Here is a 72,089-nt window from a genome sequence, read left to right as displayed (position 1 = left end):
CATTGTACCTAGGCTGCTTTAAAACTTGCTTTTTTGCTAAAACCCTCTCACCTTGAATTGAGGCAGAAAATGTTTATGTGTCTTTGGAGTAACTTCCTGAAGTCTGTGCTAGACCTTCCAGGAATGAGTGTAACCAGTTCAACCACTTTTCCCTTTGCATTTGCAAATATCCTTCTTCTGTGGTGTGGTTAGCAACATCCTGTTTTCTGTGAAGGGGCGACCACCTAAAGTGAATGTTGGGGGCTGGGATAAGCCTGAAACAGGCTGATACAATCAGACCTGAGAGATACGCCTGAATAACAGGATGTTGCAGTCAGGAGCCATAGAAACTCCCCCTCCTGGACATGCGGGTGGCACACCAATCAGTGCCTTGATCACGCGCCCACCATGCACCCCCCGGCCAATCGCAGGCTAGAGCACGCCTTGAAGCCACCTATCCACTGCACTTCCTCCACTGCCCTCCTCTATATAACTCCCTCCATTTTGAAATAAATTTGCAGCTTGATCAGAATCCTTTGTCTTGCTGCCATTCTTCGCGCCTCCTGTCCCATCCCCCTTCATCCGTTACAGGTATATCGGCGGACCCCGTTGACTGCCTCGCGGGCCGAGGCAAGTGAACCTGTGCATAGTAAATGAGGACTATCCTCAATGTAATGTGCCCAGAGAAGCAATAAGAGCTTGTCAAGGTAAGGGTCAGCATGCTCTCCTCTTGAGAGAGTGGCTGAGTGACTCTGAGGTACTCTGTCCTCTTGAGAGAGCGGCTGTGCCATCTCTTCTTCTCCACAGAACTCCGCAGTCCATGTGAATGTCTCATATCTCAACCACAATGCTGCGGACCCCATGAGGTGGGCTCTGCATCAGCTAGTGACCAGGAACAGGGACCCAGGGTTACAAGCCATTGTTGTGGATGACACACCAACTTGGTTGGAGTATGCATGCATCAGCCCAAGTAAGGGCCGACAGCACTGAGTGCTTTTCGGTTAGGTCATAGGGTGTGTTGGATTTCAGAGGAAAAGGGTTTTTTTCTTTTGGTCACCCTTTCTTGTGACTGCTTTGTAACCGAATCTTCTTTAGTAAGCAGGAGCCTTGTTTCCTCTCCCAAGTATTTGCCACAATCTCGAGAGCACGGGTCAAGCAGTTAGAAGCCACAAGGGTGGTGCTCATGGAAACACTGTAAAAGCACTCACGAGCCCATCCCTGCAGCATAACCCTGAAATAAGTCTAGGCTTGGGAGAGAGAGAGAGTAAAGACTTTCCCTTTAACCAGTTTTAAAAATATCAACTAGTTACAGGACAATTTACAAGCATCTCAAAAAATTCTTTCTTTTAAGCTGCCTCTTTCAGTTCTTTCAATTTTGCTTTTCTCTCCATCTGCCTGCATAAGAATGTAAAGGTACAGGTGGAGAAAAAGCAAAATTGAGACTGGTTTTGTAATCGTTGTGTTACCGAACAAGAGGTCCCGGGGGGGGGGAGCAATACAATATTTGGCCCACCTAGGGATGCCCAAAACTGCTATACAACAGGGGCCCCTCCCAAAAAAACAAAATACTAAAATCTACTGGGCTCTTCTGTCCGCCGCCAATTGGAAAGACATCTCTCAAGGCCAGAGATTTGTGAAAAGGAAACAAAATGTTTATTTAATGCTATTTAGGCGTAACCCCTCCACTAAAATATCAAAGTCCCTTACGGTATACTCCTACACCCACACAGCTCTCCCCTCTTCCACTGTCCCAACTCCGGGTACCGTAAATCAGGAAAAGAGCACACGTCTGTATTGCAGGCTGCTGGCACCATCAGCTGTGTCACTGTGCAGGATCTCGAGTTAATCCAAAGTACTGTGGTACCCTCTCATGGTCCACTGGCAAGAGTTCTTTGTACCCAGTTCCAGTCAAAGTCTCTCTTGCTTTTCAGGCTCCGCGGCCAAAGGGGGCACCCCAAAGCCGCGTGGGCCTCTTCTACCAAAGCTGCAGGAGTCCGCACTCCACCAAAAGCATGTGGCTTTCTTCTTCACCTGGCTGCAGGGATCTCCATTCTGGCAAAGCTGCGTGGTTTTTCCCTTTCACCTGGGAAAGAGGGGGTCCGCACCCTGCCAAAACCACGTGGCTCCCTCTTTCACCTCACCAACAGGGGGTCCTCACTCTGCTGAAACCACGTGGCTCTCTCTCCATCTGGGCAGTTATCCCCTCATGTCCTGGAGCCCAGCTTTTTCCAAGCTCTCACACAGCGGCACCCTCACTCCGGAGCACAGCCCCTCGTTACCATGCTCAGTCCCAGCTACTCCCTTCTCCCTGGCTCCAAACTTGGCCACTGCTATTTAACATATCTATGAAACCAGTTAAAGATTATAGATATGTTAAATAACCATTCCAGAGGTTAGCTGCAAAACTGTTGCTATGCAAAACAGTTCTATGGCCCTGCTCCATTGTCCCTTCCCCCTGGGGGGAGGGCGGTGAGGACATCTTATATGTCTCTCCAATATTCCTATACACTTTGAATTCTGGACACCATTTTAAATCTTTTTTGGGCCCCCCCCCTTGGCCACACCCTGTATCAGTACCTCTAAACACCGATTGCTTCATTGGAGAAAAACTGGCTATTCTCCTGAAGAGTACAGTTATTCAGTCAAGTCACAAAATACCCTTGGCACATAACCTGTTTTGTTTAAAACATATTTTGGCACAGCACCCCCCTTCTGTCTCACTTTCCTTGAAAACTCTGAACCTGGGAGCTAGGTCCTGAGAACAAAAGGGAAATTAACTTGCTGCTTAAACTCATTGCAGCTTGCAGAAACAGCAGGGAATCTCTCTTTCCAAGCAGGGAAAAAAATGGCACTTTTAAAACTGAAGCTGTTTTTCAGCCACCACAGTGGAGCCTCATTTGCAATATTCCCTGCCCCTTGGTAGCCCAGAAGTCAAGGTTTAAGGGCATAAACCCAAGAGGAGCCCTCCCAGGAGGGTGAAAATCAGACCCCTGGGGCTATACAGTAAAAGTAATAGGAAAAAGTTAAAGGACTGTTTCTTTATCATTCTCTTAGCTAACATGGACCTTGAGAGATTTGGCTTTTCAGTCCCTTTGTTTAATAATTCACAACCTTTAGAGAGATTTTATTCAAAGGTTTTACCTCAAGGATTGTTAAATAGTGAAACTATTTGTCAGCATTTTTGTTCATCAGGCCGTTCAGCCAGCAAGAATCTTATTTCCCCAAAGTGTTATTTATTGTTACATGAATGACATCCTAATTGCAGCTCCTTCACAAGATATTTTAGCATAAACTGCTTCTTTTCTTAAAAATTCTGTAGCCTCTGCTGGGCTAATAATTGCCCCAGAAAAAAAAATCCAGCATTTAGAACCTTGGAAATATTCAGGCTATATTCTTTTTAATAGGACACTCTGGCCTTAAGTCCTTCAAATCAGTCTACCCAAGGATTTAACTCTTAATTGCCTCCAACAACTCGTAGGAGCAATCAACTGGGGCGAGAACTGTGTTTCTTGATGGATCTGGAAAAAATGGACCTGTTGCTATTATCTGGCAGGAGGGCAAAAACTAGAGAAATTTTGTATCCTCAGCACATTCCTCTACTCAAAGGGCCTAGCTTTTTGCTGCAATCCTGGCCCTGTGGCAATGGCCCCAGGAACTGTAGTGGCCTGCCCAAGAGGGGAGCTAGCCACTGAATCAATAGGATGAATGTAATGCTAATAGCCTGCCCAGGAGGGGGCTCCCAGCTGAGTCAACAGGATCAGGGAGAGCAGGTAACTAAGTAACTGAGGAGTAAGAACGAAGAAACTCCTATTAACTATTTTATTTTTTATTGATTATGCCATTACAGTTGTTCTATTCCCCCCTTCATTTCCCTCCACCCTGCACACCCCTCCCCCACCATACGCCCCCTTTTGTTCATGAACACGTGTCTCAAGTTCTTTAGATTCTATATTTCCCCTACTATTCTTACCCTTCCCCTATTTTCTATCTACTGTCTGTGCTACTTATTTTCTGTACCTTCTCACCCCTTCTCCTTCTCCCACTCCCCTGTTGCTAACCCTCCACGTGATCTTCATTTCTATGGTTCTGCTCCTGATCTAGCTGTCCTCTTAGTTTGCTTTTGTTTTAGGTGGGGTTGTTGATAACTGTGAGTTTGCTGTCCTTTTACTGTTCATCTTTTTTATCTTCTTTTTCTTAGGTAAGTCCCTTTAACATTTCATATAATAAGGGCTTGGTGATGATGAACTCCTTGAATTTGGTCTTATCTGAGAAGCACTTTATCTGTCCTTCCATTCTAAATGAAAGCTTTGCTGGATAGAGCAATCTTGGTAACTCTTATCAGCAGTTCCGCTTTCTTGCTTTCACGCCAGAAGCAACTGTCTGAGTGGCAGACTGCCCCTCACTCTATATTGACAATTGTTCCCCACTGATTGGGGCCCAGAATTTTGAGATTGACTCCTCTGGGTCCGTGCACGTGAAAATAAACTTCCACTCTGTACCCCCGAAAACGGCTGAGTTGTTTTCTGTAACAGTACATTTTAATATAGTCTGTGACTCAGGATATACTGTTTATACTATTTTGCATCTAGATCAGGCATTAATAACGACTTCTACTGACCCCAATCTACTTAACCTATTTTCTTAACTTAACCCTACAGTCCCTCCTTGACAAACAAGTCACCCCCATCTACAGGAGTTAATCCTTGAGGGCTAAGTTCTCAAATAATTTGGCAAACAGATATCACTCATTCCTCTTCCTTTGAAAAATTCAGATATGTTCATACTGTTACTGAACAAGAGGTCCGAGGAAGGGGGAATACAATATCTGGCCCACCTAGGGATGCCAAATATTGCTATATAACAGGGGCCCCTCCCAAGGACAAAACACTAATATCTACTGGGCTCTTCTGTCCGCCGCCAATTGGAAAGATATCTCTCAGGGCCAGAGATTTGTGAAAAGGAAACAAAATGTTTATTTAATGCTATTTAGGCTTAATACCACTACTAAAATATCAAAATCCTTTAGGGTATACACCTACACCCACACAGCTCTCCCTTCTCCCACTGTCCCAACTCCGGGTACCGTAAATCAGGAAAAGAGCACACGTCTGTGTTTCAGGCCGCTGGCACCGTCAGCTGTGTCACCGTGCAGGCAGGATCTCTCTCTAGTTAATCCAAAGTACTGTGGTACCCTCTCATGGTCCACTGGCAAGAGTTCTTTCTACCCAGTTCCAGTCAAGGTCTCTCTTGTTTTCCAGGCCACTCGGCCAAAGGGAGCATCCCAAAGCCATGTGGGCCTCTTCTACCAAAGCTGCAGGGGTTCACACTCCACCAAAAGCATGTGGCTTTCTTCTTCACCTGGCTGCAGGGATCTCCATTCTGGCAAAGCTGCGTGGTTTTCCATTTCACCTGGGCAGTTATCCCCTCATGTCCTGGAGCCCATCTTTTCCAAGCTCTCACACCAGTGCTTCCACTCAGGGGCGCACCCCCTAGTTCCATCCTGAGTCCCCACTACTCCCTTCTCCCTGGCTCCAAACTTGGCCACTGCTATTTAACATATCTATGAAACCAGTTAAAGATTATAGATATGTTAAATAATCATTCCAGAGGTTAGCTGCAAAACTATTGCTATGCAAAACAGCTCTCAATGGCCCTGCTCCATTCGTCCCTTCCCCCTGGGGGGGGGGTTGAGGACATCTTATATGTCTCTCCAATATTCCTATACACTTTGAATTCTGGACACCACTCCAAATCCTTTTTTGGGCTCCCCCCTTGGCTGCACCCTGTATCAATATTCTTATTGTTACTTACTTTGGTGTCCTACATGCATCTGCTTTAACAGGAGAATCTGCTAAAAATATACAAGCCCATTGGCTTGAGGCCTTTAGTCATTTAGGATGGCCCCAGCAAATTGAAACTAACAGTGGCCCTGGATACCTTACATATTCTACTCACGTCTTCCTTCAGCATTGGAATATCCAACATAAAACAGGAATGCCTTACAATCCAACCGGTCAGGCAATTATAGAATGGGCTCATCATTCTTTTTAAAATCTTCTTAAAAAACAAAAAAAGTGGAGTCATGACTCCTCCCCCCCAAATTTGATTATGTTAGCCACATTTACATGTAATTTTCTAAATTGTGATGAATCACTTTGTACTCCAATTGAGAAACATTTTCAGAAGAAAGATCCAGAGTCATCTTCTCCTCAGGTTTCATATAGAGATCCACTGGAAGATGGCTCTTGGCAGGGCTCTGTAGATCTCTTGGGGAAGAAGGTATGCATGTGTTTCTATCCCTACAGGTCCTGTCTGGCTGCCAGCCAGAAGAGTAAAGCCTTACCCTAAGTTGGATATGTGCCAAGTTAAGCCTTATCATGAGCAGGATATATGTCAAGCTCTGCTACCTGGACGCAAGAACCGATCAACTAGCAAGCCAGGCGGCCCAGCTGACACTGAACAACCAGAAGGAACACAGACACCCACAGTGTCACACAAGGGTCTGGGTCCACCAACAGAGAAGAATGAAGCCTGTCCCAATGACAGGGGCTGAGGCTCAAGCACCTCCTGCAGAGGTCAACAACCCCTCAGTGCTCCATAATGTTCCCTTTAGGTATGTCCCCACCACATGGGTGGATATCACGGCTCTTAATGCTCAAGCAAAGGCCTTACTGAACAGAAAGTGTTCCAGACCCCCCAACGATCATCTACAATGGCTGAACGCAAAACTAGTTCAATGGACTGAATTTATGAGTTTGGGTCATGGCACCTCTTTGTCTTAATCCTTATTTGTGCTTCATGGTATATATGGAAGTTGTTTTCTTGAGATTGCATTCGGGAACAGCAAATAGTAGGTTTTACATGCTTAGCAACTACAATTGTGTTCACAAACAAAAAATGAGGAGAGATGACATTGGCAACTGTCTTCCTCATTTCAGAAGCTGTAATCCACATTGGGGAAATGGGGATGGAGTGGGATGGAGCAGATTCCACTTCCCCCTACACATGCGAGAAAAATCTGACCAATCTATGGAGGAACAGAGCAAACAGCCAACAGTACCCCAGCATATACGAAAATAAGAGACCAGAAATTGTAGCGGAGATGGAAAAGCCAGACAGTATGGAGATGGCTCCAGGACAATAAGGTCTCAGGGAACAGCGCAGAGACAGAGATGGTGGCAGCCTGGGCCCTGTGCCCGGCCCCCCGGTGCTGGGTCTACCACAGACTTCTTGGGAGCAGTGGGCCTGCCAAAGAGTCCTTGGGAGAGAGCCGGGTCAACTGCTCCCTCCCTCCCTGGCCAAGCAGGGTTTGAGTGGCACCAAGAGAGACCTGGTTGCTTGAAGTTGCAGAGAGGGGAATAAGGACAAAGAGGCAAACACACAAGGGCTGTGATCACCTGTGGAGTCCGTGATCACTGGCTTGGGAGGGTTGAGAGTTGCAGTGTCGGGCTCTAACCCTGATAGTCACTGGACTGGCTGGAAAATTGGGCTGTATTGAGCATCAGGCTTGAGGAGGAGGCATTTCTCAAAAAGTAAAACTGTTTGGAGGATTCTCCTGCAACAGCTGCTTGGCCTACTCCCCATCCAACCAGGCAAAAGGCCCTGCATTCCCCCATCTCACTGGGAAGGGTTTCCCCCCAAACCTGCAGGATCCAGGCAGCCTGAACTGGGGCATACCTCTGTACCCCAGCCTATGGCAATGACTCCTGGGGAAAGAGTGCTCTGAAGAAAACCTGGATACCAGGCATGGGGCACTGGGAAAATACACCACACCAGCTCTTGGGAGAGTGCTTGCAAGACTGGCTGAGTACACATCAAGAAGGGAGAAAGACCACACTAATCACCCCTCAGCCTGCTAAAGCCAGCAAGACCAGAAAAAACAGTTTGGACCATTTGAAACCAACAAGAGGGGTGTGTGTGTGTGTGTGTGTGTGTGTGTGTGTGTGTGTGTGTGTTAAGTAATCTTTTATTTTTTTTATTTTATTATTTTTATCTTTCAATACCTTTTCCTCTCTTTTCTTCCTTCTTGTTTTATTTCTTCTTTTCTTTCCAAACTTATCTCTTCTTTCTCCTTTCTGCTGCATTTGTTTTACCCACAAGTAAGACAAAGAACTTGGTACTGTGAAAAAATCAGAGTTGGACCCAAAAAGGGGGCATCCCAACAGTAGAGACAGAGAGACAAAACTCACTTTGCTATAGCAGAGAAACTACAAGTTACTGTGTATTCGTATTATTTTTTAAACTTTTCTTACATCTTTTATTTTATTAGTATTTTGAATTCCTCCTCTTTCTGTATAGTCTTCTTTCCCTTGGCTGGTTATATTGTATAATTTGACAGGTTTCCCCTATTCTCTCTTCCACAGTATACTGCTAATTTACTATCCTTCATGTCATTTGTGTTCCTTTAGCACACTACTCAAGGTTCTACACCCCCTAATTATGTTATCCAGATCAAATAGATTCTGTCATATGATTGTTGCTCTAATATTATAGCTGTTCCATATAATTGTAAATACTTCACAACACCCCTCCCGGATCTTAGCCTACTTCACAGTTTCCTGAACTCTATTAACTCTATTCTCTCACACACTACACCTATTTAATTTCCTTTACTCTCACCTTACCTCAGAATATGACCTCCCACAACATCACTGCTTTCTAGATCAAACTCACAAGCCTTTCTTCTCCAACAAGAGTCCTACCTTCTGTTGCCACCGTCCAGCCACAGCAGGGTCCAGAGATCCCGAAGGTGGGTAAGGCATTGGCAATGGGTAACAGATGACATCACGCCTCAAATGACAGTGAAGCTCTGTTCTGTTTATTGCAAGTACAAGCAGGTTTTTATATTTTCATTTTAGGTAGTGATTAACATTTGCAGTATAGCATGGTCAAGCAGAAAAAATCAATACAAAGGTGACCAGGAAAAATACGAAAGTTCCCATAGATTCAGTTATAATAAACAAAGATTATTTTGACCAGGAGAGCCATTAATCAGACAATTAGAAGTAGCTGTATGTACAGAATTTGAATGTCTTAATTGTATATTAAAATTTCTCAGAATTTATCATGGAGCAAAAGGATATGCTAGATTGAGTAGAGGTAACAGGAAATTTATTATAAGGCTTTTGTGATGTCTTAGCTATCTATCCTTTTCTGTCTAAAATGTTTTTCTGTGTACTATAAACTCTGACTCTTTAGTAACTATTTCTATGTGTTTAGTTTGTAGTAGTTAACAAGCCCTTTTTTAATTTCTTTGCCTGTCTAATTGATATATATTTGTATTCAAGATAAAGGAGGGGTTGTTACCCCAACAACTTTTAGACATTTAGGAGCTATTTCATTAGAGGGGATTTTTCCATCCTTTCAGGCACTTTCATAGGGAATACTAATGTCTTCCCCTGAACTGTTCTCTCCTCTTGGGTGACTTTCACAGGAATAAGTAAGTACAGTTCAATGTCTATATTCAGTAGCAAGAGTAAGATAATTAAAATAAAACAGCCAATTGTTAACCCATTTTGGATGCCACGTTCTCCTCCCGGGGTACGAATTCCTTGAACTCGAATCCTCCATGCATGGACCTTGTCAGACAACATGGTTGGAAGAGGACATAGCATTCTGTCCATCCTTTCTAAAAAGTGGCTAGTTGGGTTGAAGATTATGGTTAACACTATACATAGCCTGAAGATCTCCTATCTCTTCTCTACTGGCTGCTACTGTAAATATCAAAGAATACTCTCGTGCTGTCAAAAACCATTTTGCCTTCCCTCCAACTGATCACAAAAAAAGAGTAAGTGGAAGCAGTGAACACCAGCATAGCCAGCAACAAGAGGAAAGGAAACCCAACAACAAAGGAACCACCAACAGATGACAACAGAAGAAGGTGAAGGAGGGAGTGGAAACCACACAAACCTCAATCCAAGCTCTATCTGGAAACACAACTAGAAAGTGGAGAAACTACCCAGTGCAAACAACTAAATAAGAGCAAAAGACAATCCTCAAAACCTTGTACACACGGAAGAACTAGCTTCAATACAACCTGCCTCACCAACACAAAAAATTAAAACAAGTGGTGAACAGAGTGACCCTCAGTTAACCAGCTGGTGGGAAGGACCCACAAATGAAAAACCCAAATACAATCAAAACTGAAGAAAAACACAGAAACAACATAAAGGACAGCCCAAGAGAAGTAAGCTCAGGAGAACAAGGAGACTACACCACTGAATCTTACAGGTATACTACTACAGAAGTTCACACCATAAAACCAGGCAGCCAAAACACACCAATTTAAGAAGCTAAAGCTAGCAAGAAGAGTCTCACAAAAAATGAGAAGAAAAAGAAACAATATCCAAGTGGAAAAAAAGAAGAAAGCTTAGGAAAGAATGCTAGATGAAATAGAGACAAGTCAGCTATCAGATATTGAATTCAAAGCACTGGTTTATCATGAAGTTCAAAGAGCTCACAATGAACTACCAGAAACTACAGGGGAACTACAATGAACTCACTGCAAACTATATCAACATAAAAAAAGGAAATAGAAACTATCAGCAAGGGCTAAGAAGAAATAAAGAATACAATTTCTGAACTGAGGAACACAGTGGAAGGAATCAAAAGAAGGCTAGATGAAATGGAAGATTAGATCAGTGAGCTGGAGGAAAAGGTAGAAAAAACATCTAGAAAGAGCAAGAAAAGAGAAAGAAGCTCAGAAAAGATGAAGAATTAAGAGAAATGCAGGACAACATGAAATGTAATAATATCTGTATAATAGTAATACCAGTAGGAGAAGAAGAGTGAGGAATAAAAAACATGTTTGAAAAAGTAATGACGGAAAACTTCCCAAATCTGATGAGATAAAAGTCACATAATCCAGGACAGAAAAGGAGTGCCAATGAAGAAGAACCCAAAGAGGCCCACTTATAGACACATCATCATTAAAATGGCAAATTCCAAGACAAAAAGAGAATCTTAAAGGCAGGAAGGGAGAAACAGGAAGTAACATACAAGGTAGCCCCAATAAGGTTAGCAACTGACTTCTCAATGGAAATGCTTCAAGCAAGAGGAGAATAGCAAGAAATATTCCAAGTAATGAGAATCAGAGGCCTGCAACGAAGTCTACTTTACCCAGCAAGGCTCTCAATCAACATAGAAGGCCAAATAAAGAGCTTCCAAGACAAAAGAAGTCTGAAAGAATACACCTCCACCAAACCAGCTCTGCAAGAGATGCTAAAGAAACTGCTTTAAGGAAAGAAAGGAAAAGAGAGAGACAGATAGGAACACGGGTACAAAAATGGCAATGAATAAGTACCTATCAATAATAACCTTAAATATAAATGGATTAAATGTTCCAATCAAAAGACATGGAATAGCTGAATGAATAAAAAAGCATGACCCACACATATGCTGCCTACAAGACACCCATTTCAGGATGAAAGACCTATACAGACTGAAAGTGAAGGGCTGGAAATAAATTATCCAAGAAAACAGCAAGGAAAAAAAAAAGCCGGGGTAGCAATACTCATTTCAGACAAAAAAGACTTCAAAAACAGGGCCATAAAGAGAGATCCAGAAGGTCACTTCATAATACTCAAGGGAAGAATTTACCAAGAAGACATAAGCATTGTAAATATATATGCACCCAACATAGGAGCACCCAAATATATAAAGAAAATCTTAAAGAACTTCAAAAAAGATATTGGCAGCAACACAATTATAGTAGGGGATTTTAACACCCCACCTTTCAAAATGGACAGATCTTCCAAACAAAATATCAACAAAGATATTGTGGCATTGAACAATGACGTAGAGAAAACGGACTTAACTGATATATATATAGAGAGCCCTTCATCCCAAAGAAGCTAAATACACATTCTTTTCAAAAGCACATAGAACACTTTCAAGGATAAACTTCATGATAGGACACAAAATAAGCCTCAACAAATTCAAGAAAATTGAAATCATACGAAGCATTTCCTCCAACCACAAGAGACTGAAACTAGAAACCAACACCAGGGGAAAAAAAAAAACCCAAATACTCAAAGTCACAGAGATTGAATAGCATGCTATTAAACAACAAAATGAGTAATGAATTAAATTAGGGAAGAAATTAAAAAGTTTCTAGAAACAAATGAAAATGAATTCACAACAACCCAAAACTATGGGACACGGTAAAGGCAATGCTGAGACAGAAGTTCATAGTAATACAGGCCTACCTAAGAAAGATAAAAACATTTCGAACAAGCAATCTAACCCTATGCCTACAAAAACTAGTGGAATAAAAACAAATACAGCCCAGAGCAAGTAGAGGAAGGAAATAACCAAGATCAGAGCAGAATTAAATGACATATTGACTAAAAGCACAATTCTAAGGATCAATGAATCCAGGAGCTGGTTCTTTGAAAAGAAAAATAAAATCGACAAGCCTTTAAGCAGACTCATCAAGAAAAGAAGAGAGAGGACCCAAATAAACACAGTCAGAAATGAAAGAGGAGAGATTACAACTGACACCACAGAAATACAAAGAATTGTAAGAAATTACTATGAAAAACTGTATACCAAGAAATTTGAAAACCTGGGTGAAATGGACAAGTTTTCAGAAAAATATAATCTCCCAGAACTCAGTGAAGAAGAAGCAGAAAGCCTTAACAGACCAATAACAGCAGATGAAATTGGAGCAGTAATATAAAAAAAAATCCTGTCACACTAAAGCCCTGGACCAGATGGTTTCACAGGAGAATTATACAAAGGACTTAAGAAAGTGGTAACCCCTATCCTGCACAGACCATTCCAAAGAATCCAAAATGATGAAAAGGGTGTATCCAAAAAAGCTCAAGATAAACAATTAATTGACTTCATACTTTAACTTTTAATTGTGTATATTTATCCATATTCAGATAATTGTCATATTTAGCCAAATAGAAGCTTTTCTGTACTCCGTTTCCATATCTTAGACTTCATATATTCCTTCTAGCTAGGTTTTTCAAAAAAATATATAATTTTGTATCGTGGAGTTTTTGCTATATTGTGAGATTTTGAGGTATATAGGTATTTACATAATCTTTAGATTTTAATTATTTTTGCCTTAAAAATTTAAAATATAAAAATAAAAAATGTTAATTCAAACATATTATGAGTATTAAATCAAAATAAAATACAGTATGTATTTCATCAGTGGATGAATACCATACTGTACACAATGGAAATGCAGTACACCACTACCACTTGCCCAAGTTTGCCAATGTGAGATTGTACCCTGCACACTATTGACTGATGGAATGGAAGGTGACCAACCACAGCACTGTGTTCTGTATCCTGGGCACTGATTGGCTCAGTGACCATAGCATTGGTCTGTTTGCTCTCCAGCACTGTGCCCATACATTCAGCATCACTCCTTGGCCACTTCACATTAATGTGCGTAGTGCTGCTCTGTGGTGTTGTGTTTTTGTGAAATTTTCATAAATGTTTGAATTTATTTCAAGCCCCATGATGCTACCCAAACATTCTGTGCCTTCTAAGTCTTCTGGCAGTGAACCCAAGCACCAGAGGAATATGCTTACCATCAAAGAAAAGGTGGAACTTCTCAACATGTTAAAGGAAAGCAAAAGCTATGCGGCTATAGGCTGCCATTACGGCATCAATGAATCTACTGTTTGCTACATAAAGAAAGATGAGAAGAATATTAGGTCTACGGCAACAATGACTTTTAACAAGACTGCAAAGAGGGTGGTCACTCCCCGCAATAAGGCCATTGTGAGGATGGGGTCTGCACTGGTCCTGTGGATAAATGACTGCAGGAAAAAAATATCTGGCTGTATACCAACACCATCCGGACAAAGGCCAAGAAACTTTGTGATAATTTTGCGGAAAGCACAGATATTCATGACAGTGATGATGATGAAGACCATGGAGTGCTTTTCCCACCAAACCAACCCCATTCAGTACCAGCAAGGACTGGTTTGACAGAGATCAGAGATGCTTTGGACTCAGGAGTATTTCTCTGCATGGAGAAGCTACCTCTGTAGATAAAAAGCAGTGCCAGCAACTCCCCTGACTATGTTCATCACTCGGACAAAGAGATCAGTAACACGTATGCCTTTAGCAGAAATAGAAGTTACCGCCCAGGGTGAAGATACTGTACCACCTGATGAAGTGCCTGATGAAGTGGTGCCTTCAGAAGAGCTGTGATGCTCTTCTTTTCTGTGCAGTACATTCATCTCATCACCATCACCTTCATCGCCATCAGTATTGCATAGCCACATAATTCATGATCTTCATCATTTGAGTTGTAGTATACTTCACTGGTGAGTACTCATATAGAATTTTATACATTGTTACAATTGCATAGGTTTAAGAGTGTAGAAAGTGTTTAAGAGCATATGAAGTTTTTATAAGTATGTGGGAAAGGTTAATAAGACAGTGGGAAAGGTTTTTAAGAGCATGGGAAGGGCTTATAAAGCCTTAAAATATATATAAATAATAAAATAAATATAACACTGCTACTTCACAAATTTTCACCTATCACAGGGTTCTCTGGAATGTAACTCCTGTGATAGATGAGGGATCACTGTATTCAAAGTCATGAAAAACAAGGACCTATATCCAACAGTACTCTATTCTGCAAAGCTATAATTTACAATGGAAGAACAAAGTGTTTCCCATATGAGATCAAGTCAAAGGAGTTCATCATCACCAAGCCCTTATTATATGAAATATTAAAGGGACTTACTTAAAAAAGAAGATAAAATATGAACAGTAAAATGACAGCAAACTCACAATTATAAACGACTGAACATAAAAAAACAAAAATAAAAACAAACTAAGCAAACAACTAGAACAGGAACAGAAGCACAGAAATAGAGATTACATGGAGGGTTATCATCAGAGAAAGGGAGGGAGGAGAATGGAGGAAAAGGTAAAGGGTCTAAGTAGCATAAATGGCAGGTACAAAATAGACAGGGGGAGGTTAAGAATAGTATGGGAAATGGAGAAGCCAAAGAACCTATATGTATGACCCACTGACATATTCTAGGGTGGGGAAATGCTGGTAGGAGGGGGGTACAGGGTGTATAGGAATAAAGAGGAGAAAAATGGGACAACTGTAATAGCATAATCAAAATATATTTGAAAAAATGCAACATCAGACTTCCTGCCAAGATAGAGGCATAGGTAGACATACTGTGCCTCCTTGCACAACCAAAATAAGGACAACAACAATTTAAAAACAAAAAACAACCAGTACTGATAGAAAACTGAACTGTATGGAGGTCCAACAACCAAGGAGTTAAAGAAGAAACATCCATCCAGACTGGTAGGAGGGGCGGAGTTGGGGAGCAGGGACAGAGAGGGCTGAGGGCAGGGCAGCTGGTGGACTCCAGACATGCAAGGTGGCAACTGGCAGACCCAGTGGAGTGACAGATTGTAGAGGGGCATGGCCCATCCAGTCCCACATTCGCATGCAGATAAACCAGGCAAAACTGGGGAGTGAGACTGACCAAGAAACCCAGGGTCCCAGCGTAGGGAAATAAAGCCTCAAAACACTGATTGCCAACACCTGTGAGGACTGAAGCACCTGGAGAAACTCCCGGCCTCACAGGAGAGTTTATTGGAAATCCACAGGGTCCCAGAATATGCACAAACCCACCCACACAGGAATGACCACCCGAAGGGTCCAATTTGTTTGTGGGAAGCAGGGGAAGTGACTGAAATCTGGCAGAGAGCACAGCAAGTGCCATTGTTCCCTCTCAGACCCCTTCCCCACATACAGCATCACAACACACCTACCTGGGTTGCCCTGCCATGGTGAATACCTAAGGCTCCACCCCTCACTATGTAACAGGCGGGTCAAGACAAATAAAATGGCCCAAATGAAAGAACAGATGAAAGCTCCAGAAAAATACAATTAAGCGATGGAGACATAGCCAACCTATCAGATGCACAGTTCAAAACACTGGTAATCAGGATGCTCACAGAATTGGTTGAATTTGGTCACAAATTAGATGAAGAAATGAAGGCTATGCTAAGTAAAATAAAGGAAAATGTATAGGAAACCAATAGCAATGGGGAGGAAACTGGTACTCAAATCAATGGAGCTGACCAGAAGGAAGAAAGAAACAACCAAATAGAAAAGAATGAAGAAACAAGAATTCAAAAAAATGAGGAGAGGCTTAGGAACCTCCAGGACACCTTTAAATATTCCAACATCCAAATTATAAGGTTACCAGAAGGAGAAGAGGAAGAGCAACAAGTGGAAGAGATATTGGAACAAATAATGACAGAGAACTTCCCCATTCTGGCAAAGGAAATAGACTTCCAGGAAGTCCAGGAAGCTCAGAGAATCCCAAAGTTGGACCCAAGGAGGAACACACTAAGGTACATCATAATTACATTACCCAAGATTAAAGATAAGGAGAGAATCTTAGAAGCAGCAAGACAAAAGGAGAGAGTTACCCACAAAGGAGTTCCCATAAGACTGTCAGCTGATTTCTCAAAAGAGACCTTGCAGGCAAGAAGGTGCTGGAAAGAAGTATTACAAATCATGAAAGGCAAGGACCTACATGGAAGATTACTCTATCCAGCAAAGCTTTCATTTAGAAAGGAAGGTCAGACAAAGTGCTTCTCAGATAAGGTCAAATTAAAGGAGTTCATCAGCACCAAGTCCTTATTATATGAAATGTTAAAGGGACTTATCTAAGAAAAAAAGATAAAAAACATGTACATTAAAATAACAGCAAACTCACAATTATTAACCACCACACCTAAAGCAAAAACATGCAAACTAAGCAAATAACTAGAACAGGAATAGAAATACAGAAATGGAGATCACATGGAAGGTTATGAACAGGGGAATGGGAGAGCAGAGAGGGGGAAAACGTACAGAGAATAAGGAGCATAGATGGTAGGTAGAAAATAGATAAGAGGAGGGTAAGAATATTACAAGAAATGTAGAAGCCAAGAACTTGTAAGTATGACCCATGGACATGAACTAAAGTGGGGGAATGTGGGTGGGAGAGGGTGTGCAGGGTGGAGGGAAGAGAAGAAAGTGGGACAACTGTAGTATAATAGTATAATCAATAAAATATATTTTTAAAAAGCAACATCAAAACCAAGAAATTAAATGGGTTCAAAGAGAAAACTGAATGTGGTAAATATATTGGAATCAAAGGGACAGAATGTTATAAACACAGTGTGTTTTCCCAGGATATGAGATCCTCCTATGGTGTGGTAATGGTCTGTTTTCAAACATTCCTCAGAATTATGAGGAAGCTAATAAGGACTGATATAGGCTGCATGCCAAAAGATTCTTGGTTTTTGTCAGGCAGACCAAGACAAGTCTCTGTGGAATCTTTTTTAAAAATTATTTTATTGTTGTTCAATTAGTTGTCTGTATTTACCCTCGACAACTCTCCCCCTCCCCAACCCTCCTGACCTCCCTCCCTTGCTTCCACCCCATCTTGGTTTTATCCATGTGTCCTTTACAGTTGTTCCTGAAAACCTTTCCCTCTTCCCCCCATTATCTCCTCCCTCCACGCCTCTGGTTACTGTCAGACTGTTAATTTCATTACCTCTGGTTACATTTTTCTTGCTAGTTTGTTTTGTTTGTTTTGTTGATTAGGTTACAGTTAAAGGTGAGATCATATGGAATCTAACGCTTATACAATTTGGACGGCTTTCTTTTAAAGTAATGCAAAATCAACCATGAAAGTGAATATTTATTTAGAATGATAAGATAATGTATAACAAGCCTTAAAATGATGACAACTACAACAAGCAAAAATTCCAGTAAGAGAAACACCAGTTATTTAACTATACAGTCTGAAATGTAATGAAGTACACATCTAAAATGAAAGATAGAGTGGCTTTATTACAAATCAAAATTTCAAACTTTTGCAAATTTTACATAAACATGTGGCCATGTGAACAGATAACAAAAGCCAAGAGTAACAGCTGTCTTACTCTAAGAGTAAAGATTCAGTCAGGTTCATGTTAAGCTTTTAGTGTTTATTTTTATGTCAAGTTTCTAGAATAAAGTAGCCCTTAAACCATTTATTTTCACTAGTCTTATTTCAAGTTAGAATAAGCTATTCATTGGTTTCAGACTTTTACTTTTAGCTGTGTACTTTTAAATACATTTGAATAATTGTCATACTTAGCCAAATGGAGGCTTTTTCTATGACCCATTTCCAAATTCACAGATTCTGGTCCATCTACTTTTTGTTAAGCCTGGAATGACTTACTACCTGGCATTTATAGCATTGGAAAACCAACTGAAGTATTCTATGAATAAGCCATATGATACAAATTGCTTGGTTTGAAACAAATGACTATGTATTTAGAGATACAATACTAAGAACAAAGTGCTTGCATTCTCTATAATTTTTATCAAACTAGATGGATGCCTTAAGCAGTCAGCCTGGCCTTATAATCTAGAGTAGCCAGACTATGAATACAATGACAATAGCTGCTTTCCACATGTGGCAAGATGGCTGTATTAAGATACAGTCACTATTAGTTATACAGGCAGCCCAAAACATGTCTGTTTTAAGAAACTGCTCAGCTCTTGAATAATAAGACACTCAACAAATTGAATTTCAGGGAAGTGTAGAATGAACAATCCTGTTCCATGTTGCCAATATTATTTTCTGCATGCTGAGATGTTATTCTAAAAAATATAGATGGCATGCAGGTAATCCATTTACTTTATTTTTTAATTCCAGATTGTTTTCTTGCAAAAACAATCACAGCTAGTTATAATATATAGCAAAGCATCTTCATCTTTGGTTCTACATCTCAGAAACTTTTTCTTTAAAAATAAATAGACATGGCAGGAAAAATAATTCAACTATTTTAAGAGAAACCCAATATTTTATAAAAACTGAGCAAAAATATATACTCGAATTTTCTTAGATTTTTGTAATCATCTTGCTTAATATCTAATACTAGTGCAATTTCTATATGTAAATGATTGTGCACTATAATTAATATACAGCATAGACACAAATATGTCAAGAAAACAAAACAGTACTTTCCCTTAAAAATTATCTAGGTGTTATGAATTCTAGAAATGTACGAGACATTAGAGCTGCTGAAATTTGTCGATAAAATGGCCATTGAAGAAGCACGAGAAAGAAAATGTTAATGTAGTAATATTCACAGATCACAGAGATCAAAAAAAGTGAACATATTACCTAAAGTTGCTCATTTCTGGAAAACATATGTTAGAGAGATTTATTTTAATTAGTATCTATGAAAGCTTCCTGTTATAATTTGGGTGCTTAGGTAATTTAGTGAGCTTTTGTTGATGGTTTCCGTCTCTTTTCAAATATGATTTTAGCATCAAATAACTCTCTTTCCCTATATCCTAGAGATGGTCCTTTTAGATACTTTGCTTCTGCTGCCTTGTAATCCAAGCCATCAACAGCAGAAATTGAACAAATAATTGCTTCTGGCAGAAGAACTTCTAGGATAAATTTAATTTTATCATCTCTTATCAGAGCCAGCATTCTTTCATCTACTTGTTTGTAGACTTCTTGTAAATATTTCACCACTTCATCCAACTGATCTTCATCCTCAAAGTATGTTTCAATACAGGGAGTGAACCTCTTTGCTTTCAAAAATGATTTCAACCACCTGGACCCTTTTGTGCCATTTAAAATGGATAGAAGATGGTTCTCTGTTCCTTTTGCATTCACAATGAAGTCCACTAGGTTCTTATTGGCTCGATCCCGAGCTGCTTTCATTCGGTCAGGGAGAATTTTTTGGAAGGACATTTTCTTGGTCTGGGAAGTCATGGCCATTGGTTCCATAGAATCTTCATTGTGCAGCTTTGGAAATAAGTTCCTGAAGGTATCCTGTTTGATTACTTTTCTGATTGGATAACTAATGTCAGCAGCATAATATTCAAGGAAAGAACCTGTAAAAGAACCACAACCTATTCTAACTCTGTAGTCACAAATCAGCGAGATGCACCAGTCAATACTTTCACTGTAATCCTCCTTGGCTTTCTCCACTAGTTCTTGTTTCTCTTTACAGTCAAATTTCTTTAATCTTCTCAAAGGCACTCTAATGCCTCTCTTTTCAGGATTCATGCTTGCCTCAACAAAAAGCACACTTGCTTTTTTCTCTTTTCGCCTGATGCTTTTCACCACTGCTGGCCAAAATGGATATTTTTTATATTTAAACCAGACTATCATACCTGTTTCAAATGAACGTGGTTCGTAATTAAAAACAAGGCGTGGAAGTACTTCATCTTCATCATCATCATCATCATCATATACAGAAGTATCAATAGGATTTTGAGGTACTGACTTATCAGAAGCTTGAAGTTCTTCCCCATGTTCCTCCAAATCCACACTCTGAAGACTTCTTTCATTATTCCCAATAAGTGAAGAATCCATGACACAATTAAAAGCACTATATGAAAGCTGACATTCCCATGAACAATGCTGTGAGGACACCACAGCACCCATCCCTGATTCCACAAGTTGATTCTGGCTGGTATTTAAGCATGAATTCGAGGGACCCTCTCCAGGATCATCAATATTCTCTGAGTCTGAGAAGGTAGGGAATTCAGGGGAAACAGCCAGGGTTTCTGGGCAGATGTCCTCTGGCTCCTCTTTCAAAGCTTTGGGCACAATTAAGATATCTGATGGTGAAGTTGGAGTGAACTTCTCTTCCTTAACATAAGCATCTTCTTCTTTGATTGTGGAATGCAAAGACACGATGTCAATATTTTTTTTGTCCTCCTTTTCATCTTCTTCTGAAATTGAAGGGAATGTTTGGCACCATCTGGAGTTTGGTGATAACTTTGTTTCCATCTCACTTGGAATAGTATCAATGGTTGCATGCACCTGTGGTTTTTCATCATATAGGGAGTCATCACTCTCTGAAGATACTAACAGGGATGTTTGATTTTCACTTTCCTCAAGATACTTCGACAAGTCTCCTTTATGCTTCCGATACTTTTTACGAGGGGGTAAATCAGAAAGCTTTTGTGATACATGTTGAGACAGTGTAGTGCTCTCTTCATCTGAACTGCTTGCTTGATTCAAATTTGTTCTCTCATTCAGAACACCCAGTGCCACTTTTAGTGACCTTTCATAAGCTGTTTCATCTCTAGGTGAATTGCCCTCTGATTGTGCTGCCAATGAGGAGGCAATGGCTTCAATTTGAGATTTATTTAGGATTTTTGTTTCTGTGCTTTCCACTTTAATTTTTTCACCTAGTGAAAGTATTTGAACTTCTAGGAAAAATGTCTTTTTTCTCTTACTGTTTGATGAAGTCTCAGATCTGGATAAAACTTTTGCTGGCCAGAACTGGTCTTTCCAATTGCATAAGACATATTCAGCATCCATTGTGATTTAGATTTGTGTGTTAAAAGATTGTTATCAGACACTGAGGTGTATGTCTATTCTTCTCACCGCTAAGGCTGTTCCTACCAAAAACAACACTCTCACCAAAATCTCCTTTGTCTCAGAACTACAAACTATTTATAGCTTGTAGCCTGTTCTCCTCCAGTAGATTTTCCCAAGTATGCTTGATCTTGTTGTTTATATAGGTCGATATGGAAGATACTAGAATAAGAAAAAGGAAAAGAAGAAAAGTATCAGCAAATAGTTATTTTGCCAAAGCAGAAGGTGAGTGATTATAAATAGAGATGAGATAAAATAAAGAATAATAGTCAGTGGGGCATGAGATGGAGGGGAAAATGCAGCATAATGTAAGTTGAGGGTAGGAACTGAAGAGGTGGTTTATAATACGTCAAATTCAAGAACTTGCCCTTACTATTGCACATGATTATTAAGGATTGAGTTGGTGTACATTCTGGAAGAGGAGTGAAAGTTTGCAGTGGTGTGTCAGGGATTCTATGCTATTAGGTAGTTTGGGGCATTTGTATTCCCAATTTTATACATAGAGCAGGGGGACCCTGAACTTCACATGCTTCAGAATTATCTAGAGGCCTTCATAAAACTATATTTCTAGGCCTTATCCTGAGAGTATTATCCAGAAGGTCTAAATAAAATTCAACATTTTGTATTTCTGAGTTCTCAAGTGATTTTATTGTAAATTGTCCAAGAATTTAGAAGGACTATTTCATAATTTATATAATTTATAATTTTTAAGTTATAAACATTTTCCTGTTTACCTGAATCAGGCAGACCAAGATAATAAGCTGTGCATCTCCTGGATCCCAACAATAACACAATGACCTTATTAAAAGCATGAGTTTAGAAGGCAGAGATTCAGAATATATGCTATGTTAAGTCATTAAATAGGATAGTTATCAGAGATTTCTTGAGAGTCGGGTGGCTAAAAACTCAGGTAGAAACCTGAATAGCCTCTTGCACAACTTCTTCATAGTGGTTTAACATATGAGATCCTTTTCCCAAACTAAAAGTGATGACTTTTAATTACAAAATGTTATGGCTATTGAATGGGGAGCAAAATGAATGATACCTCAAATGTTCAGTCTAACATGGTTTTAGTATGAAATGTGGCTTCTGGACAGTATGTAAAATGCTCTGGCTGCAGAGAAGGAAGAAAAATAAATTATAGCTCAAGTTCTCAAAAAAGGTTTTAATATGAAATGTAATGAGCCTTACCCAGTATTACATGGATCACAGAAGATCGGTTCCTTTGATCTAGTTGTTTTGATTTTCACTTCAAAAGAAGAAAGGTTATATAAAAGGAGATAAGAATTCAAAACAAATAAATGGAAAAAGCATAAAGAAACTTCCTTACCAAAACTTTAGAAGGTATGTCATTCTGAAACACAGGAATGTGATGAAATCTCATTTGTCATGTAGATGCCATGTTTATTTCCCTTATTCTTTTTTAAAAATTCTCTTTGTGACACAATTCTATTTGATTCATGATGGAATCATCTCTTAAACTGGAAAAGTGTGAAGTGGGGACAAAAGAGAAGGGAAATAACAAAAATCCTTGTGTCTACTATGAGCCAGACTGTAAATGTTCTTTGAATCCTCACATTGATCACTGTGTGGATTTTTCCTTCTTAGCACATATACTTTTGGTTGGAATTTTAATAATACTTTACATACTGTCTCATAGTCCACTAATACAAAAATATGTTTCATTGTTTTGCTTGCCATTTTCATAAAAATGGTTGCCTTGAGAAAATTCAGTAAACTTAGCAAGCCCCATCTTGTGACCAGAAATAGAACTGCAGCTTCCCCAGGAAGTATAGGTAAGACTGGATCATGACCTGATCCTTTTAATGTGAAGCATAGGAACTACATTTCCCCAGACAGAAGACTTCTCAGGCTTCTGCAATTTTCTATTCTAAGTTCAAGGGTTTTGCTTTGTAGGATTATAACAAGATCATATTGTCTCCAATTACAATGTTTCTGATTATAAAAACACACAGAATCTTATTAAAAATTAAAAATATACAGAGATACAAAATAAATTACAACTGTACAGATAATTACTATGAATATTTTCTATATTTCCAAAATTTTATTTTACATGTAGAGATGAATCTTTTCAAACCAACATCAGATCTCAATTAAGGACATATTTTGAACATCAGTCTACATAAATATTTTCCACATGATTGTTATGAATTATTTTAATGTATTTTTCCACATCTGCAATATTTTATCTCAATATTTCCCCGATGATGTAAACTAAATAAATAAATAATTATATATTAATACTATTTTAAATAGAGAGCAATAAAGCTAGCTCTGTCTCTCTTACTACGCAAATGATCCTGTTAATAGTGCAACATATATGTTCTGCCAGATTCAGGTACATGTATTATAGTAGCATATATGTTTTACTACAACATACACATTTATTTTCAAATCACCACATATATTTATTCTCCAGATACATAATATTCTACTGGGTGGTTACAGCATTCACATAATACTTTAAAAACTGCTTATAGAAATAAATCCAATCCTTTCTCTGTTTCACTATTAAAGGATATAGAAAAGTGGTTCTTCCTGACAATTGTCATACCTGTTGTTTGAAAGAATCAGCTGCAAGGAGGACACACATAGGGCTGTAGCCAACACAGCAACCAGGTTACACACTTGATCAAGTCCAGGAAAATGTCCACTATCAGCAAAAAACAAAGGGAAGATGTTTGCATATCTGTGTATGTCTATGAATGTTTATGTGTTTTAAACAAAATGGGTATGTTGTTTCTTTCACAATTATAAAAATAATCACGGAAAAATCTACTCTAAATATGCTTAAATAGGCTAAAAAGTAGTATTATAATACTAGTAACCTGACCACCTGGAAATGCTAACATGAGAGTTTATTATCTCCCAGGGTATGTGTGTGTGTGTGTGTATATAATATATATTTTATATACATTTCTATAATGTGTGTATACAGATATATGCATGTGTATGTAGAAGTATCTTCAGTAAACTACATATCTGTTTCTCTTTCCATGTTCATATAAAGGTGACACACAATCTTTCTGTGTGACAATCAATTTAAAAGCATTCTTCTCCTTGCTGTCAAATATTTTATCCATCATTTTCTATGTAAATTTGTTCAAACAGTAACAAAATTCCAGCAACATAAACATGGAATGCCAAATCATTATATTAGCATGAATGGCTATACTGCACTGAGATCTTAATAATAGAGGCTGTAATCTGATCATCCATTTTCCTACTGTGGACTTTTAAAGTATTGGGAGACACAGAAATTCTAAAGGATTAATTCCTTCAAAATACCAGCAATTCTTTCAAAACCACACAACCTTTTCACTCCCTTGAAGACCACCATTACTATTTTCTCGTCTTTACTCTAGGGCCCTGGAAAGTCCCTGGAAAATTGATTTAAAACAGTTATTACCTTGAAGCTTTTTGTAAGCAGCAGCCTCCTGAAATGCAGTCCCTCTACCAAGACTGTCCAGGAACCGAATGCTTCCAAGCTTCTTTAGAGAATGCTCTGCCTCCTCCCTGTGATAGAGAAGACAAAAGGCCCCTCCCTGAACTAGAGGAGGGACAGCAGCCAAGTTAAACTGCTGAAGTGTTAAAGGGTAGAAAATTTTCCTTAAGGAATTAAAAAATGAAATGGCAACAAGTATCCGTTTAATTTCCATTCAAACCCTTAAAGTGTGTAACTTAATAATTAAAAGTGGTAGCAAATCATTTTATTAAAAGAAAAACCTAATTTAAATATTCTTGACATATTTTTTCCTTGCCTTATCTGGCACATTACCACTGCAGGTAAATTTAAAACCCAACTGGTCAAGATAAATTAAAATAGATTAGAATCTTTATTGGGATTGCACTAAAACTGTACATTATTTTATAAAAAAATACTCCTTTATAATATTTTTTCTGTTTCTAGCAAAGGTAGTCATTCATTTTACACATTTCTTTTCTTAAATGCTTCAGGAAAGTTTCACGGATTTCTTCAAAAACTTGGATGTTTCCAACTAAAGGCTGAAAATCAGTGGTTTGGTAGTAAGTATACATTCCACATACCTGAATCATAATTAGCAATCCCTTCTTCTTATATTGATGTTTCATTGGTATTTTTCACTCAGGCAATTCAATGTGGGGAAACTAATTTTTAAAAATGTATATGTCTTTGTTTATATGTAGGTCTAAAATAAATTTTGAAAATTGTGTTTACTAAGATTCTCTTGTAATAAATTTTTATTTCTGATTTAACTTAGAAAGTCAATTTTAAATATCATTAGTGATAGTTTAGGGAATGAAAATATTTGGAGATGAAATAGCTGTGTATCATATGTCATATATATATACATATAACTTTTAAATCAACATTTATATAAGCATTAATATTGAAATAAATACCAATAAATAATGATGATCATCTCTAGGCTAGTGTATTAATAAGGAGTCTAATAATTATATGTAATGCTTTATATTATAAATGACCCTTAAATATCAGAGGTTTGACTCCAAAAGTTAATTTTTCTGATGTCAAAGTTCAATGTACTTCATCAAGTGGTCAGAAAGGGGGAAGGTTCTTTATTCCAATGCAATCATTAAGAGTTCCTTAATGATTTTCCTTTAATGATTCTCTACTAGAATAGAATAGAACCTTCTATTCTATTATTCTACCATCTTCTTTGGCCCTGACATCCTCCATTGTGTTCTTTGCACCTGGCTACCAAAGTTATAAAGAAGGGTGTTAAAAAATCTCATGGAAGGTTTTAGGTGCCAGGTCTAGCAAGTTTTACTACTGGTCACAATCAACTAGCTAAAATTGCCGTAGAGGCTGAGAAATGTAGTCTCCCTGTGACTCAGGAGGAGAATGAAACAAGGTTTTGTGAACATATAGCATTCTCTCTGCCACAGAAAGTTTTCCCTTTTGATCTTGTATAGACTTCTATTATATAATGAATGCCCTTTTTACAACTGTGTATCATATTTATAATAACTAAGACAGAAGAAACGTTTAGTTGTAGATGCTAAATCTACTTTTTGAATTCTTCTTCATTAGCAGAACCTTAGTTTCACTCAGGATGGCTATATAACCTCTCAAAAAGTGTTATTTTTCTAGACTCCCTTACTGTAAACCATGGACATGTGATAGAATTTCTTGCCAAAAAATGTAAGCAAAAATAGGTATAAAGGTTCTAGAGAAGATACCTCAAAAGGGGTTGAACAGCCAACTTGGACTTTTTCCCACTTTCCCTCCTTCTTTTGCTCCTCCCCTAGAATTTGATGATGACAGAACTTCAGTGACAGACTAAGTCACTTCTGGATCAAGAAGTGACTTAGATAAAGAATGTAACTTGGAGTTCCACCCAAGATGGAGGTATAGGTAGAAAACGCTTTGCTTCCCTGCACAACCAAATGAAAGATAACAGCCAATTTAAAAACAATAAACAACCAGTACTGCTAGAAAGTTGAGCTGTGTGGAACTCTGACAACTAAGGTGTTAAACATTCATCCAGACTGGCAGGAGGGGCAGAGAAGGGCAGACATCCAGAGGAGATTACCCATGGCAAGGCAGTGGATGTGCGGGTGAGGCTGGGCTTGCTGAAGGAGAAACAAAACACTCAAAACCTCTAGCTGTAAAACCTGTGGGGGTTAAAAAGGAAGGAGAAACTCCCAGTCTCACAGGACAGTTCATTGGAAAGTGGGACTAGAGCATAGCCAGCAAGTGGCATTGTTCCCTCTGACCCTCCCCAAAGCCAGTGCCACAACAAAGCAAAGAGGGTTGCCCTGACCTAGCAAATACCTAAGGTTTCAACCCTTACAACGTAGCAGATGCACTGAGACAAAGAAATATGGCCCAAATGAAAGAACAGATCAAAACCCCAGAAAAAGAGCAAAGAGATGAGGAGATAGATAACCTATCTGATACAGAGTTCAAAACACTGGTAATCAGGATACTCACAGAATTGACTGAGCTTGGTTGCAAAATGAAGAAAGACATGAAGTCTATACAAGGAGAAGTAAGGAAAATATACAGGAAATCAACAGTGAAGGGAAGGAAACAGAGACTCAAATCAATGAATTGGAACAAAAGGAAGAAATAAATATCCAACTGGAACAGAATAAAGAAACAAGAATGCAAAAAAAAAAATGAAGAGAGGCTTAGGAACCTCTGGGACAACTTTAAATATTCCAACATCTGAATCATAGGGGTACTGAAAGGAAAAGAGGAAAAGCAAGATATTGCAAACTTATTTGAACAAATAATGAAGGAAAACTTCCCTAATCTGGCAAAGGAAATAAGACTTCCAGGAAGTCCAGGAAGCCCAGAGAGTCCCAAAGAAATTGGACCCAAGGAGGAACACACCAAGGCACATCATAATTAAGTTCCCCAATATTAAAGATAAGGAGAGAATCTTAGATGCAGCAAGAGAAAAGGAGACAGTTACCTACAAAGGAGTTCCCGTAAGACTATCAGCTGATTTCTCAAAAGAAACCTTACAGGCAAGAAGGGGATGGAAAGAAGTATTCAAAGTCATGAAAAGCAAGGACCTACATCCAAGATTATTATATCTAACAAAGCTATATTTAGAATGCAAGGGCAGATAAAGTGCTTCCAAGCTAATGTAAAGTTAAAGGAGTTCATCATTACCAAGTCCTTATTATGTGAAATGTTAAAGGAACTTATCTAAGAAATACAGAAGATCAAAAGCTATGAACACAAAAATGACAACAAACTCATAACTATCAACAACTGAACCTAAAAAGCAAAAACTAATCAAACAACTAGAACAAGAACAGATTCACCAAAATGGAGACCACATGTAGGATTATCAGTGGGAAGGGAGAGGGAGAATAGGGAGGGGAAGGTATAGCGAATAAGAAGTATAATGGTAGGCATAAAATAGGCAGGGGGACGTTAAGAATAGTATAGAAAATAGAGAAGCCAAATAACTTATATGTATGAGCCATAGACATGAACTAAAGGGGGGAGAATATTGGTGGGTGGCAGGGTGCAGGCCAGAGAGGGGATAAAGAAGAGAAAAAATGGGACAAGTGTAATATCATAATCAATATACTTAATATACTTAAAGAAGAATGTAACTCATCAAAGTGAGAAGTACCTAAATCCCTGAATAATGGGACTGCCTCATTCCAATCACTTTAACTTCGTAGAACAGTAAAATTCAAACCTACATAAGTCACTCTGCTTTCTAGTCTCTCTTCTAGAACAAAATAGTTGATCTTACAATTACCAGCAAAATATCATTCTTATTACAGAAATAATCTTTTCAAAGTTTTCAAATTATAACTCTATGCTCTCAAGAGGATTATCAGGCCAGTGTAAAATATAGCTTTAGTTAAGTGAAGAGATACATTCAATTATATATTTTATTATTTAATATTTATCATTATGACTTCTCATTTCACATGTTTGGAAACAAAAGCACATAAAGTGTTGTCATTACATTAAAACTACAATTCCTTGTATTTATTTTATTTAATTTCTATATTGTAGATAAATCAGTGTATGGTACAACACCTCCCTATTTTCCAAACAAAATGCTCATGAAAACATAAATTTCTTATATAATATTTTATATTTTCCTGTTTTGTAGAAGTAGTGGGAGAAGAATGTTAACCAATAAAAATGCCAATATGACTATTTTAATGAAGATAAATATTATAGATATAATAATATCTATAAAAGTTTTTATATGTGTCAGGCATTGTTCCAAGCACTTCACATATTACTTCATTCAATAATCACATGATAATTTTATGGAGGATAACCTCCATAACTTATTCATTCTGCATAACAACTGTAATATCACTAATAATAATGACAACAAAAAAAGCCAAAAGTGTTCAGTACTGTGTGCCAGGCATTATACCAAGTGCTCTCTTTACATCATCCTCTGATACTTATAAAACTTTGTTAAATAGGTACTGGGAATATTCCCATTTTGTAGATGAGGCATTAGAGAGGGTAATAAATTTTAAAAGTGTTTGACTCCAGAGCCCATGCTCTTAATCATTATGATACAATGTACTTACTTTATTGTAAATGTAAAGTACTCTATTAATGTGTATTGCATGAATGGGTGACTTAATTAATTTGCAATAGTTATGTACTAGGAATCACTACTTAGAGAATTCTATACCTGGCTCTCTATCTAATTTGACATAAATTAGTCCTATATAACATAATGCAACTATATCAGTGAGTGGTATCCCATCATTTTAGCCAAATTCTATTGATTAGAAACAAGTCACGTGTCTTGCTCACACTTAGGTGGAGGGAATTATACAGGGGGTGGGTCACTTACAATGTGTCTACCACAACACTGTATGATTCCACTTATATGACATTCTCAAAAAAGAGAGAAGTACACTAATGGTGACATGATCATGCTAGATGCCAGGAATTAGATAAGGGGAGGGGTATGACTGTATAAGGATAGTACAGAAAATTGAGAGGGTGATGGAACTCCTCTGTATTCTGACTATGGTAATGAACACACAAATCTGTAAGTGTGTAAAATACAAAGAAGCATATACAGAGAAAGTCATATATTTTCGATAATAAAGTATGATTTTAATGGATAATTTGAAAAAAATTAAATAGAAAAATTCAATAATCATTATATACAAATAAACTCTTTATGAGTATGCTTTAAAAACCATTTGTATCTTCATAAAGCATATTTAATAACAAAGAAAACAAAAATAACACCCATATATACATTATTAGAAAGCATCAGTTTCACTTCCACTTAGGATATAAAAAGCCATAAAATGTTGTCCATAACTTAATAATAACAAAAATATAGATAATAAGCATCCTTAAGCCCATCAGAGAACTGAGATAAACCAAATTCCAAAGGGTTTACCAATCTCTTAAAACAGGAACATAAGCAGTTTCACCTTGGCAAAGTATGGAGACAGAAGGGGCTGTCAGCAAGCAGGTAAAAAGAAATCAACTTCACTTTTAATCAATTCTTACATTCTTAATGGATTAAAGTGTTAGTAGTTTGAAGTATCTAGCATCCCAGGCACTAATACATTCAACTGCCAAGTTCTTTTTCACAGTCCTTAATCAGAAGCACACAAACATGACTGGGGACAAAGCAGAATAAAAAGCCCATTTCAGTGGTTCAGGTATGCAGGAAGCAATAAAGAGTTTCTGGACGACAGAAATGCCAACTCCATATACAATCCAAACCCTTCTATGGGAAGCAAAAGCACTAAGCCACTAGAGGAGAAACAGCAAACCCTCTCCTTGTGGACCCAGGTTAAAAAAATGTTTCTGGAGGAGGAGCAGAAAATCCTGGGCCCAGAATCCTACTGGAATAAAAAGCAGTGGTCAGATACTAATGAGGAAGGAGCAAGAATATATCTTTCACCAAAGACCTAACCCAGATACAAATCAGCAGTTAGTTGCCTTGCCAAAAGGAAAGAATGCTGAAAAAAATGTGCAACCCTCACAGTCCAGGTGCATAGAGCCTTCCTAAGTTTAAGGCTGAGCAGGATAAGGGAGTGCTCTCTGTTTCACCATGATCCTACCATCTAATAATAACAGGAGTCTACTACTGTAAAATAGGCAAGAGCACAAAACAGGCACCCTTCTAAAGATGCAAACGTGAAGGATCTGCTGAAAATTTAGGGTAGAGAAAGATCATTGAGAAAAATCCTATGGCACTCTATGCTCCATTCTAACCATAGCAATGTATGTTATAAAAGCTACATGGCAATTAAGTGAGAAAGGGTGGGCATAATATAAAACCTGTATTTTATATTAGCACTATCCTGGCACCAAAACTAGAAAAAAATGTAACAAGTAAACTACAGACTGTATCTCATAAACAAAATAGGTCCAATGACATAGATGTAGAAATTATACAGGAAATGTTATAGAATACAGAAAATAAAATTATATAGAGAAAGAAGGATATGCCATTGCCAAATGCAATTTATTGTGGAAAGGTAAGGATGGTTATACACTTGCAAATCAATCAATGTAAATATCAAGAGAATAAAAAGGAAAAAGAAGATCATCTCAATTAATGCAGAAAAAGCATTTTTCTAATTATGGAAGATCCATAATTCCAGACACATTCATGATAAAATCTCTCAGCAAACTAAAGTTTGAATTAAATGGATCTTCCTCAAACTGATCATGGGCATGTACAGAACCCCTCAAGTTAATATCATATTTAATGGTAAAACAAGAAATGTGTTTACCCAAAAATCAGGAACATGTCAAGGGCATCTGCTGTTACTATTTCTAGTCAACATTATGTTAGAGATCTTAGACAATACGATGCCTGAGAAATAAATTAAAGGCATACAAGTTGGTAAAGAAGATATAAAACTGTATTTGCAGACATGATAATCTATGTAAATCCCAGTGAATATACCAAAAAAAAGCTACTAGACCTAATAAGTTTATGATTGCCATATATAAAGTCAATATAAAACAATTCACTTCCATACAATAAAATTTGGCAGTTGAAGTTTAAAAAAAAACCATTTATAATACCAGCCAAAACAAAAAATACTAAGGTAGAACAAACATAACAAATATGTGCATGATTTTAAGCTGAAGACTTCAAAACACTGATGAGAGAAATTAACAAAGACCTAAATAAATGGAGAAACATACCATGTTCACTGAGTGAGAGGTATTTTTAGGATATAACTTTTGCCCAAACATATCTATAAAATCATTAAAATCTCAATAAAAATCCCAGCAAGCTTTTAGTAAAAACTGAGAATATAATTCTAAAATGATTACTTTCGGAAAAGCAAAGGGACCAGAATGGCCAGACCAATTTTGAAAAAGAAATATAAAATTGGAAGACTCATGTTTTCAGATTTCAGGACTACAGTAATCAAGACAGTATATTACTGGCATAATTTATATAAATACAATACAAATAGAGCAACAAATATTCATTTATTCTTTAAAGAACTACATCAATTTTATAAAATCCTTTCTGATATCTGTCTGCACCAACCCAATCTCAAGATTGCTGGTCCATTTAGAGTTCCGGCTAACATCCTCCAGCTACCTCTCTCTAGCGCCTCCACAGCACAACTCACGCCAAAATTCTGGCAGCTCCACTGTCTTTCTGACTGCCTGCCTGCAGATGCTAAAACTCATTCAATTTAACAAACTTTAAAAAAAATTTTTTAAATATTTTATTTATTTATCTTTAGAGGGGAAGGGAAGGAGAGAGAGAGAGAAATATCAATGTATAGTTGCCTCTAGTGCGTCCCCTGCTGGGAACTGGCCTGCAACCCAGGCATGTGCCCTGACTGGGAATGGAACCATGATCCTGTGGTTTGCAGGCCCGCGCTCAATCCACAGAACTACGCCAGTCAGGGCCAATTTAACAAACTTATTGAGTGCCTGTTTTGTGCAAAACTCTGAATTCTGTAGTGTGCTCAAGAATCCTCAGTATGCTCTGGGCCTGGTCTCTTTGCTTTCTGAATGAGGATCCAGATCCATCCTACATCCCAGCTTGCCTTCACTTCAGGCCCTACCCTTGTCCTTCTTGGGTTAGAGAACCTGCTCCTTGCTTTAGATCAGCTGGGGTCGACCAGGAAAAGGTCTAGGCAGGCACTGGCACAGCGCCACAAGGCAGGTTACAGTCACTTGTAACATGGCAGCCAGTGAGGAATCAATGTAAATATCAAGAGAATAAAAAGGAAAAAGAAGATCATCTCAATTAATGCAGAAAAATCATTTTTCTAATTATGGAAGATCCATAATTCCAGACATATTCAAACTCTCAGCAAACTAAAGTTCCTTGCCTAGGAACAGAGGTGACTCCCAAACCCGAGTTCCCCAAGCAGAAAAAGTAGTGGACAGAGCAAATTTTACTTCCCCATCCCCAGGGGAACGCACTGATCTGGCCCACACTCAAGGCATGCTGAGGTCGCTGTATTGCTTAGTGGTAGCCTCCAAGCTGCCAGTACGGACCACAGAGATGTAGCAGCTCGGTAAACCCAAGTTTATGCCCACCAGCAACACAGCACTGGCAAAAGATCAGGCCTGATCCCCACAAGACCGGACATTGACCTTGGCAAAACCAGAGGAGAGCAGGGGCTCTTTGGGGAAATGTGAGCATCCGTACAAGTGCCTAGGTCCTGGGAAAGGGGGCTGCAAAAGAGGATATTGCAGCAGAGGGCGCTGCTTAGGCTTAATGGATTTTTCACAATAGTAGTTAAATGGAGAAATTTCAACAAATAATGCTGGAAATCTCAACAAATCATGTTGGAAAAATTGGTCATCATATGCAAAAATATCCATCTTGACACGTTAGTTAAGGTCATATACAAAAATTAACTAAAAAATGAATTCCTGAGCTAAATGCAAAAGCAAAAAATATAAAATTTCCAGAAGAAAATCAAGTAGAAAATGTTTGAAACCTTCATTTTGGTAAAGATTTATTAGGACAAAAAATGGACCATAAAATTTTTGATAAATTAGACTTGAAAAATTCTGCTCATCAAATATTAAAATGAGTCCTGACTAGTGTGGCTCAATGGACTGAATGCTGGCCTTGGAACCAAAGGGTCCCAGGCTGGATTCCTAGTCTAGGGCACATGCCTGGGTTGCAGACCAGGTCCCCAGTGGGGGAGTTACACGAGAGGCAACCACACATTGATATTTCTCTCCCTCTTTCTCCCTACCTTCCCCCTCTCTAAAAATAAATAAGTAAAATATTTTAAAACTTCTTAAAAAATAAAATAGAATAAAATGGAAAAATCCAGAGTGGGAAAATGTATTTGCAAAAGACACATTTGATAAAAAGATTTTCTCCAGAATATATAAAGAGCTCTTATAATTCAATAGTAACATTAACAACCCGATAAAAATGAACAAGAAATTTAAAACAGACCTTTATGAATGAAGATACCAGTATCCCTCACTTCTAAAAAGTTCCATTATGCCACTTGAATTTTACTAAAGACCTGTATCAGTACCCGTTTTTGCTAACCAAAAGAAATTCTAAGACAATGTTCTCTTATGAAGAAAAAGTGGGAAAAATAGCCATTCAGCCTTTGTTTTGAAGTGAGCAGTTACAAAAGCAGCATGCATCCCCAGCAGCAAGAGTGTCACTGTCCAGCCCCTTTCCCAGAAACTACACTCAGCCTCTCTCAGCCTTCATCCTTCATAACTGTGAATTGTGTCTGTGAGCACCTGTGCTTTATCTCGATTTACTTTGAGCATCCATTAGCAAGGTGTGTCCTAAAAATGGAAAAGCCTTAGGTATCAGAAAAGTCTAAGAGAACTCGTAAAGGTGTTAGATTTAGCATAAAAGTAGATGTAATTAAGAATTTCAGTCATGGTGCATGAAACATTATGCATGCTGCCTGTATCCATCATTATTGCTATTTACATGCAGAGAGAAAGAATCTTGAAAGCTGTAAAAGTTACTAAGTGGTTCTCCTAGCAGCAAAGTGGTTTCTTGCAGTTGGCACGCAGTACTGAATAAAGTGGACAATCTATTGTTTGAGTGGATTGATGGGTGTACAAACTGAGGTGTTCCGCTATCTTACACATAAGGAGAAAGCAGTCAATCTTTTTAATAATTGAAACTACACTGTGCATGCATTATTTGTACTTTGTACAGGCTGCGCATCATATTCCTGATTTTACTATATGTTAGTGTTATTTTAGGTTATATGTGTTAACTCACTATGATTTAGTAAGGTATTTTGGGGATTTGGGAATGCTAGACATTTTTCCCATATAAATTAATGGTAATTCTTTCTTTGCTTTAGGCCATTTAGCTTATGAAAGATTTCACAGGAATACTCTACTTTCAGATAACAAGGGAAAACTATGTATGAATGTCAAATGAACATCTAATAAATATTCCAATGATATTAATAATTAAGGATATACAAATAAACTCACGAGGAACCACTAACACCTTTGTAAGAATGACTAATACTAAAAAGGGGGAAAATTTGACAGTATCAGTTGCCGGCAATGATACAGAGTTAATGGAACTTATTTATTTATTCCTGGTGGAAATACAAAATATCACAGGTGCTTTTGTAATAGCCATTAGTAGTAGAAACATACAAACAGCCGTTAGGCATCTGCAGTTCCTGAGACTGGGTAATAAATAAATGTCAGGGAACGGCTGGGTTAAAATTCCTAGCCAAATAAGGTAACTGACCAAGGCCCGCCAGATGAGACCCCCAGCTCCCACCCACCAATTAGAGACTTTCCCCGTTTTTTTAACTTAGCAACCTGGCTAATAGCTAACTGCCACATCTGCTTCTGTAACCCCGCATTCGCTTGCTCTGCCCTATAAGAACCCCGTAGTCTGTGAGCCACGCGCGACTTCCATCTGTAGCTTTAAAAGCTAATATGAATCCGTTCACATCTGGAAAGCTCGCCCCTGCACAGGTAAAGCTTGGCCACCAAATTTATAATTGGACTATTATTTTGTAATCAATAAAACTAGAAATCTTTGAAACCTATTTTCGTCTCCGAGAGCGTGCACTGACTCATCTGTTGCCTACAACATTTGGAGGCCCCAGCGAGATTCGCACGTGCCCTCGGAGAACCCATCTGTATGCCGGCCCGGTAAGTATCTGGTATCTGTGAGAGATCTCTATCTGGGAAGGTCGCGGCCATCGGAGCCCTGAAGCGGAAGGTGGGACGCCGCCGGAATTCCGCACAGGGGACCCCAAAAACTGGGAGGACGCTCCCAAGGGGTCGGGGCTTTACGCTCCCGTCTGGTAGGGGAACTGCAGTCCCCGTCTGGTAGAGTTTTTTTGTGCTCTATTCTGGTAATAGGGGGAGGGGAAGAACTGGAGTGCCCCCCCCTCCCGTCTGTTTAGGTTACGGCAGGAGATCACTTACGATTTCCGTGCTCTAACCAAAAGCGCTTGCGAGCGCCCGCGCCCCTGAACGAGTGAGAGAGCTGAAGTTGTGTGTCACGGCTTGTTTATGCGTGAGTGGACGAGGGGAAGCCCGTTGTGTGTTCGTGTGTGAACTCTTAATTGCCTTAGTCCTACTAGGTCTCGAGACTGTTAACGTCTCACGTCGGAAATCAAAGATGGGACAAGGAGGCTCAACACCGAGTAATGCATTAGAATGCCTTCTGAATAATTTTTCTGATTTTCAGAAGCGGGCCCGAGGGTACGGCGGGCCACCTCCAGATCCTGAGACTCTCCGGACCTTCAGTGAGTTAGAATGGCCAGCCTTTGGCGTAGGATGGCCCTCTGAAGGGACTTTTAACCTCCCCCTTCTCTATGCCGTTCAGGGGGTGGTTTACAGAGTGCCCCATCCGATCAGATGATTTATATAGATGTTTGGGTAGATATACCTACCGAACGACCGAAATACATACGCTGTTGTCAGTCAGGCAGAAATAGGATGCGGCAGAGCGTCTGTGTAGCTGCTAGACAAAGGCCAGGAGGGGGGAGAAAAACTCCTCTCCAGGAGCAGGAACAAAGGCAGCCGCGAGTAAATCCTGGAGAGAAAACTCCTCCCCAGGGGCAGGAACAAAGGAAGCCCCGTCTATATCCGGTATTGCCAGAGCAGCCAGAGGATTCTCTACTAGCCCCAACTGCCCCGCCTCCGTACAATCCTACCCCGCAACCCGACTCCACCACGGGGGAGGAGTTGATGAGTCCCCCTCACACAAGGAGGGGAACCCTATACGGGGCGCCCCACCCCCCGGTGGGAGGGGTTGGCGTCCCGCTTCCGGCGGGGGCGCCCCACCCCCAGGTGGGAGGGGTTGGCGTCCCGCTTCCGGTGGGGGCGCCCCACCCCCCGGTGGGAGGGGTTGGCGTCCCGCTTCCGGCGGGGGCGCCCCACCCCCCGGTGGGAGGGGTTGGCGTCCAGCTTCCGGCGGGGGCGCCCCACCCCCAGGTGGGAGGGGCTGGCGTCCCGCTTCCCGGGCCGGGGCGCCTAACCCCCCAGTGGGAGGGGCCAACATCTTGCCCCTCCGGGAGGTGCCGCCGGGCCCAGATGCCCCGGCCTTTAATCCCCCTCGTCTAGTTTATGTCCCTTTTTCTACCAGTGATTTATATAATTGGAAACTTCAGAATCCCCTGTTCTCTGAAAAGCCCCAGGGCTTAATCTCCCTTCTAGAGACCGTTTTTAGGACCCACCAGCCTACGTGGGATGACTGCCAACAGATACTCCAAACTCTCTTCACCTCTGAAGAGAGAGAATCCTTCAAGAGGCCGAAAAGGCCGTAAGGGAAGAAGAAGGAGGGCTGGGAGGAAACTGGAGGGGGATTGGGGATATACTCCCCAACCAGCCTCCGGACTGGGACCCAAATTCAAGTGCGGGGAGGGAAGCTCTACTCCAGTATCGCCGAGCTCTCCTGAGGGGGGGACGAGCAGCAGCCAGAAAGCCAACCAATTTCAGTAAGGTAAGTGAGGTCACCCAAGGGAGAGAGGAATCCCCAGCAGCATATTTAGAGAGGCTTCTAGAGGCTTACCGGGTGTATACCCCCTAGACCCCCAAGCGCCAGAAAATCGCAGGCTTGTCAATATTGCCTTTGTCACACAGGCGATGTCAGATATTAGGAAGAAACTACAGAAGATTGAAGGTTTTGAAGAAGAAAACCTAAGCAAGCTGTTAGAAATTGCTCAGAAAGTTTATGTAAACAGAGATGACCCCGAGATAGGTAGAGCAAAGGAAGTAGCCAAGATCCTCATAGCAGCTCAGAAACCTGGCCGGAGGGAGAAAGGTAGGGATGGAGCCCAGCAACAGCGGGCTCCCTTAAACAAAGATCAATGTGCCTACTGCAAGGAAATAGGACATTGGAAACGAGATTGCCCTAAACGCAGAGCCAGGCCACCCGTGTTAGAGGAAAGGACCCCCGTCCTGCTTCAGACTCTAGACTGACGGGGCCGGGGCTCTATACCAGTTGGCCCCCAGGAGCCCATGGTCACTCTGAACGTCGAAGGGAAGCCAATAAATTTCCTAGTAGACACGGGGGCCACTTTTTCAGTCTTAAAGCAACCACAAGGAAAGGCACAAAAGACAACTACCAAGATCATAGGGGCTACTGGCAGAGAGGAATCTTACCCATGGACTACTGCAAGGGTCACAGACTTGGGGCTGGGCACCATAACCCATTCATTCCTAGTGGTTCCGGATTGTCCCTACCCACTGCTCGGGAGAGATTTATTGCAGAAACTTCAGGCCACCATCACTTTCAAACAGACTGAGGTGCCAGGGACCAATACTCCAGGACCTGCCCGGGTAGAGGTAACTGTGCCACTCTCAGAAGAATACCTGCTGGCAACCCTCCAGGAAGGTAAGGAGGAGAAAGGAGTACCAGAAACCCTCCTCTCTGAGATTCCCGGAGTCTGGGCAGAGACTAATCCACCAGGCCTAGCACTCCACCAACCTCCAGTGCTAGTCCAGCTAAAAAGCACTGCCAGCCCTATTCAGGTGAGACGGTACCCAGTACCCAGCCGAGCACGGCAGGGGATCGCCCAACACCTTAAGCGACTTCTAAAAGCAGGTATTCTACGGGAGTGTCAGTCAGCCTGGAATACTCCCTTGTTACCAGTACAAAAGCCTGGGACGGCGGATTACCGGCCAGTTCAAGATCTGAGGGAAGTAAATATGCGGGTAGAGACTATACATCCCACGGTGCCCAACCCATATACCCTGCTAAGTTCTTTGCCCCCGACTCATACTCACTACTCGGTACTAGATTTAAAGGACGCCTTCTTTTGCATACCGCTAGCCCGTCAAAGCCAAGAGATCTTTGCCTTTGAGTGGAATGATCCTGAAAATGGATTAGTAGGCCAGTATACCTGGACGCGCCTACCACAAGGGTTTAAGAACTCACCTACCATTTTCAGTGAGGCCCTAGGTAAGGACTTGCAGGCTTTCCGCATCTCCCACCCCACGACAGTACTCCTGCAGTATGTGGAGGACATCCTCATTGCGGAGAGGAGTGCGGAGAAGTGCGAGGCTGCTACTAAGGACCTACTCCGAGACCTAGAGAAGATGGGATACCGTGTGTCAGCCAAGAAAGCCCAGATTGTGACTCAAACTGTAAGTTACCTGGGGTATAACCTGCAGAATGGGCAAAGAACCTTATCCAATCAGAGGATTCAAACAGTCCTACAAATCCCAGAACCTACCACCAAGAGACAGGTACGGGAGTTTCTCGGAGCAGTAGGATACTGTTGGCTTTGGATCCTAGGTTTTGCAGAGTTGGCCCGACCACTGCACCAGCTAACTCGGGGAAAGGAAGAAAAGTTTGAATGGACTAGCGAGGCAAGAAGGGCCTTCCAGGCCCTGAAGGAGGCCCTCGTTGCGGCCCCGGCACTAGCGCTGCCGGACCTATCTAAGCCATTTCAACTATTCATAGCCGAGAAAGAAGGAACTGCATTAGGGGTGCTGTGCCAAGAGCTCGGTCCATGGAGAAGACCTGTAGCCTACCTATCAAGGAGACTTGACCCTGTAGCTTCTGGCTGGCCAGCATGTCTGAGGGCCTTAGCGGCCACCTCTGTGTTAGTCAAAGAAGCAAGCAAGCTCACCTTAGGCCAAGACATTCAGGTAATCGGAGAGCACTATCTAGAGCAGGTCTTACGGGCACCCCCCAGACAGATGGCTTTCGAATGCCCGACTGACTCAGTATCAAGCTCAGCTCCTAAATCCTCCAGCTGTGCAGTTTGTCAAAACAACCACCCTGAACCCTGCAACCTTGTTGCCCTTACCAGACGCAGCTATAACCCATAACTGCACATGGGTATTAGACTCTATCACTGGTTCCCGACCCGATTTACGGGACCAGGCCTATGACAAGCCTGATTTAGTTCTTTTTACTGATGGAAGCAGCTTCATGTGGGAAGGGCGGCGACTAGCAGGGGCGGCAGTCACCACTGAGACGAAGGTGATCTGGCAGAAGGCGTTGCCAGCTGGAACTTCAGCCCAGCGAGCTGAACTGATTGGCCTAATCCAGGCTCTGCGTCTAGCAGAAGGTAAGACCGCTAATATCTACACCGACAGCAGGTATGCTTTCGCCACCGCTCACATCCACGGAGCCATTTACAAAGAGCGTGGCCTCCTCACTGCCGGTGGGAAGGAAGTTAAGAACGAGGAAGAGATCCTGGCCCTCTTGGAAGCTATATGGCTCCCCGCAAAGGTAGCCATAATACATTGCCGAGGGCATCAGAAAGGTGAGTCACCCATCATCAGGGGAAACGAATTAGCTAATGCCGCTGCTCGGAAAGCTGCTGAAGGAGAAGTAGTTGTTCTTCCACTCATTCCACGCCTCGAAATCCCCCCAAAACTTATCTACACCCCCGAGGAAGAGCAAGTTGGTCTAAAGGCAGGGGGGGTTAAAAACTCTAAAGGGCAAATTGTACTACCTGTCTCCAAGATTTTCCTTCCCCAAGGGGTCTTAAGAACAATAGCCCAAGAGTTGCATGCGAGCACACACCTCGGCCAGACCAGATTAGAACAGTTAATAAAGAAATATTATACAGGGTCAAAGTTAAGAGATACAGTTCAGTCAATAACCACTAGATGTCAGACATGCGCTAAGGTAAATGCCCAGAATAAGAAGTATCCTCCCCCTGGTGAGGTACCGAGGTAAGAGTCCAGGTGAGCTATGGGAAGTAGATTTCACCGAAATGGGACCAGGAAAATCTGGGTATAAGTATCTCTTAGTATTAGTAGACACTTACTCAGGTTGGACTGAAGCCTTCCCCACTAAGGGGGAGACCGCTTCCATTGTATGCAAACTACTCCTAAGAGAAATTATCCCCAGATATGGGCTTCCATTAGCTATTGGCTCAGATAATGGCCCGGCCTTTGTCTCAAAGGTCTCCCAAGAATTGGCCAGCAAACTAATGATTGAATGGAAGCTCCATTGTGTTTATAGACCCCAGAGTTCAGGACAAGTAGAAAGAATGAACAGAACTCTAAAAAAGACTATTATTAAATTAAAGGAAGAGACTGGCGAAAACTGGGTCGAGCTTCTTCCTTTTGCCTTATTCCGGGTAAGGTGTACCCCTTACGTGGGGTCTTGGACCCCATATGAAATCATGTTTGGGCAACCTGTCCCCATTATTCCCAAACTTTCCAGTGAAGAAATAGCCAGCACAAATTATAACTTCCTTAAGTCCCTCCAGGCCTTGCAGCAGGTGCGACAGGAGATACGAGTCCTACGACATCAGCCCCCAGCTGAAACGACCCAGTGGCCTACTCCTCCTGAACCAGGCCAGTGGGTGTGGATCCTCAACCACCGGCGAGGAAACCTGGAGCCACGGTGGGTCGGCCCCTTCCAGGTCCTGCTCAGCACCCTCTCTGCAGTGCGAGTTGCAGAGAAACCCTACTGGATTCATCTATCACACACAAAGCCAGCTCGACCTCCTAGGGAACATCAAGGCACATGGCGAGTCAGCAGAGATCCCGAGCGACCGCTGAGCCTAAAGTTCCTGAAACAGTAAGGTTGTTCCTGATTACAGTAACTCTGTCCATGAACCACGGGAAAGCTCTGAGCCAAGGCCTAGAACAGCAGGAGTGGGTACTCATAAGGACAGCAGATGGCACAGTCATTGCCACCAATTTTACTTGGGATACAGGCCCAGTGACTCTAAGTGCAGATTTCTCCCAGTTTTTTGGTGACAAACTTTGTGATGTTCCCGGAATGAACAGAATAGACCCATACAAACAAGGATTAGGGAATCTCTGTGAAAAGGGTGGGAGAAGATGGCTTAAATCGAGACCTCATCCGAACCCGGTTCTACGCTTGCCCAGAATCCCCACCAGGGAAAAGACAGACGTGTGGCGGCGCTCTTGGGGACTACTACTGTAAAGCATGGGGTTGTGAGACCCTCTCCAATGGGTGGAGCCTCGGAGGGGGAAGGGATAAAACTATCACCCTCCAAAAAGGGTGAAAGATGGAATCGGAACTGCGCCACAAACGACTGTAATCCAACTGTAATAACTGTTTTAAACCCTAAAGACCCCGAATGGGCTAAAGGACAAACCTGGGGCCTCCGCCTATATATCACAGGGGATGACCCAGGAACTCTATTTACTGTAAAGAGATTACCCACCAGGGGAAGGCCCCTCCTGAGAGGAGCAGTAGGCAGATTGCCACCTCGCCCGCCCAAACCTACTGTAAGCCTAGCCGCTACGCGCTCTCCTGACCCAAAAGGAACCAGACTCCCTCCCAGGGCAACTGAGGCCTCAGCGCAGCTTAGAGAGGAAGAGGAGAACCCTAGGCCATTGCTCCGAAGCCCACCACCCTTAGTAGGCAGACCTCATCATCAAGGAGAGTCGGCCCTAAGCCTCTTAGAACAAGTGTTTCCTTATTTTAACTATACTATGCCAAATGTTACTGAGTCTTGTTGGCTATGCCTTAGCCCAAGGCCCCCATTCTATGTTGGCCTGGGGGTTAACTCCTCCGCAGGGGGAAATAACACTCCCATCACAATGCGCCTTCCCCCAGGGAAAAGACAGGTGGAAGGTCTTGAACAATGTGAATTTGAAGGTACCATCACATTAGCAGAGTTTCATGGACAGGGAACCTGTTACCTGTTAGCTAATTTCACCCTCAATGATTCGAATTATGCAGATTACTGTCTCAACTTAGTATACATACCAAAGACCCCAGGAACATTGACTGTAACAAGAGCCCCAGAAGGGCTATGGTTTATATGTACCCAAGGTATTTTTAAATGTATAGTTCCTACTAACCCAGAACTTTGTGTTAGTGCGTATATTATTCCCCAAGTATACCTGTATGGAGGGGATCCCGACTTTGTACTACGACCCCCCTTCCAGAGTCAAGCGGACTCCATTGCTCATACCCATAGCTGCCACTATTGGTATCATTGGATCAGCAGCTGTTGGAGCGGGGGCACTAATCCATGGGGAGGATAGCCTTAGACGGTTATCACAGACATTCTCTAAAGACGTCTCCCTGCTCCAGGAACAAGTAATGTACCTAGAACGCCAAGTAGACTCCTTAGCTGAGGTAGCACTTCAGAACCGAAGGGGGCTTGATCTTGTGTTTCTTCAACAAGGAGGATTATGTGCAGCCTTAGGGGAAGAGTGCTGTTTTTATGCCAACCATTCGGGGGTAATCAGAGAAAGCATAAAGATGCTAACCAAGAGACTAAAAGAAAGAGAACAAGAGGAACAGACCTCTTCATGGTATGCCTCTCTGTTTAAAGCTTCCCCTTGGCTGACCACGCTTATTTCCGCATTAGCTGGCCCTATACTTATCCTATTGCTTGCCCTGACTGCAGGACCCTGGATCTTGAATAAGATTTTTGCATTCATCAGGGACAGGATTGATGCCATCAAGCTTATGGTATTGTCCCAACCATATACTATCCTGCCTCAAGATGACCGGCAGTCAATGGTTTAACTGCTACCTAACCGGAGGGGGGAATGTAATAGCCATTAGTAGTAGAAACATACAAACAGCCGTTAGGCATCTGCAGTTCCTGAGACTGGGTAATAAATAAATGTCAGGGAATGGCTGGGTTAAAATTCCTAGCCAAATAAGGTAACTGACCAAGGCCCGCCAGATGAGACCCCCAGCTCCCACCCACCAATTAGAGACTTTCGCCGTTTTTTAACTTAGCAACCTGGCTAATAGCTAACTGCCACATCTGCTTCTGTAACCCCGCATTCGCTTGCTCTGCCCTATAAGAACCCCGTAGTCTGTGAGCCTGTAACCCCGCATTCGCTTGCTCTGCCCTATAAGAACCCCGTAGTCTGTGAGCCACGCGCGACTTCCATCTGTAGCTTTAAAAGCTAATGTGAATCCGTTCACATCTGGAAAGCTCGCCCCTGCGCAGGTAAAGCTTGGCCACCAAATTTATAATTGGACTATTATTTTGTAATCAATAAAACTAGAAATCTTTGAAACCTATTTTCGTCTCTGAGAGCGTGCACTGACTCATCTGTTGCCTACAACACTTTAGGAAACACTTTGGTGACTTTTCTAACATAGCTAGACATAAACTTACCATATAACCCTGAAATTACAATCTTAGGTATTTACCCAAGAAAAATGAAAACTTACGTACAAAGACCTGTTCTGGAATGTTTATAACACATTTAATAATAATCACCAAAACTGTAAATCTGTAGGTGAGTTATTAAACAAACTGCAGAATAATAGAATACCTCTCAGCTATATAAGGCATTAACTATGGATACATGCAACAAAATGGGTAAATACCATCAACATGTTAAACAAAATAAGCCAGATCCAAAAGTCTATATACTGTATGTTACGTTTATGACATTATGGAAAATAAAAAAAACTATAGGGGCAGAATTTAGATCATTGGTTGCCAAGAACTGTGACAGAGAGTTTCAATGGAGCAGAAGGGAACATTTTGGAGTTATGGAAATATTCTGTAACTTGACAGTACAAGCATACTTCCCTTTATTGTGCTTTTCTTTTTTTAAAGATTTTATTTATTTTTAGAAGGGAAGGGAAGGAGGGAGGGAGAGAAATATCAATGTATGGTTGCCTCTTATGTGTCCCCTGCTGGGAACTGGCCTGCAACCCAGGCATGTGCCCTGACTGGGAATCGAACCACAGTCTTTTGGTTCGCAGGCCCGCACTCAGTCTACTGAGCTACACCAGCCAGGGCTATTGTGTTTTTCTTGTTTGTGCTTCCCAGGTATTGTTTTTCTACAAATTGAAGGATTGTGATATCTCTGTGTCTAGAAAGTCTACTGGTGCCATTTTTTCTACCACTACTTGCTCACTTCATGTCTGTGTCACATTTTGGCTACTTTTTTAGTATTTCAAACTTTTTCAATATTATAACGCTAATATTTGTTATGGTGTTTTGTGATCAGTAATCTCTGATTTATTATTTGTTTTGGAGCACCACAAACCACACCCATATAAGACTATGAACTTAGCTGATAAATGTGTATATTCTGACTGCTCCATTGACCTGCCACCCTTCTGTCTCTCTCCATCTCTTCAGGATTTCCTGTTCCTTGAGACACAACAATATTGAAATTAGGCTAACTAAAAAGCGTACAATGGTATCTAAGTTTTCAAGCTAAAGGAAGAGCTTCACATCTCTCACTTTTTATCAAAAATTAGAAATGATTAATGTTAGTGAGGAAGTCATGTCTTATTTTTTTTGAAGATTTTATTCATTTATTTTTAGAAAGAGGGGAAGGGATGGAGAAAGAGAAGGAGAGAAGCATCAGTGTGTGCTTGCCTCTCAAGTGCCCTCTATTGGGGACCTGGCCTGCAACCCAGGCATATGCCCTAACTTTAAATTGAACCAGCAACATTTTGGTTTACAGGCCCAGGCTCAATCCACTGAGCTACAGCAGCCAGGGCAGGCATGTCTTATTTTAAGAAATTGATCTCACCCACAGGTGCAAACTCATCAACAAAACAAGCAAGCAAAATATAACCAGAAACCTTGAATTAAAGAACAAACGGACAGCAACCACAGGGGAAGGAGGAGAGGGATAATGGGGGGAAATAAGAGAAGGTCCATCAAGGAATATGTACAAAGGATACATGGACAAAACCAAAGGGGGTAGGTTTGAGAGTGGTAGGTGGCAATGGGTGGGGTGTAAATGAAGACAACTGTACATGAACAACAATAAAAAAACTAAAAAAAAAGAAGGACAATGCCAGAGCCACCCCAACTTTCAACAGTCACCTTAATCTCTCAGCAGCCATTAACAGTGAGGCAAGATCTTCCACCAAACAAAAGATATGACTCCCTGAAGGCTCAGATAATAACTCAGCATCTTTTACAATAAAGTATTTTTAAATTAAGGTGTGTACCTTGTTTTTTAGAAATAATGCTATTAAGCACTTAACAGACTACAACATAGTATAATATAACTTTCATGTACAGTGGAAAACCAAAATATTTGTGTGACTTGTTTTATTGCCATATTAGCCTTATTGTGGTAGTCCGGAATTGAACCTGCACTATCTCTGTGGTATGCCTGTATTTGTTGATACATGACTGTATATATTTGTCAAAACTATAAAACTATACATCTAAGTGAGTGAATTTGACTTTTAAACTATACTAAATTCTCTTTAGTGTTATGAAAATACCCCAAGTCAGAGTATAACGTATATAAAAAATTAGTATTTTACTATGAGAACAATGGGACTACATATAAGAATACTGATTTGTGCTTTAGGTAAATGATTGCCAAAGAAGGTCATGAGTACTGCAATGTATGTGTGAAAATATCCTCTGGAGTGTTCAAAGAATATATTAGAAATTCAATTGTTCAATCTCTTCAATTAATTTTTATTAACATCTATTTCTAAACTTGCTTGAAAATGTTAGGGGGGCACCTAAGACAACTGAATTTTGATGTAGTGGTATAATTCTTTCTATATATTCTTATCTTCATTAAATATCTCTTTTGTTGAAAGTTAGTTAACACAAGACAAATGTTAAGAATCCAAATGACATCAACATCTTATAGTTTGTGAAATTATCCTCATTGGCAAAGCCTTTAACTACACTGGAGTTCTCACATGCCACTAAACCATGTGAGCAAAAGGAAAGGAAGGGGTAGAAACCAAAGTGTTATAATCTGGACATTGATATCAAGGTAAGAATATATCCCCAGTGAGAAAGCAGAAGCCAAATATCATATGAGAAAGAGTGGTTATAGAATAAACAAATTTCAAATTTTTAGTGTATATATCATCCATATAAAAGAGTAGAAATGGTCCATTTAGAATACCCCCAAAGACCATGAGGGAGCCATGAGCACTGGTAAAGCAAAGAATCTTGGATATTTAATGACTATTCAAAATAGTCCATGACCCCTAAAACATAGGCACAAGAAACTAAAACAGGTTGTGAACAAAGTTGAAATCTTGTTATTAATGTTCACTGATAAATATCAGCCCATATGAAGAGAAAGAAAAGCAGAATAAAATTGACTAAGGATGGAGCATCCTCAGTAAGTAAAAGGCAAACCAGACAGTGAATCACTGCCAGGGCCAAAGGGACATATAATCTCTGTTGAAATGTATGTGAACATGAATAAAAAAAGGAAAAAAGAAAACTAATACTAAGCAGTGACCTAAAGTCACAAGAAGATAAACTTGCTATGTTTGGAGATTTTGTATTGTGGTTAATTCTAAAACCTACACAGTGCTAATGGATGAAGCTGCTAAAATCATATGATCTCACCTTTAACAGGGAGCTAAACAACAAAACAAACAAGCAAGCAGGAAAAAAACAAACAACAACAACAAAAAACCAAAGACACTGAAATAGAGAACAAGGGGATAGTGACCAGAGGGGAGAAGGAAGGGAAGTTAAGGGGAAAAGGGGGGAGGGATTTGGAGGAACAAATAGAAAGGACACAGGGATGAGAACTAAGGGGGGTGGAAATGGGAGGGAGGTGGGGAGCAAGGGGCGGGGGAGGCTGGGATGGGAGAAATAGACAAAAAACTGTACTGGAAAAATAACTAAATAAAAGTAATAAAAAAGATTCAGAATGATGGAATTGGAAACATATTAAAAGAAATAAAAGAAAGGCTGATGAGAACCTTACAACTTAATCATCACAGCACAAAGCTTTACTACATGTTGAATATTAAATTAGAGGGACTAAGCTGTACCATTAGTCCCTGGATTAACAAGCAAAAAGACAGACCTCTGTGGGATCTGCCTTGGGGATTTAAAGAAAAACAAACTTCCTTCTTCATTCTCTGACACACTCAGAAGAGAAGATCCAGGCTGGACCAAAATTATTCCTGTTACCACTCTGAATAAAAGTACTTATCAGTACTTTAGTGAGGAGATATGAGAAACTGCTAAAGATAAAATGTCTAAACTTCAGAGTTTCTCAGACAAGCATTATGACAAGGGACTGTATATTAGAATTTCTCAAATAGATATACTGACATGGATTTGGGACAGAGTTCTTCTAATTTTACTAGCTGGCTGGAGTGACAAATGCTACTACAAATATCAAAAGGTATTACAAAATTAAAATAATTTTTAAAAGTTCAGCAACAGTCTAAGGGTGTAGCAGGAGTAGATATGAACATAAGAAGGGAGGAGAAAAGAAGAAAAGAAATTCAAAATGAACCACTGAAGATCCGAAAGTGTGTATTATTGGTTGGTACATCTGGATATAGACTAGAAATTAATCTGTGAAATCTGAAGCATCTAGAAAAATTCTTAGGGAATTGATTTGTGTTTCACTGCCTAGTTAAACACAAAAAACAGTGATGTTAGAAGCCTCTATTATCTTAGAGCTTTTAATAGTTTTTCTCCTTTTGTGCTATACATATCCTCCTGAAAACTTGCAAGGAAGCTTTAAAATAACTTGAATAGGCAACACTAGAGGATACTCACACAAAAAGTAAAGAGAATAAGTAAAAGGCTTTCTTCTGTTAAAGAAGAAAGAAGATGGACAATGAAAATGGAGAAGCTATCTGGCTGGTGTAGCTCAGTGGATTGAGCATGGGCCTGCGAACCAGACAATCGCAGTTCGATTCCCAGTCAGGGCACATGCCTGGGTTGCAGGCTGGTTCCCTGCAGGCCAGTTCCCAGCAGGGGGCGCACGAAAGGCAACCATACGTTGATGTTTCTCCTCCTCTCTCTTTCCCTTCCCCTCTAAAGATAAATAAATAAAAAACTTTAAAAAAAAGAAAATGGAGAAGATATACAAAAATACAAATACATACTGGGCACCAAAGAAACACTGGGGGAAAATACTCAAAATTTAATTTCAGAAATGAGAAGCAGTTCTATAATGTCCCAGTATACAGGCCTTATTAAAGTTATTGCATAAAAGGAATGATTGAGCCTGTATGTGGTAGGAGATTGGGAGGGGGTGAGATGTTGGTGTGTTAGGGAGATCATTTCTGTTATTGGATACTTTGACTTTGGGGCCTCTCGAGATTTATTCTAGGGTAATCTTTTAACTTTTTAATGCTGCCTTATGTACCCAAGGCAGCCAGGCATTAATACTGGTGTTGGTGTATCTTGGACTCATACAATAACACAATGACTTAAGAAAATGAACTGAGGGGTCAGATATTTGGACACAATGGCTACCTATGGAATGGGGTAATTTGCAAGGATTCCTTTAGAGTCAGGCAGTTGGTTGGGATCTATAAGTCTTCCATAAGTAAACATCATTATAGCCATTTGTACAATTTTTATCAGAATTTAACATATTTAATTATATCCTAACACTAATATCTAAGGTTTTTAATTCAAAATGGCATGGCCAATAAGCTAGAATTAAAATAAATTGCACTCCATATTCTCAATTTAAACATGTTTTAACATGGGAAGGAGAAAGCCTTACCAATGTCACATGGACTTTGGAGGGCCCAGTCCAATAATCCCGTTGCTTTGATTCTCACTCCAGCTGCTTGTCCAGCAGGACCTTCTTCCTGGTTGATGCTTCTATGGTTGTACTTCCTTTTTGGGATTCAGATGGCTTCACATGCACATTCCCTAGGTCATGTACATCTCTGGCATTAACCTAGGTTGTCCAAAAGGAGACAGGGAATCAACCAGTTAAATGGAAAAAAAAAAAAACCTTCAGCAGCATGTCATTGTGAAGCATAGGAAAGAGATGAAATCTCATCTGTAATGTAGATGTTATGTTTATTTTCTTTTTGTTTTTATTAAAATGTTCTCTGGGATACAGTTGTTACTTGGTTCATGCTGAAATCATCTCTCTCAGGAAAAGTGTGAGGTGTGGACAGGAAACAGGGAAATGACAATTGCTTTCTGTCTTTGGTTGGCCAAATTCTACGTAAATATATTTTAATGCTTTTTTTACTTCTCCCATTGGTGCTAATTTGGGGACTTTTATTCTAGACACATATAAATTTGTAAACAGAATTACAATGACACTTTACATGCTGTTTCATAGTCTGCTAATATAAAATAGGTTTCATGGCTTTGTTCACTTTGTAAAATAGTTGCTTAAAAAAAATTTCGAAAATCTGGCAAGTGCCATCTTGTGACCAGTACCAGAACTGCCTCTTGTTACTATCAGATCCTCCTTACAGTAGGAGGTTGGGAACTACATCTTGCCAAGCCAGCAGTTTTCTCAGGCTTCCAGAATATACTATGCTCAAAATTATAGCTTTGTTATGCATTGCACAAAAAATAGAATGCTAATGTCTTTACTTCCAATGGTCTAATCCAAAGAAAATGGGATGCTTAATGAAAACTGAAAAGATAATGATTTATAAAAAGAATGTATAATTCTGGAAAAAAAAGAATCACTATTATTGTTTCCTGAGTATTGTTCCATATTTTTCTTTACATATGTACATGGATGCATATAGTTTCAGAAAATCTTTTTACCATGCTCAAATCCATGGTTTGAAAGTTTTTCCATATTAATAAGTATTTTCGATGTCATTTTTAATGAATCACTTCAAATATAATTACCCCCTAATTTGTAACATTTTATCTCAAAATTTTATCTGATATTCTTTAAAAATGAGTAAATATGAATTACAAATTATTTTAAAATAGATATTAAAGAGTTTCCTACCTCTCCAACCATACAAACAATACCATTAGGAGGTAGCCTTATATTTTTTCTGATTTTGTTACACAAATTTTATTAATAGAGTACTTTATCTTTGCCATTCTGCAATTTTCGTTTTTCAACTAATATTACTTCTCAGACATGTTTTCAAATTACTACGTGTTCATATTTCCATTTGTCAGCTGTATAACATTCAAATGTATGTATTGCATCATGCCACATAATATTTTTAAAAGCTCTAATAGAAATGCACCACATTCCTTCTCTGCCTCACTCTTAAACTTAAAATATAAAGACAGTTCTTGCTGACGATTGCCATACCTGTGGGTCTGAAAGAATGAGTTGCAAGAAGGATGCATGCAGGGCTGTAGCCAACACAGCAACCAGACTATGGGCTTGATCAGATCCAGGAAAATTTCCACTATTGGAAAAAACCAAACAAGGGGGTATGTTTTCACGTCTGTCTATATGTGTGTATGTCTATGAATGTTTATTTGTCTGAAACCAAACGGGGGTACTGTTTCAGCTTCATTTTGTCCTTCTAATGATAAAAAATGATCATAAAATAAATCAATTCTAAAAATGTTGAAACTGGATAAAAATATATTTTGAAACCCTCAGTAATCTGAATGTTCCAGAGATGCTGACTGTTAAGAGAGGATTCTAGTTCTCTCCTCAAGGAAAATGCATACATACACACACACACACACACACACACACACACACACGCACACACACAAATGCTATCACTCAGCAGCATATCTGGATACCTCTCATGTTTCTGTATATTTATATTTCGGTTTGTATGTGACACTTTTTATGTTTACATTTTTCTATCAGTAATTTTTGTGTAAAATGTTTACATCAAAATATAATAAACTCTGTAATAAAGGTAGAAATATGGAATGCCATGTAAAAAATTAACAGGAACAGCATGCCTCACTGAAGTCTTAATTTAGAAGCGGTAATCTGATCTCCCATTCCCACACTGTGGACTTCAGAAAATATCGGGAGAAACTAAATTTTCTGGGGGTTGACTCTGTCACAATTAACAGCAATTTACCCAAAACCCTATTTCATTCCCACCTCTCACAGTTAACAATCTATTGTTTTTCCACCATAATACCACAGCCCGAAGAATCCCAGAAAATAACTAGCTTTAAGACAGCCATTACCTTGAAGCTTCTTGTCAGCTGCAGCCTCGTGAAATACAGCCCCTCCCCCAAGATGGGCCAGGAAAGGCTCTCTTCCAAGCTTCTGAGAATGCTCCACCCCCTCCCTGTGATGGGGAAGGCAGGGGGCCTTTTCCTCAATTAGAGGGAGGAGAATCGCCAAGTCAACTGAAATTCACTTAAAGGGGAAAAACGGTCATTTTTAAAGGATTTCAAAATGAAATCGCAACATGTGTCCCTTTAATTTCCGTTCAAAACACAGGGGTAGGTGATTTCCTGAAAAGTAGCAAATCCCTTTGTCATGCTATAAAGACCCAGTTAAAAATATCTTACATATTTTTCTTGCACTTTCTGGCACTTTATTTTTACAAAGATGTTAGGATACAGCTGGTCAAGTATCAGGGGAACACTTTGTAAAGTATATGATTGTGTAATCATTATTCTGTACTCCAGAAAATAATTCAAAAGAATATTAAATTGAAAAATTAAATTAAAAATGTAAAAAAAGATATGTTACATTCTTGTTTGTGATTGCGGTGAATTAATACATTATTTTGTGAAGAATTAAATCTCTATAATTTTAATTCTTGTGGCCCTGGGACATGATATATCTCTCTTTTTACTCAGATTGTCTCAATCATCCTTTAGAATATTTCATAGATTTCATAATTTTTTCAAGTAGAATAATTTCTCCACAAAAAATTTAATCAAAATACTGTAGAAAATAGGTATCTGAATATAACAAAACTGAAAAAAAAGTATGGTAAAAGCACAGCAAACCAAAGTTAAAAACAGAATAATTAGACAAATTTTTTTATTTTTTTATATATTGAGGAGAGAGAGAAATTTCTTGTCCCAGTAATTTATGCATTCATTGGTTGATTCTTGTATGTACCCTGACCTGAGATCAAACATGCAATCTTGGCATTTATGAACAATGCCCTAACCAACTGAGCTACCCAGCCAGTGCTTGAAAAAAACCTGTTAATTAAAAACAATTTCTGATCTAAAGTAGCTATTAAAACTTAATAAGTCACAAAGTTAAAAATGAGCAAAGGACATCAATAGGCAATTCACATTGTTCTGAGGACATAATTCTTCCCTGATCCTGATATTTACTTCTCTGTGAGCAAATTTATGTAGTATGACTATAGGTATCTCTGTTCTTCTTATATGTTATAGGTCCCTAGGCTGTTTGGTAAATTTCTTTAAATTTGTTGTTTTAAGTCCCACTTAAATCTCACGATAACCACTGTCCTTCAGCTTACCATCCCTTTGTGCAAAAGATTACATCTTGGCTTCCATCTGAAACATCATTTTTTAATATCCATATGTTAAGTGAAAAAAAGGGACATGTTATTTATAGGAGCTCCTGAAAACACAAACATTCAAATAAAGATTAAAAGTGAACAATACATAACAGATACTGACCTTCCCTAATAGTAAAAGAAATGCAAATACAAACAACATTTCATTTTCTACCTAATTTGACTTAGAAAGAAGCAAAGAAATATTGCAATGGTGAGTTGGCAAAGGATTGATGAAATGGGTACTTTTTCTCATGTGCAAGATCACAAAGATGGGATGAAGGCAAGACAAAATCAAAATCTATATGACCCCAAAAAGAAGGATGTGTTTTGTTTCTACCAGTACTCTCTGTCTCCTGGTTTTGGAATCCCATCTCTTTGGTAGAGCCAAAGATATCATTCACTTTCATTTTCTGAGGACATTGGTGAATATAACCTGAGATTAAGTATTGTTTAATCTCATGTCCCTGCTAGTGAACACATTGGTGAACTACAATCATCTTCGGTAACTACCATAGTTATCTATAAACTCTCTATTTTTTACATATGTCCACATTCCCACACAAAATAAAAACTATTTTTTGCATTAGTCTTTTGCACTGACCTTATCTTCATGATAGCATTTACTTGGCTATAGTGTAGTTATGACATGTGTCTTTGTGCTGCAGGGTTTGGCAATACCTTCCCTTTCAGATGTAGCTATTCTGGGACAGAGGCTAAAAAATCATTTGTTATACAGAGCCATCCTCACTTCATTCCATCTCCTTTAAAACAGACAACTCCTTGTTCTTGTGCTTTTATTGTTTGCAACTGCTAATTCAATATGAAAAACATTTCTATCCTTTTTATCAAGCTTTTTTTGTTCACAAAATGTTCAAGAAATTAAGACAAAATTTTTATTGCCTTTAACTGCCAATGTATCATTCTGAGTATTAGTTATCATAAGATAATGTTGAGTTTAAAAATAAAAAATATACAATTAAAGTTAATGAGATACTCACAATCCATTGCATTATTAGAGTGAACTAGTAAACATGACTCCTATCTCTTACCATCATTCTGACTATTCAGATTAGAGAAAGAGATCTGCAGTATGACACAACTCTTCCTGTAATTAACAAATAAAAACAAATAAAACTGCCTGCACTGGGAACTCTAAAGAAAGACTCCAACATTCTTTCAGAAACATATAACACAAAGGTCATTGTACTTCAAAATTATTCCAGAAACCAATCTGAATAAAGGACATCAAGGGTTCTTTGATGAGGAGATACATATTTCTGATAGAAGAACCCAATATCTAGTCTTTTAAGAGTTTGTCATGGAGGCATTAAAACAGAGTTGTTTCTGAAGTGTTCAAATAAATAGGCAGGCAGACAGTTCTGGGTTTGAGACCTTTATTATCTAAGTGGAGAGAAAACTTCCAAATCTCTGACAATGCTGAGTTTTCATCTTCTCATACAAGACAGCATAGTTAAGAAAGATGCATGAGTCATGTGCATCTCTGATATTAACTTAGGTTGTCTAAATATTAAACCATATTTAATGGTACAATAACAAAAAAGAGTTTAGTACCTAAGTGTGAAACAAGAGACAGACGAGAGAGAAAGAATGGGAAAAGAGGAAAAGAAGTCCTAATTTAATCAAAGAAATACTGAATTTGCTCATGTTCAATTAATGCATCTGGATATAGACAAGAAATCAAGTGAGAAATATGGTGGAAAAATGCTTAGGTCACCTGTCTGGTTTTAGTTGCCTGTTTTTCTAGAAAAGCAGTGTTCTAAAGAGCCCATAATTCTATTGTATTGGAGCTAGTAAATGGTTCTCATCTATTGTAGCTTCTTCATCAGAAGAAACTTCACAAAATAGCTTGAAAAAAGAATATGGACAATTAGAATGAAAACAAGTAGAAATAATAATAAATAGTAGGTATCCAATAAAGGTCAGATAAATGGAACTTATTTGGTCAAGGAGAACAAAAACAGAAAAGAGGTATTATGATAACACAAAACAAGTATCCTCTTTTTTACTATTTCTGTTGTACTGTGAGAAAGGAATGTGAGAAAGTATTTCACTGTGTCAGGGACATTATTTGTGTTCCTGGATAAGTTGTGCCTTTTGGATCCCACTGGGGTATCATGAGGAAATGCTAGGTTTTAATGTTCCCTAAGCTGTTATAGCTGCCCTCTCCATCCAAAGCAAAGAAAAATCTCATGGACACTGATAGTGGGGTCCATTACCAACAACCTCATTAAGAGCATGACTTGAAGAGAATGTTGATGGTTGTTAGGAAAGGCCCTAATATGTTAAATCACTACAAAATATTATTCAAGAGAGTATACAGATGCCTACTTAAGGAAGGACATAAAACCTTACATAAATCTTTCTAACTATAAAATCTAGTATGTGGTGATAACCTAGCACAGCTGTCAAGGATTGGAGTGTCAGGCCACTTGCTGGAACTTCAAAATGTCTGAAAAGCCTCTTGCACAATTTCTTCATCATGGTTTAACATATGAACATTTTTTCCCTAAGCTAGAAGCTATGGCCTTTAATTATAAAACATTATGGTGGCAGAACATGATGCAAAACAATAGGTACTTCAAAGTCTCAACTTACCATGATTTTACTATGAAATCTTGCTTTTAATTTAAAATGCTACAGGGGATGCTGGGAAGATGGTGATGGAGGACAGAGCAGATTCTAGGTCCCATACTCGTGGGTGAAAATCCTGGCAGATCTACAGAGAAACAGTGCAATAAACCATTGCTTAACCAACATTTATAAAATTAAAAGACCAGAGATTGTGACGGACGCTGAAACAGCAGACAGCGGCGGGTCAGCGGGGTCTCGGGGATAGGAGTAAAGACAAGAGCGGCGGGGGGGATGGCCCCCTGGGCCAGGCGGCCCGGGTGCTGCCTCTGCGGTCAGGGTCCAGAGGCATTGGTCTGAGACCAGCACCAGAGGTGTCTGCCACAGGAGCCTGGGCACCCAGGGGCCCCAGTGTCCACAAGCATGGGCCAGCAGCTCCCCTGCTCCCCATCTAAGCAAGGCTGGACAATACTGGGCAGAGACCTGTCTGCTTGCCTGCTTGCTTAACAGGGAGGGTTACAAAGACAGAGGGCCATGTTCAACTGCAGACTCTGTGGTCGCCAGCCTGGGAGAATTGAGAGGCGAACTGTGGTCACTGGTCTGGCTGGGGATTGGGCTGGGCTGAGAGGCAGACTGCCTAGAGAGGACTTTTTTTTTTTTTGAAAGTGGGCTGAGGTGTTCTCCTGCCACAGCAGCTTGGCTTGTTTCCTACCCAGCCTGGCAGTGATTCAGGGGGAAAGCAGAGGCATTTGAGTCCCAACACAGGACTGGGAAGGACCTTGAAGGTTTCGCGGGACCCAGGCAGCCTGGCGGGTGCGCACAGGGGTAGAAGCATTTGAGTCCCCACCACAGGACTGGGAAGGATCCTGCCAGATCCCGGGGAACCAAAGCAGCCTGGCGTGTGGGCTGGCACCCACACGCCAGTCTGGTAGCCTGGCTGGTGCACGGGCTTGTGTCCACATCCCAGCCCACAGAGAGATCCTGCTGCAACCAGAAAAACCAGTCTGGACAGTTTAAAACCAACAAAGGAAGGGTTTTTTTTTTCTTATTGTTGTTGCTTTTTTTCCCTTTCTTTAGTAACTCTTTTTTTTTTAGTAATCTTATATATTTTTTAATTTTATTATTGCTTTATCATTCTATACTTTGTTCCTCTCCTTTCTTTCCCCCTGTTTTAGTACTCCTTCCTTTCCTCTCAAACTTATCGCTTTTGCCTCCCTTCTCCTGCCTTTTTTGTTTGTTTGTTTGATTTTTTTTCTTTTACCCACAAGAGAAACAAACAACTAGGAACTGCGAAAAGACCAGAGTAGGACCCAGAGAGGGGGCATCTCAACAGTAGAGACAGAGAGACAAATTTCACTTTGCTATAGCAGAGAAGCCACGAGTTGCTGCATATTGTTTTTCATTATTCTCACTTCTTTTATATTTTAATAGTATCTCTGTATTCCTCCTCTTTCTGTATAGGCTTCTCAGTCTTGAGTAGTTATATTGTATTAATAGACAGGCTCTCCCTGTTCTTTCCCCCACAGTGCTTTGCTAATCCTCTAAACTCCACTCCACTTGTTTTCCTTTAGCACACTACCCAAAGCTCTATACCCCTACTTAGATCACATAGAGTTTGTTATATGAGTGCTGCTCTAATATTAGTGTAAATAATAGCTGATCTATACAACAGTAAATACTTCACAACACATCTCCTGGATCTTAGCCCATTGTACAGGTCCCTGAATTCTATCACTGTAGAGATCAACTCTATTTGCTCATACACTACACCCATTTACTGTTCCTTACACTCACTTTACCTCAACATCCGACCATCAGAAACCTCGCTGCTTTCTAGTTACAACTAACAAGCCTCCCCTCCCCAACAAGAGGCTTATCTTTTGTCCATCCTCTCTTAAAAGTGGCAAGTTGGGCTGAAGAATACGGTTAACACAATATATAGCCTTAAGATTGCCTATCTCCTCTCTACCGGCTGTGACTAAATATAATAAAAAACTCTTCTGATGTCATAAACCATTTTGCCTCCTCCTACAACTGATTACACATACATGATAAAAGGATTAGGTGGAAACAGAGAACATCAAGATACCTGAAGGAGTCTGCACCACTGAAATTCATAGGTATTATACCACAAAGGTTCACAACATAAACCCAGGGAGTCGGAACAGATATACTTTAGAAGCTGAGGCTAACAAGAAGAGTCTCACAAACACTGGGAAGACAAAGAAACAATCCCCAAATGAAAGAAAAAGCAGAAACTTCAGAATGAATGTTAGATGAAATAGAGGCTACTCAACTATCAGATAGTGAATCCAAAGCACTGGTTATCAGGAAGTTCAAAGAGCTCACAATGAGCTACCAAAAACTGAAAGGGAGTTACAATGATCTCACCGTGAAACTACATCAACATGAAAAAGGAAATAAAAAATATCAGCAAGGGACAAGAGGAAATGAAGAATACAGCTTCCAAATTGAAGAACACAGTAGAAAGTTTCAAAAGTAGAATAAATGAGGCGATGCATTGGATTAGCGAGCTGGAGGACAAAGTAGAAAGCATCTCACAAAAGGGGCAGGAAAATGAAGAGAAATTTAGAAAGAATGAAGAGGGATTAAGAGAAATATAAGGCAATATGAAACGTAATAACATCCGAATAATAGGGATGCCAGAAGGAGAAGAAGAAGAACAAGGGATAGAAAACATATTTGAAAGAGAAATGAGAGAAAATTTCATTAATTTGATGAGAGAAAACGTCACACAAATCCAGGAATCTCAGAGAGTCCCAATCAAGAGGAAACCAAGGAGGCCGACTTTAAGACATATCATCATCAAAATGGCAAAATTCCAAGACAAAGAGAGAATCTTAAAGGCAGCAAGGGAGAAAAAAGAAGTAACATACGAGAGAGCCCCAATAAGGTTAGCTACTGACTTCTCAATAGAAACACTCCAAGCAAGAATAGAATGGCAAGAAATATTCGAAATAATGAGAACCAGAGGCCTACAACCAAGGCTACTTTACCCAGCAAGGCTCGCAATCAAGACAGAAGGCCAAATAAAGAGCTTCCAAAACAAAAGAAGTCTAAAAGAATATGCCTCCACTAAACCAGTCCTACAAGAAATACTAAAAGTACTGCTTTAAGGAAAGGAAGGAAAAGAGAGAGAGAGAGAGAGGAACACAGGTACAAAAATGGCAATGAATAAGTACCTATCAATAAGGTTTAAGGTTCAATAATAACCTTAAACATAAATGGATTAAATGCTCCAATCAAAAGACACAGAATAGCTGCATGGATAAGAAAGTATGACACTCACATATGCTGCCTACAAGAGACCCACCTCAGCACAAAAGACCATCATAGACTAAAAGTGAAAGGCTGGAAAAAAGTTTCCAAGCAAATGGACAAGAAAAAAAAGTGGGGTACCAGATCTCATATCAGACAAAATAGACTTCAAAAAGAGGGCCATAAAAAGAGACCCAGAAGGTCACTTCATAATACTCAAGAGAAGAATCTACCAAGAAGACATTAACATCATAAATATATATGCACCAAACATAGGAGCACCCAAATATATCAAGAAAATCTTAGAGGACTTCAAGAAAGATATTAACAGTAACACAATTATAGTAGGGAATTTTATCACCACACTATCAAAAATAGACAGATATTCCAAACAAATTATCAACAAAGATATTGGGGTATTAAACAACACCATAGAGGAAATGGACTTAACTGATATATATAGAGCCCTTCTTCCCAAAGAAGCTAAATACACATTCTTTTCAAATGCACATGGAACATTTTCAAAGATAGACCACATGATAGGACATAAAACGAGCCTCAAAAAATTCAAGAAATTTGAAATCATACCAAGCATTTTCTGTGACCACAAGGGACTGAAATTGGAAACCAACCCCAAAGGAATAAACCCAAAGCACCCAAAATTATGGAGACTGAATGGTATGCTATTAAACAACGAATGGGTCAAGAATGAAATTAGGGAAGAAATCAAAAAGTTTCTGAAAATAAATGAAAACGAACTCACAACAACCCACATCTTATGAGACACAGCAAAGGCAGTCCTGAGAGGGAAGTTTATAGCAATACAGGCCTACCTAAAGAAAATAGAAACATTTCAAACAAACAACCTAACCCTACACCTGCAAGAACTCGAGGAACAACAACAAGGACAGCCCAGAGCAAGTAGGAGGAAGGAAATAACCAAGAGTAGAGGAGAACTAAATGACATAGAGACAAAAAACACAACCCTAAGGATAAAAAAATCCAGGAGTTGGTTCTTTGAAAAGATAAACAAAATAGACAAGCCTTTAAGTAGGCTCAGCAAGAAAAGAAGAGAGAGAACTCAAATAAACACAATCAGAAATGAAAGAGGACTTCTGCCAAGATGGAGGCATAGGTGGATGTGCCGTGCCTTCTCACACAACCAAGATTAGAGAAAACTAAATATTAGCAACAGAAAACACAGCCAGAACATGGAAAATTGAACTTTTCGGAAGTCTGTTAAAAACAAATTCTTCAGCCTGACCGGTAAGGGGCGAAACCAGTGGCTGGCGGAGCAGGGTTGCACAGGAGGACTCGGCCAGACACACTCAGGCCCGCGGAATCCAGGCGCAGGGTCAGACCTAGTGAGTGACCCAGCGAGCAACCAGGCAAGCGACCGCGGGGGAGACAGCCGGGCCCGGGGCTGCGTGTTGACTGAGGTCGCGCATTTGTGCGAGGGTGGACAGGTGAGGGAGTGGGCGGTTGGACCGGGCCGGCAGGTCCCCACGGCAAGCGGCAGTGGAGGGCGCCGCCATTTCCCTGCTCTGACCCCACCTCCATATACAGCGTCATAACCCAGTGACTCTGAGTGGCCCAGCCCAGGTGAACCACCTCCGCACCCAGCTGTGAGAAGCGGCAGAGGGGGTCGCCATTTCCCCGCTCTGGCCACGCCCCCACATACAGCATCACAAACCAGCGACCTGGGAGTCCAAGGCTCCGCTCCTCACACGTAAAGGGCACGAACAGACCAAAAATGGCTCAAGAAGATCTCAAAGCCCCAGAGCCTATAGATCTAAGCGATGAAGAAATATCAAAACTCTCAGAAGCACAGTTCAAAACACTGGTGATCAGGATCCTCACAGAACTGGTTGATTATAGCCACAAATTAGACAAATATATGAAGGCGAAACTAATTGAAATGAATGGAATTGCACAGGACACCAATAGCCATGAAAAGGAAACTGGGACTCAAATCAATGGAGAGGACCAGAAGAAAGCAAATAATGGCCAAACAGAAAAGAGTCAAGAAGCAAGAATTCAAAGAAATGAGGAGAGACTTAGGAACCTCCAGGACATCTTTAAACGCCCCAACATCCGAATGATAGGGGTACCAGAAGGGGGAAAGGCACAGCCACCAGTAGAAAACTTATTTGAACAAATAATAAAGGAGAACTTCCCCAATCTGGCAAAGGAAATAGACTTCCAGGAAATCCAGGAAGCTCAGAGAGTACCAAAGAAGTTGGATCCAAGAAGGAACACACCAAGGCACATCGTAATTACATTAGCCAAGATAAAATGAAGGAGAGAATCCTAGAAGCAGCAAGAGCTAAGGGGACAGTCACCTACAAAGGAGTCCCCATCAGACTGTCAGCGGGTTTCTCAAAAGAGACCTTACAGGCAAGAAGGGGCTGGAAAGAGGTATTCCAAGTCATGAAATCCAAAGACCTACAACCAAGATTGCTCTATCCAGCAAAACTTTCATTTTGAATGGAAGGACAGATAAAGTGCTTCTCAGATAAGATCAAATTCAAGGAGTTCATCATCACCAAGCCCTTATTATATGAAATGTTAAAGGGACTCATCTAAGAAAAAGAAGATAAAAAATATGAACAGTGAAAGGACAACAAACTCACAGTTATTAACAACCACACCTAAAACAAAAGCAATCTAAAAGGACAGCTAGATCAGGAGCAGAACCATAGAAATGGAGATCGCATGGAGGGTTAGCACCAGGGGAATGGGAGAAGGAGAAGGGGGGAGAAGATACAGAGAATAAGTAGCATAGATGGTAGGTAGAAAATAGACAGGGGGGACGGCAAGAACAGTATGGGAAATATAGAATCTAAAGAACTTGTAACACATGGACATAAACTAAAGGGGGGGAATGGTGGGGGAGGGGTGTGAAGGGTGGAATGGAATGAAGAGGGGAAATGGGACAACTGTAATGGCATAATAAATAAATATATTTTAAAATATCCCTAAACTAGTTCTTATATTTCAATAAGTGAACAAGAGTAGAAAACTCAGGAAAGGATATGTTTAGACAGTTCAAAACTTCCTTCCTGCTCCTGATATTAACTTTCCTTGTGCATAAAGCTCCAGTAGGGCAACTTGAAGGCTCTCTCCGCTTGTTCTGGAGTAGACAAACCTTTAAGCTGATGGATACATAGTTTGCCTAAGTCTGGGGTTCTACTAGTCCCATGTCACTCTCACAATGAGCAATATCCTGCAATTCAGTTCCCTCTGTTAATAAGGCTAGCATTTTGGTTTTATCTGCTATCCTATTTTATTATAATTTTTCAAGATATGATACAATTGTAAATGTTTATATGTATCACTGGGAAAGCAAGATTATTTTGTTCCTTCTAACAGAAGTGGGAGAAAATTCTGGTCAGCTTTCCCTGAGTCTCTATTAATTTACAAAGCATTTTGATCTCTCCAGATTAAAATCTATTCATTTTGGTCTTGTGATGCCAAGACCAAATGCCTCATATGATGTTTAATAGCACATTTTCTCAAAGTCTTTATAACTATTTCAAAATTGTAAGCTTCTCAATACAGCAACTCTATAAAACTAGTTTCTGTTCATGAGAATCTCTGCAAAATTATGGAATCAGTTCTACTGCTTGTCAAGGATTTAACATTAAGATATATTATTCATTAAAACAGAGCAACATCTAGAACAGAGAACTGACAAACTTTGCTCTTTAAAATCATAAGACCTTGAAAAGTTGCTATGCAAAACAAAAAGGTTCTCTGAGGTTTGCTCTTTTATAGTTGTTTTTATTTTAATTTTCTTTAGTATTAAAATATTTTAGGAGGCCTATGCCTTATCCATTAGGCTACTGAGGCTTCTTAGTATTAAAATATTTTAAAAGAAACCAATGGAACATAGAAGATAAACACACCAAAATATAAAACATGTATATAACAAATGCTAGTAGGATAAGGAGCAACTGAAAAGTCCATACTCTGCTGAAGTATTTATTTAAATTAAATTTGGGGGGGGGGGAAATTTGACATTATCCTCTAAAGTTGAACATTATAAAAGTTAATAGACAGCATCTAGAGCTTTAAGTAGCAGAGTGGCATATCTAAATTGTTCGTAGAGAAATGCTCTCCTCAGAGAACTATGTATACTCAAGCACACGTTCAAACTATCCGGTGGAGTGGAGAAAGTAAATATTTAAAATTCAATTTTAATCTTGATTTATTTACGGACTTCTACTTATAAATATTTAAATGCTCATAATAAGTTATTTGTACTTTGGTACATTATACGAGATCTGTCTGGAAAAAGTCCAGCCGTTGTTGATATAATGAGAAACATTCGTGAATTTCTAGGAAACTTCTGAAAAAGGAGTGTCATTAAGAAATACTTGTCAAAGCACATATATGAAGGACCCATGGACAAAGCCAAAGAAGGGTAGGATTAAGGGTGGGGGTTGGGGAGACAAAGTGGTGGTAGGAAAATGGAGACAACTATATTCAAAAAATTAAAAAGTGATAAAAATTTAAAGAAGTAAAAAAAGACTAACACTATCATATATGAAGACATGTAAACAAAGTTACAATGATTAAAAGTGTTTAGCACCAACTTAATTAGGTGTATAGCAAGAGGCTAATGAAGACATAGCAAGAATAGGAGAAAGGAAAAACAGAGAGAATCTGAAGATACACATGCCCTGTTCAGAACATGAGGTCTGTTCAGAATAACTCCAACCACCGCTAAAATAATGAGAATTCTTCTTGCAAAATCGATGTAACCTGGCAGCCAAGGAGAGTGGACTGGATGTGACACATGAATAATGATGACTTTACTCTACTAGTTAGTGGGGGCAGTAGACACTGTTGAGTGAGCATATGTACTGTGTGGTCATTGCATTCAAAATGACTGAGTGAGTAGAGCAATGAATCTGCATCAAATTTTGCATTAAGCTTGAACATTCCTCTGCAGAAATTATTGGGATGATTCAGAAGGCCACAGCTATGGGCAACTGGTGATTGGCAGCTTCATCACAACAATGTGCCCACTCATGCATCACGTCTTGTGCAGTTTTTTGATGAAACATCAAATCACCTAGGTGACTCAGTCTCCCTACAGCCCAGATTTGGTGCCATTCAATCTGGCTTTTCCCCAAACTAAAAATGCCATTGAAAAGGAAGAGATTTCAGACCATGGATAAGATTCAGGAAAATACAATGGGATAGCTGATGGTGATTGGAAGAACTGTGTGAGGTCCCAAGGTGCCTACTTTGAAGGGGACTGAGGTATCATTGTTCTATGTACAATGTTTCTTGTGTCATGTCTCTTCTTCCATAACTGTCTCTATTTTTCATGTTACCTGGCTTGAATACATTCTTCATAGACCTCATATACTTTAAAAAAATACAAAGTGTGTGGATGTCCAAATTTTTTTACACTAGAGATAATTAAAAAGTATGTGGAGTTCTCTGCTTTATGGGACTCATAACCCAAATAGCTCTTTCACTTGTCTTTTCCTTGATTTGTGTAGTTTTGTCAGAACAAGGGTATGAAAGTCTGAACCATTCTTACTAAAGGCTATTCATGCTAAATGTTAAAATGTAGCACAGTGTACTCTAGATTCAGCTGTAAAGAAATGAGCTTGGCAGGAGCTCAACCAGAGAAGTATAACTAACTGCAAAGAAGAAATCAGCATGTAATTGACCAAACAGTGTAATTAACAATGGCTATGCTTCTCTTGAGGAGGACAGTTTTGCACATTAATCCTACCTTCTTTATTGCTGCAAGTGAATAAACTAGATGGAGACAACCACATCTTCTTGAATAGAACACTTCAAGAAACAAACTCCTTGAGTTTGGCAACAGTTTGGGATTATAATCTGTATAGTGATTTCACCTCCCAGTAAACATACCATTACTCCCATTAAATGTTTAATAACGGGAAACTAAACTGTAGTAAGGCAGATTTTTAAGTAAAGGATTGATTCTGGCCAACTTCAGACAATGCTTCAAAATATGTGGGCCTACAATTATTCCATTTGGACTATAATATAAGTTTTCTCTGTATTATAAAGTCAAATTTTAATACTAATGATGATTGTATTTTTCTTGAATGCCAACCTAAATTTAATTTCTAAATTCTCCAATTGACTTTGAGATCTTGAAAATAATGAGTGAATATTTCGGGGGTGCCTGGAAAGTTCCTAAGAAAATCAGAATCCATAAACGCAGAGAATCAAGCATATCAAGTTGCAATACAATATATTTTATTTAGAGTTTTACATATAAAAATATTTACTTTTTCTAAAGTTCAGATTAAATGTTAAACTCAAGTTTAAACATTTCTATAATATGTATTTGTGTGCATCTGGTCCATATATGTAAATATATACTCATAATGGTACACTAATTTAAATAAGAACAACCTAAGAATATAGAAAGAATAGCATTAAATAACTAAAACAAAAAATAATCTTTGAATATAAAATCTGTTCTCACAATAAGATCATATAGATGTGTATTTTCACATACTCTATTCAGATAGCAAAAGGTGTAATATGTCTCACCTGTATGTTTTCATTTCAAAATAGTTAAACTGTATTCTTTTTTTTTCATTTTCTTTTTTTTATTAATTTTATTTAGTTATTTTTCAAGTACAGTTTTTTGTCTATTTTTCCCATCCCAGCCTCCCCCGCCCCTTGCTCCCCCCCCTCCCTCCCATTTCCACCCCCTTAGTTCTCGTCCCTGTGTCCTTCCTATTTTTTCCTCCAAATCCCTCCCCCTTTTTTCCCTTAACTTCCCTTCCTTCTCCCCTCTGGTCACTATCCCCTTGTTCTCTATTTCAGTGTCTTTTTTTTTCTGCTTGCTTGTTTGTTTTGTTGTTTAGCTTCCTGTTAAAGGTGAGATCATATGGTATTTGTCTTTCAACACCTGGCCTATTTCACTCAGCATAATGCTTTCCAGTTCCATCCATGTTGTTGCAAGGGGTAGTAGCTCCTTCTTTCTCTCTGCAGCATAGAATTCCATTGTGTATATGTACCACAATTTTTTGATCCATTCATTTACTGATGGGCACCTAGGTTGCTTCCAACTCTTGGCTATTGTAAATTGTGCTGCTATGAACATTGTGGTGCATAGGTTCTTTGATATTGATGTTTTAGGATTCTTAGGATATAATCCCAGCAGTGGAATTGCTGTGTCAAAAGGCAGGTCGATTTTTATTTTTCTGAGAAAATTCCATACTGTTTTCCATAATGGTTGTACCAGTCTGCAATCCCACCAACAGTGAACTAAGGACCCCTTTTCCCCACAACCTCTCCAACATTTGTTGTTTGTTGCTTTGTTTATGATAGCCATCCTGACTGGTGTAAAGTGGTATCTCATTGTGGTTTTAATTTGCATCTCTCTGATAGATAACGATATTGAGCATCTCTTCATGTGTCTCTGAATGTTCTGCATGTCCTCCTTGGAGAAACAGAGAGCCCAGAAATCAACCCAACTCTCCACAGTCAATTAATATTCGACAAAGGGGGCAGTAACATAAAATGGAGTAAAGATAGCCTCTTCAACAAATGGTGTTGGGAGAACTGGACAGCTACGTGCAAAAAAATGAAACGAGCACAGATTTACACCATACACCAAAATAAATTCAAGGTGGATAAAAGACTTAAATGTAAGTCGTGACACCATTAAAGTCCTAGAGGAGAACATTGGCAGGAAAATCTCAGATATTTCACGCAGCAACTTCTTTACTTATATGTCCCCTAGAGCAAGGAATGTAAAGGAAAGAATAAACAAATGGGATCTCATCAAAATAAAAAGCTTCTGCATGGCTAAAGAAAACAGTATTAAATTAGCAAGACAACCAACTGTATGGGAAAACATATTTGCCAATGATACCTCAGACAAAGGTTTAATCTCCAAAATATACAAAGAACTTACACGACTCCACTCTAAGAAGACACCCAACCCAAATAAAAAATGGGGAAAGGACTTGAATAAACTGTATTCTTTTATAATGCCTCTTATCCTACTCATAAATTCTTCATTTCAGGAATAGCATACTTTTTTTACTTATTGTTGTGTTTCTTTCTGCTCTTTATTCTAAATGTGTTGTATAGTCACTATGTTTAATGAGATAGCCAAGAACAAAACTGTTCCTATACTTGGGTACCTATGTTCTAATTTTATTTTTAATCTGGGTCCATATACATATAATGCCACTTTACATGTTACACACTCATTATTCACATAAAAGCCCTTTTGTTATTTTCTTCCCCAAAATTTTAACACCAAATTTAGAGTAATAAAATTGCCAAGGGGTCTTCTACAATAAAATAATCTCTTGTAGTTTCCAGATGGCTAGAAGATAATATAAAAGGCTTATTTCCTCAAATTATAAAAGGAGGGATAAAAAATAGACTTAATTTAAATGTATTTGTCTTGCTTTTTTATTTTCTAGTTGTATCCACAGTGTTAGAAGAAATACTTTTTTTCCAGATATACATAATAGAAAAGCTATCAGGCCCTGGCTGGTGTAGCACAGTGGATTGAGCACAGGCCTGTGAACCAAAAGGTCGCTGGTTCAATTCCCAGTCAGGGTACATGTCTGTCTCTCTTTCTCCTTTCCTTCTCTTGCATCTAAAATAAATAAATAAAATCTTTAAAAAAAAGAAAAAAGAAAAAGAAAAGCTATCAAAACAAAAAAGAAAATGAACTCCTAACTCTTAAGTTAATTTTGTATAGCTAAAGTATTGCTGATATAAATAAGTTTCAGTAACTATATTTTCAGCTTACAGGGTGGAACAAAAGTAAGTTTACAATTGTTCATACAGAAAATAATAAAATGAAAAATAAAATATAGGAATAAATTCTATGTTTCACATACAACTATAAACCTACTTTTGCCCTAACCTGTATAGGGAAGTAAGCTCTTATTCTTGTGTGTGGGCTGGCACAATAACTTTTTACAAATTTATGTATGAGAGTTTATTTATAGGTTATTATTTCTTACTTATTAGTAATTATTATGGTCCATATTTTATGGGAAGGTTTAAAAGCTCTAGATATTTGTCAATCACAATTCATAAAAAGTCTTACACTTGCTTTTTATAAATAATGCTTAACCCTTAAGAAAAAGTCATGGTTAGGTCCATATTTTTATGTATTTTACTCAATAGGGGAATGCATGTTCCTTTCCTGATATATTCAGTCACTCCAATAAATTAATCCAAACCTGTCAGTTTCCCTCCCACACATGTGTGAACTGAAGGGCTGCTGACACAAGCTTTCAGGCTAGTGATTGGGTGTATTAGAAGTGGTCCAAGAAAACCTTAAAGCCACAAAGAAATTGATTGTACAAAGAGAATGGGAGATTGTACAAAGAGAATGGGGTGGGCAGAATTTGGGGGACTATATCAGTGAAGAAGCATAGGACTTCAAGAAGTATACTGCCCACCCCAGATGAATGAACAAGAATTAGTTACATGTGACTACAGGAGGACTCATTGAACAAATGAGGAAAATTTAATTGTGATTTTGCATTTGGATGATTTGTGTATTGTGCTTTATATCACCACAAAGTTTTTTTCTCTTCTTTTTCTTCTTTTCCTCTTTCTCCTCCTTTTTGTTATCACTCTAAAAAATTATAGGATAACAAAAATAACTAGCTGTTTGAGTAGTGTGAAGTTCAAGTGATCTCCCAAAAATCCATGGAAAGACTATTATGGTGTTGCTCCTTTCACTGAATTTTAAGATACAGCAGATTATATTTTTCAGAATATTACAGTATTAAGTATAGCCCATCAGAATTCAGAAACACATAGAATTTTCTATGTGTTCATATTATGACATTTTAATGTAAAAAGAGACTATAAATATGAATTTTCAAGGGAATAAAGAAATTTAAAGATAATGACTCTAGATATAAAGGAAGCTGTTCAAAAAGTCCACTGTTTAGCCTTTATGTATTGCCATGGAAGCACATGGCAAGATGGTGACATGTTTGATATTTTCAATATAATAAGCAATATGAATTTATTCCCCAGCTCTACTTTTTTATTAGCTGTGCCATCATAAATTTCTTAACTTTTGTGTGCCTCAATTTCTTCATCTATAATATGTAATCTTAATATCTATCTCTACATTTGACAAAAGTAATTGAAATAATATAATTTATCAAAAATAAAATTTATAACTCTAACCACACTGGAAATGTCGTATTTGAAAGTAAAATTATCTAATTGGAATTAATAAAACCACCATCAAAGATTACAGATTATACTTGATAGCAATTTCTAAAATGACTTCCCAGGAAACTTGCTCTGTTGCCCAGAGTCCCTGCAGCACAGGTATGAAAGAATATCTCTCTTCTGGCAGCTCAGAAACCTTGGGAATATGGGTTTGCTGCACAGAATAAGTACAGAAAACAAATGGAGGTAAATTTCTTGGTCCTTGTTCTTTAGCTTTGGATAAGCTAAGCTCATAAACACCATAAAGGACATTTTTGAAGTAATAGGGACCTTTTAAAACAGAGCTTTGGATTATTTTCATAATCTTCCAATAAAAATTATCAGGTCCTGGCAGTTTCTTACTATGAAAATTGTTAACTATACAATAAGGAGGCATGTGCATAATTAGGAACACTTTTATGGCATTTATGTATATATATAAGGATGTTAAGGAAAAGGCCATACTCTCCTGGATGGTATAGCTCAGTGGATTGAGCTCGGGCCTGTGAGCCACACGATCGTGGTTCGATTCCAGTCAGGGCACATGCCTGGGTTGCAGGCCAGTTCCCAGCAGGGGACTCACCAGAGGCAGCCACACATTGATGTTTCTCTCCTTCCCCTCCTCTCTAAAGGTAAATAAATAAAATTTTTAAAAAAGGAAAAGGCCATACTCTAAAAGTTCAGGTTCATAGACAAAATGACTTTTTTACTGTTAAGACGTATTTACTTTGGATTTGTTTGAAATTCCTTCTGAGATGTTAGAAAACAAATTAAAGGATAATATGAAATAAGTATAAACCTTGAGATAACCATAATTATAATTAATATATATATATAAATAAGCCTATGTTTTCCCTCACTGTTGTGGTTCAGAGCACTGGCTTGAGAACCAAAGGGTTGCTGGTTCAATTCCCAGTCAGGGCACATGTCTGTGTTGCCTGCCAGGTCTCCAATGGGGAGCATGCTAGAGGCAACCACACACCGATGTTTCTCTCCCCCCTTCCCCTGTGTCTGAACACAAACAAACAAATAAATAAATAAATATTTCTAAAGAGTTAGCTTATGTCTAATTTTTGCCATATTAAAAATTGTAAAAAAATAATTTAAAAAATTTTATGTATTTAATTGTTGTTCAAGTACAGTTTTCTGTATTTTACTCCCATCCCAGCCCACCCCCCAGCACTCCCCACCTTCCTCCCATTTCCCCCCCTTAGTTTTTGTCCATGGGTCCTTTATACTAGTTCCTGTAAACCCTTCCCCTTTTCCCCTAAAATTACATCCCCTATCCCCTCTGGTCACTGTCCCCCTGTTCTCTATTTCAGTGTCTTTGTTTTTACTTTGCTTGCTTGTTTGTTTTGTTGTTTAGCTTCCTGTTAAAGGTGAGATCATATGGTATTTGTCTTTCAACACCTGGCTTATTTCACTCAGCATAATGCTTTCCAGTTCCATCCATGCTGTTGCAAAGGGTAGGAGCCCCTTCTTTCTTTCTGCTGCATAGAATTGCACTGTGTAAATATACCTTAGTTTTTTGATTCATTCATTTACTGCTGGGCACCTAGGTTACTTCCAACTCTTGGCTGTTGTAAATTGTGCTGCTATGAACATTGGGGTGCATAGGTTCTTTTGGATTGGTGTTTCAGAGTTCTTAGTATATAATCTTAGCAGTGGAATTGCTAAGTGAAATGGTAGATCCATGTTCAGTTTTCTTAGAAAATTCCATACTGTTTTCCATAGTGGTTGTACCAGTCTGCGATCCCATTCAACCAGTAATTTAACATGAGAATTATTATTGCTTTTTGGAGAAAGGAACAAAAAGGGGTGAAGAGCAAAGACAAACACAATTGTTCCCAAACTAAGGATTGGGGAAGCAATTATATAAATTTCGTATCTTTGTTTCAGTCTGAAAGAAAAATCACTGACACCAACTTATTTCATTCTCTGCTTCTAATCTCTGTTGACTTTGTTTCACACTTTTGTGATCAATGTCCTTAGTTATGAACTATTGATGGAAGATGAAAATTTAATCTTAGGCAGATATATTCTGAATATTTTCTAATTTAAATGCACTGTTGTCTTGATCTTTTGAATGATAGTCAACATGTACCATTCTGCTACAAAGCTTCCTCTTCTAGTCACTGTCAAGGACATTATGTATGTTAGACTTTGGGAAAGGAAACTTTAAGTATTACAAAAAAACCTATTTGTTTATGTAAGCATTCCTAGTCCCAAAATCTGTAACCATTCCATTTCAATATCTTTGACCTTGCATACTCTCTTTTAAATATTTTTTGTTTTTCTTCTTCCTAAACAGTGAGTTAAAATTTGACATATTAGAGATAAATTTATCTAAAGTAAAGTTTTACCAGACAATAAACAAAGGCTATAACAATTCCTAAGTCATAAGCCAGTATCCAACAGTGGCTATAAACAAGCAGTATGACTTTAGAATGCATACTGACTGAAGGCTACCCCATCTTAAAAGTGCAAGAGCAGGAGAAAAGACCTTACTGTGCTCAGATACAGAGAAAGGCAAGCTAGTCAGTGGGTCACTTGCAGATCTAAAGGGGGCTGAGATATTTCTGTGCTTTTCTAAGAAAATGTCCTT

At 39.3% G+C, this 72,089-nt stretch overlaps 1 protein-coding gene across 1 annotated transcript; it reads right to left on the bottom strand.

Annotated features, from left to right (window-relative positions):
• Window positions 1-18,942: 18,942 nt before the first annotated feature.
• Window positions 18,943-52,148, bottom strand: PWWP3B (PWWP domain containing 3B). Its single transcript, XM_037164149.2, has 6 exons — window positions 52,095-52,148; window positions 49,714-49,893; window positions 24,814-24,954; window positions 23,959-24,057; window positions 22,572-22,629; window positions 18,943-21,542 (listed from the first exon to the last, which is right to left on the bottom strand). Exon 6 carries the CDS (start codon window positions 21,321-21,323, stop codon window positions 19,254-19,256), a length of 2,070 nt encoding a protein of 689 aa, XP_037020044.1. The 5' UTR covers window positions 21,324-21,542; window positions 22,572-22,629; window positions 23,959-24,057; window positions 24,814-24,954; window positions 49,714-49,893; window positions 52,095-52,148; the 3' UTR covers window positions 18,943-19,253.
• Window positions 52,149-72,089: the final 19,941 nt, after the last annotated feature.

Source organism: Artibeus jamaicensis, unplaced genomic scaffold, assembly GCF_021234435.1.
Source record: "Artibeus jamaicensis isolate MK-2021 breed Jamaican fruit bat unplaced genomic scaffold, CSHL_Jam_final scaffold_461, whole genome shotgun sequence".
Classification (NCBI taxonomy): Eukaryota; Metazoa; Chordata; class Mammalia; order Chiroptera; family Phyllostomidae; genus Artibeus; species Artibeus jamaicensis.
This window is presented reverse-complemented; position numbering and strand designations above follow the sequence as displayed.

Bases quoted from the DNA above. Each gene is read 5' to 3' on its own strand.
- PWWP3B (XM_037164149.2), bottom strand. From the start codon at position 21,323: ATGGATGCTGAATATGTCTTATGCAATTGGAAAGACCAGTTCTGGCCA.